At 37.7% G+C, this 57,983-nt stretch overlaps 2 protein-coding genes across 2 annotated transcripts in view; both read right to left on the reverse strand.

Moving 5' to 3' along the window:
- LOC111397986 (thiol-disulfide oxidoreductase LTO1) overlaps positions 1 to 5,723 on the reverse strand; it is a 9,709-nt gene extending 3,986 nt beyond the window's left edge. Inside the window, exons 1-5 of the mRNA XM_023024950.1 lie at positions 5,479 to 5,723; positions 5,080 to 5,368; positions 3,943 to 4,199; positions 3,740 to 3,854; positions 2,766 to 3,091 (exon numbers count right to left, since the gene is read on the reverse strand). Of these exons, the coding sequence (XP_022880718.1) occupies positions 2,766 to 3,091; positions 3,740 to 3,854; positions 3,943 to 4,199; positions 5,080 to 5,368; positions 5,479 to 5,601 (1,110 nt within the window). The 5' untranslated portion in view covers positions 5,602 to 5,723. The remainder of the gene's footprint in view (positions 1 to 2,765; positions 3,092 to 3,739; positions 3,855 to 3,942; positions 4,200 to 5,079; positions 5,369 to 5,478) is intronic.
- Positions 5,724 to 11,073: 5,350 nt separating this feature from the next.
- Positions 11,074 to 19,762, reverse strand: LOC111397987 (DNA-directed RNA polymerase II subunit 1-like). Its single transcript, XM_023024951.1, has 15 exons — positions 19,448 to 19,762; positions 19,091 to 19,354; positions 19,023 to 19,045; positions 18,277 to 18,354; positions 17,702 to 17,764; positions 17,299 to 17,385; positions 17,071 to 17,212; positions 16,650 to 16,985; positions 16,280 to 16,566; positions 15,439 to 15,697; positions 12,424 to 15,371; positions 12,278 to 12,391; positions 11,979 to 12,050; positions 11,822 to 11,875; positions 11,074 to 11,713 (listed from the first exon to the last, which is right to left on the reverse strand). The coding sequence occupies exons 1-15, from the start codon at positions 19,529 to 19,531 to the stop codon at positions 11,596 to 11,598; spliced, it is 4,929 nt and encodes a 1,642-aa protein (XP_022880719.1). The 5' UTR covers positions 19,532 to 19,762; the 3' UTR covers positions 11,074 to 11,595.
- Between the last annotated feature and the right edge of the window lie 38,221 nt (positions 19,763 to 57,983).

The raw sequence follows: 57,983 nt of genomic DNA on the forward strand, positions 1-57,983 counted from the left end.
TCCACTCATTTCTCCATCGTCTTGAGCACCTAAGATTCTTTGTAAAGTCCCAAAAATTTTATAATAAAATGTATTTGTTCTATATGTTATATTTCTATATTTTAAAAAATTAAATGACTAAAGTGAAACATGTTTAAATTCTTATAATTTTTTTAGGGTCAAATAATTAGACTTTGATAAAACGAGATTTAGTATATCGATATTGGACTCTTTTTGAAGCTTGTAATTAATTAGAAGCCTTTGACTCGAGAAAAGTTAATTCTGATAAGCTATGTCAAAGATATTGAAGTCCAAAAAAGTTATATTTTATTGGTAATTCTCATCCTTTTTTATTTATTATTGTAATAAATGTTGACTTAATCCTTTTGCAAGCTATTTAAATGTGATTGGTAGGAAATCATTAATTGAACACGATTCTTATTCTATAAAGTAAAAACCTATTCTTACCTACAGTCTACTTTTGATACCATTCAATTTCTAGCAATACATGGTTCCCTACTTTACACACAACTCTATATAGGCCAAATTATGATTTCCTAGATACATACATACATATTACATATACATATGTATATGTATATATAACACGATGGTATAACTTTTGCACACAATTTATTATTGCATACACGACAGCAAAGAGAGTTTAGGCAGAGAGTGTAAGAAGCATAGAAAAAGGGTTTTCACGTGTATTATTTTACATTCCTCCATAACTTTTCAAATCTATCGAGGTAAAATACTTATGTATAAGTAGTTTATTTCGGTATATCTTTATGTATTCAGTCATTTATGCATGAATTGTTAGTGAACCTTCTAGTTCTTTATAAAAAGATATGAAATCCTTCGAGAATTTAAGATGACATAAGATGGTTGTGTCGCTTGGTTACCGTTATACTCCATAAGAGATGAATGGTATGAAGTGTTCAAATTGATTGTTATATAATTGTGTATGGAAACTGCAAGTACCTCGCTAGGTGTTTTTACATACTCTTATATTAATTTTACAAGTTAGAACGGGTCGATTGGATCTGTGGCAGGATGGTAATGCAGACTACCAAGTGGATCGAAGAAATAGGAAAATAAACATTAAGCCCTTGTTTGATCCCCATTCTTCTCAAAATTCATTTTTTCAAAACTCATTTTTGACCACATATTCTTTAATAAAATAATATTACATATAAACCCAAAACTTTTCCTTAATTTTTAACCACACATTCTCTATCAATCACTATTTAGAAATACATTCTTTCCGTTAAAATGGGGCTAAAACAAGGGCCACACTATATTCCTAAGAATGGATTTTCGAATAGTGTATTGATTGGAAATATATGGTTAAAAAATAACGAAAAGTTTTAAATTTGCGTGTAATATTATTTTATTGAAAAATGTGTGGTTAAAATGATGTAAAATCACTGTTTAAGAATGTATTTTTTTGAAAAAATGTGGCTCAAACATAGCTTAAATTTTTCTATCTTTAACTTTACTAATTAGTTTAATTTGTTCAAAAACATGTTATTTAATTAGTTAGTTGATTATGTTTATTTTTCAAGATACAATTTCCATGATTTAATTTAAGTTATGAATGTTTCGATTATTTTTTTTTTTTTTACTAAAAAAATTTATTTTATCGTTCCGCCTTTAATACAAATAAAAGTAATTTTTTGTAACACTTCAAGATTTATGAAAATTTAGAGTGTTACATTCTTCCGATGGTCATTTTCACATATTTCAAGAGAGCAATTTTGAAAAAACATTCAAAACACTGTTATACCATGAATTAACTAGAGAAACTGAAGGGCTTGTCAAAGTTGATAATGGGATTTTCCTAATTATAGAATGTGCTATATCATATAAAGGTGGGAAAATGTTAGTTGTTTCTCGTATAAATTCTCCTATCTCGTGTGTAGCATAGGTGTTAGATTGTAACGTCGCCTAACCCTCCATTCAGCTTTAGTAGGAGTGTAGGCCTAACAACCATGTCTTAACTTTGAATGGGAAAATAAAAAATAAATAAAACTTTATACTTCTAGTCCTCTACTTCAGTTATTGAACATGAGATTAGCAAATGTACTATTTAACTAGTCACATAATGTTTTAGTCACGGACAATAGTAAACATTCATGATTCATCTTGTTCAATGCAGAGGTTCTATTCAGGTGCCCAAACATTACTTCGTGTATAACGGAACCTTCCTTGACTAAGGTCTAATCACTCGGTCAAATTGCCAAAAAAGGTAAGCAGATGAAAATGGTTCCACTTGTATGCTATGATGCTTGGACTCGGGCAAAAATCCAAGCATCGAATCTTTTATTTTTAAAAATATAGGACATGAGAACATTGTTAAAAAGAGTACAAATTTCATACACAGTACGTGGATACATCGATACGTGATTTTTTGAAAAAATTTCTTCACGTTACGTTGTAGGCATGTTGATTAATATATTTCATTAATTTAATAGTCTAAACTAATTATTTTTTTATACTTATTGCATCATATTATATAAATACTTAAATAACAAATAGATTTAATTGAATTTTTAATTTGGGGAAGTGGTAAATTTAAATGATAATAAGTTTTCCTTTTTTAGATTTAGAATACCTCTCCCTCGTTTTTTAATTAAGGGTAAAAATGTAATTCAAATCTTATAAAACTAAAGTTTATTTCACCTTTTCATTTAGAGTTCATCCTATAAACCTTTTCTTAGTGGGCTTCTTCTATTAAATGATTGGACTTACAAGACACTAACCTAATATAGATGTTAAAGCACATATGTCGGTAGGCCAAGTAGACCATGCCCCTTCATTTCTCCTTCGATACTGTTCATCTTCCTCGCCAACTTAAAATCGATGGAAATCACAACATAAACAGTTCTTCCTCTGCCACCGATTGAAATCGATGGTGAACAATTCTTCTTCCTCGCCGACAGGCAGTGCTTCCCATCTTTCTCTGCGGTGGCACTGCCACGGTCAACCTTTCGAGATTGCAATGACCAATTCAAAATTGCTGTGTCCGCCCCATGTCTCATACCCGTATCTGTGTCGTGTTGTGTCGACATGGGTATGCCGGTCGGAAACAAGAATCCAAGCATCAAAGCTTGTGTGCATCAACAAAAAAAGTGACCTCATAATTAACTGAAGAATTTGTTCATTCAACATTCCAATCTATCATATTTCAACAAAATCTATAAACTTAGACCCACGAATTGAAAATTATAAAATATAAACAAAGCAACCCGCAAACAAAAGATAAGGAACCTGAAAGATCAATATGTCTAAAATGCAAAAATACCCACACAATACATCTAATCCTTTTTTCAAGAGGTTGAAATTCACAAAAAGAGAGAGAAGATAGGATTTGTTAATGAATTTGCCCCATCCTTAGTTGTCAATGATGAATATATCAGTGAATCGTATAGCAATATTTCCTTCACAAATTACCTAAGGAAAAAGAAAGAGAACGAAAAATTCTCTCCGTGGTCCAAAGTCTAGGATTTTATATCTTCTATATATGAGAAAATCAGGCCTTTTTAACATTGTTTCCCTTTTTTTTTTTTTTTTTTTAATTGATCATCCTACAACTAATATAGCAATTTTTAATTTGGGAGCAAAATCCTATATTCGTATCCCCAATTGCGCATAAGATTAACAACTCAGAATAATCATTATTATTCTGTGCAATAACATTCAGTTAAGCAAGTGAGAATTTTCTCTAGGCTATCCCAATTAATAGCACTACTATATTACCGTGTGGATGCAGGTTCGGCGGCATTGTATGATCTGCTTAAAGCAAAAACCACCAAACTAGCGATGCAGAGCTGTAAACCCACTGTTTTTTGAATCTTCTGAGACCCCAAACTCTGCAATCCAAAACATTCTTATCATTATTACAGTACAAAGCAGTAATCTGGCTCCATGAAAAGCTAAGAATCTTGCCAGGGAAAAGACCTTTATGGTGATGAAGAACAAGCTGAAAGATAATGCTATTGATGACAAGCAATATAAACAAGACTCTCCTGCAAATCTCGTGCTCAGAATATACAAAAAATATGCACTAGCAACGCCCATGGCGGTAGTTGTCCCACTTAAAACCATCTGAGCATCGCTTCTTTCAATGTTTAAAAGCTTGCCGTTCGCACCCAATTGTAGGCCAAGGATTGCAACCAATCCATATGCCAGCATACCTACCAATGGAAGAGGAACACCTGGCAAAAAAGGATAAAATAAATTATTTACCAAACACTTAGCTGCATTGCAAATTGCATAATTCGTTTTCTTATTAATTTGCATACATTATAATGCAAAACATTTTTGTTTGCAGGTTCTAAGGTTCATAAGTATCAAACAACACGAGATAAAGATCAGGTGACAATGGTTACCAATTAAGCCTCCATTTGGGAAGAATTTATAATGGTTTAATTTATAAGTAGATAGAAATAAGTGGTAGATAAGTGGGTACTACTTTTGAGTACATCAAAATGTGTGATAAAAAATGAAGTTTGACTATTTATAATTAATTTATGAACTTGCCCAACAGAGGGTAAACTATAGATAAACCACAAACTAAGCCTTGTGAATCCTAAATCTTCACATAAATATCACCAAGACCGAATTCAAAATACTTAAGATGAAAAAGAAATTCTACTTGTACAAAATATACATAAAGTAATTGATGACAGCCAGTACCATTTAGCACCTGGAAAATCATGTATCCTCCACTCTCTCACTCTCCAGTGTTAACTTGAATGTTAACTACCAAAGTATCTTAATTTTTATAGAACTATACATATTCCCTTAAGCAGTTCCATATCTTCTATTAGCGTGAATTGAATTGCCGCATAAAAGTGGTTATTGATGATGTTGATAACGGCAACAGATCCAAGTTAAGTGGAAATCCTTAAATATTGATTCATGTGCAACGATCACTTCCAAATCCCAATTGGTATTAGTTTATGAGCACTTTGAGCAGTCTTCCCGTACAAGGGGCTTTAAGGTGAGTTCTACAAAAAGCATCGTTCAAAAACATTTGACACGCAAATGTATAATTTATAACGTCTCCTTAAATTAAGACAATGAAGAGAGTACCAAAAACGACGGAGAAATCGCTATTGAGAATGGTTGTGCAAGTAGTGCCTCCGACAGGGCAGAAGGCTTCAGAATTTGTGAACTTGAGGTAGGTCAAGTAGGAAGTCTCCAAAAATCCAAGGCCTCCAAGAGCTGCGCACCACTTGAATGCTGAATTTTCCGTGTAATCATCTCTAATCATAGAAGAAGATAGCGACGGCGTTTCGAGTTTGGACTCGGCGGCATCTTCACTCTGATCCGATAAACAATTCACTCTAAGCAGCTTAAATTCGCGCACCCCACGTCTCGTCTAACAATTATTTCGTTCAAGAATGATAAAAAAAACTTCAGTCATCGAAGTACACATGTAGACGTATTCATAATTGCACTTACACGCACACGCAGAGGGAAAGAGGGTACCTTAAGCAAGGGACGAAATGGAGTAGCGCATAGAGAAGGTGGATGAGAGAGAAGAGGGGTTCCATGGAATGGGGTATGGAAGGTTAAGGATGACATGCTGATGAAGCTTGTCATCATCGTCATCTCACCAGTTGCGCGTCCTCTCCCTCGCACAGAGCAGAAAATTTTCACTGGTCGGAGGAGAGTGGAGAATCTGGAGATTTCAGGGTCTTGTTTGAAAATTTTAAGCTTTGGAATTTGGACAGGTAAAAAAATACACTAGTATAAAATGTGTGATTTTACAAAATAAAAATATGTCTGCAATTATTGGATACCTTATTTTACAAATTTGTTTTTAATGATAAATTTATCCGTGAATGATTGTACTTTACAATTCTTCTAAATTATTATCATTGTATCTCTAATAATTTACTATAAATATGAAATTTTGATTCTCATTATAATGTACATAAGTTTATTGATTACTCAACATGTTATCAGCTCGATTCTATTAAGATGAAAGTAAATTAGTTAGAATATAATAATTTTTATAAACATAATCATTTGTCATGTGTGTCAAAATTAACTTGGTGACACGTGAATTCTTTCAATGTAAGTATGCATCATACAAGTAAGGTTGGTAACTGGGTAGGTTCCCTCGTCCCATCCCACCGAGCATTTTCTCGTCTCATCTCATTCCCGCCCCGTTATCCATTCAAGGTGAGAGTGGGACGGTTGCACCGTTTACATGTTCTTTTAATTTTTTATTAAAAGATTTTGATAATTCATTTTATTATCCCTATTCATTCAAGTAATACAATAATATAATTATTAAAATTTTTAATTAATTTATTTATTTTTAAAAATTAAATTATTCGAATATATTTGGTAAATTAAGATTTTATTGTTTATCATATTTTTTAGATAATCTTAATTGTCATTTTCTTTTAGAGTTAATGAAATTTCATGGAGTTCTTCCATTTAAAATCTTGAATTTAAATAATAATAATAATAATAATAATAAAGAAGTAGGGGCCCTGTTACTTGTACCCATCTTGGGGCGAAATTCTCCTCCTCGTATCCAACTCGATTATTTGATTATGTAAGTAATCCCCTCCCCGTTCATGGCAGCCCCGATGAATATCGGGTTTGATGGGTATTTTTAGCATCCCTATATATGAGGTGGTTTTTTTACTTTTCTTGTTTGTATGTATATTAATTTTAGCCCTCGTTTGGCTCTTATTATTTGGATTTATAATGGGGAGAATAATATTTTTTTGAAAATTTAATGGTTGTAAAAAATGAAAAAAAATTCATGTATTTTGATTCATACACAATCAATTCTGACATATATTATTCACGTATTATTTCTACCATTTGATTCTGCCACGTATTAGTTCTTCCTTTAATTTCTTTAGAAGTGGAATTATGTGCATATTTGGTATCTTTTGTACGTTAATAAAAGATTTAGTTAATTTTGTTAACTTCTATATATGAAGATTCTTTATTTTATATATGCTCGGTAATTAATTTTTATATATAAAATTATATTGTATCTATCTTATAATTAATATTTTTAACTTGATCAAATAACTTTTCATTTCTTAAATTAATAATTTATCTCATTGTTGATCTCGAAAAATTATGACACTGTAAATATTAATATTTTACTATAAACATATTCCTGAAGAGTAAATTTTTATACAATTTATTACTTCAAACAATAATTTATTATTGTTCCTGAATAACATAATAATCCAATTCCAATATTCCAAAAGAATGTTAATCATATATCTGTTTATTTATAAATATGTTAACATTAATCATATACCCGTTTATTTATAAATATGGTATTACTCTTGAAGTAACACAACATTATAAAGAATATTTTTAAATAATATTAATTGCTCTAGGAATATTGATCAATTTCTATGTAAAATCACTAATTAAATTACTCAATTTCTTTACGAGTCCATTATTCTGTATATGTATTTACATATTGATAATCTTGTTAAATTTTACTTGTTCCAGAAGAGTATAATAAATGCAATCTAACATAAATTATGTTTTTTGCTCTTGAAGAGTAAATTCTTTCATAATTTATTATTCTGAATAAACTTTTTTTCTTCTTCTGAAGAGTGTAATATTATAATTTTTCAATATTTCAAAATAATATTGATTTATTGTTCTTGAAAGAATAATAATAAAATATAAAGTGCTTTAGAAAAAGCACATATCTTGAATAATATATATCTCATTGTTTTCTTGAAAAAATACAAATTAAACAACTCAATACCACTTGTAATTTTTAAAGGAAACTTATGTTTCTATGTTATTAATATTCAAGAGGAATATTAATTTATCGTTCTTGAAGAGTATGAATTATAATTTTCAATATTTTTTAAGAATATTGATTTATAACTTGAAGAATCAATAATTAAAGATAATGTGCTCTCGAAATAGTACATTTTTGAAAAAGTATATTATTTAGAATTCATGTTTATCCCTGAAAGAAAATATATAATAATTGTCGTAAGAATATTGATTAGTTTGACTACTTAATTAATATATTATTATATAATATTTAATCGTATTCTTCGAAAATAAAATAGTTGAATTATATATTATATTGAACTAGAAATTCAATTTGACTTTATTGTTTAGCATGATCGGTACAATCATCACTGGATTAATAATGATACAAAATTTAACATTCAAATTGATATTTAATGAAGAATCGAAAGATTAGCTAATCTAATGAAATCTTATATGATATTTGTTCTCTTTTACGAAATTTTTTTTTATTAATCATCAATAGCAAAAATAAGGACTAAAATCCCTATATTTCTGAAAATTAATTAGGGTAATAAATGGGGCTCATCATCATCCACGTTGACCAGCCAATTATTATGTAAATCTAATAAATTTGAATCAAATATTATATGATTGCACGGTGCTCGCAACTTGAAATTTGCAAAATTATTATTCAAATTTTAAATTGTGAGCATAATTTTCAAATTATACAATCAAGATTGTGTGTCTTGTTAATATCAGTATCATAGTTCTCAACTTTTTAATAAGCGTTAGTTGAGACGTTGATAAATGGTTTAACATTATCGTTTGTTAAACGCCTTCAATTAATTTAATTAAGAACAAAAAAAAAATCGCTTTTGTTTAGAGAATGTTATTACGCATCATGCCGACATCATAATTCGCCATATTATAATTTGCTTGTGGTTAGTGCTTGATTTCTTCATCTAATTATTTGATATTGCAATATATGTAAAATTAATCCACCAGATTGCACTAAGATGAAAAATAAAAAATGATAAGATGAAATGCGTAGTAATATTTTATAAAGTTTGTTGATTGTCAATTTGATTGGACAATCCTCTCAATATCAGGGGAGAATTAAGAAGTTGTAAATAATATAAAAATGCATCATTATCTAAATCTTGCAAAAGATAATTCAAATAAAAAAAATCAGTAATTAACATCAAGGGGAATAACTGTACTTTTTTTTTCATTCGCTTAGATTTGGTCCCACTAAGTTGCCCTAGTAATATTTTAATGAGGCAATATTTATTTTTAAGAATACGCAGGCCCCATCCCATGTGAGGGCTGTAGACATCCATATGTTTATATTTTATATATATCAAGTACAACCCTATTTTTAATACTCCAAAATAATTGTACTATTTTTTCTTTTATTTGATTTTCTTTTTCGTATCAAATTTTTATCACAGTTTCAACAAAGCATATATTTCGTAATGTGTCATTTAAGTAGGTGTTTTGTAAATTGTAAGTTTATTAATAAATGACAATTGTACTTCTACTATCCTAGAAATTATTACAATTGTCACCCCTATTCTTCCCTATAAATATGGGGTTTTGGTTCTCATTACAACACACTCAAATTTATTGACTTCTCTTTCTTGTTCTTTCCTTTTTCTCTAATTTATAACAAAATTTACATTTTACATAAGGGATGCCAAAAAAGGGAAAAACCTTATGGACAGGGGATGGGGGACATGTGGACAGCCCCTGTCTCCATCCCTGTCCAAGAAGCAACATTCGCCAAAAAAACCTTACATGCCATCTCAAATGGGGCGAGGACTTCCCACCTAATTGATTACATGAAATGGGGACACAAAACAAAAAGAATCATCACGCTTTCTAGAAGAAACACGAGTTGTTCTTCAAATTGGGGGAAACGTGATTTTCACTAATTAAAACTATTTAAAAAAATAAGAAAAATAAAATTTAAATAAATGAAGAGATAAATAAGGCAAGGAACCTACTTGTTCCGCCTTCATCCCAGCTTAGTCGGGTATGGGGATGGGGAGTAAGGAAACAAAAATATTTATTAAACAGACGAAAATGGCTGTCCCGACCTCCACCTGCTCCACCACCATCGCTATTTTACATAATAATTATAATAAATACCTTTATTGAAAATTTGACAAATATGTTAAACTAAACAAACACAATAACTGAAATAACAAAATTGTGTCGCTATAAAATTTATTACTTTTTTCCTTAATAAAGTGCCGGTAGGAAGAGGAAAAGTGAGATGAAAAATCTAGGAAAACACAATGATGTAGTCCAGTGTCATCGAACAACATCATTGCTAATATTTCAGAATGTGAAATTTTGACATTAACTTCTCAGCTTAGCAAGGAATATAAGACAATTTATGAGAGAAAAGGGACATAAATGATAAATCACTCTCTTATTATTATTATTATTATTATTATTATTATTATTATTATTCTAAATAACATTATTATAACAAACCAAATATGTACATTAACAAAGACACTACCATTGGTGATGTCGTCGGCAACCACCTATGATGCTTTGACCTGTGATCCTCAGGGAAATCATTTTTTTTTCTTTATTCATTTCTTTATGGATTAGGTATATATTAAAAAAATAAAAAAATATGAGGCCCCCTAAATTTTTGGGCCTGAGGCAAGGGCCTCACTTACCTCGGCCCTGCATCAGGGTATCTATAACGGTGTCCACCTCTCTCATATGAAAGGGGAATCACTCTTCAAATAAAATATAATTTATCAGAAGTGGATTCTCCTCTATGTGAGGAAGTGAACACCACTATGAACACCACATTATGTACAAGTAGCATATTCCTACTTCCTTAATATTATTGAAAGAGAATTCGATTGTAATTTTTAATTACTTTTATCATTATTTAACTATTAATATCTTTATCTTTATTATTTTGCTAAGTTTAACATAATGAAATCATTTTTTTAACAATTTTTTATATTGATAATTTCATTTATAGTGTTAAATAATGTTATAGCTATTGTATGGATTCTAATTTGAAAACAAGTTTGCTAAATTCATCATAGGATACAGAAAACCACATCAAACTTCAAAAATTGTTCGCGACAAATCGTTCATCGAGATTGCAAATATAGTCATTAGACTTGCGCTTTGTTACTGTCATGCATACGATAAGTTATAGCATTTGGTGTCACCCGAGATATGAACGAAAACAAATGAGTATGAAACCAAGATTTAATTCAATTTTTTTTCGTACATTGTAATGAAGTACAACGTCTAACCCAAAAAATTACCAGAGATACCAAGTACAAGGAACAATACAAAATTCTAGATTCAGTTTATAGAGAATAGAAGTTCTACAAAACATCGCAAATTTGAGCAATCCACCGGGTATCTATTTTAAAATTACAGGGACAGAAGGATATGATTCATTAGATTGGGTGCTTTCAAAATCAACACAGCTAACGAACTTGACCAATCGGAACAGGGAGTTAACCCTATTCATGAACACACCATTCTGGATATTACCTTTCGACAGCCTAACTTACATTTTATATCGACATCGACTCTGTTTCTCTAATTTCACATTCTTTTATGGTTACATCGACAACCAAATCGTTCAATTTCCAGCAGAAGCACGTCCATGATTAAATGTACCACTACCTAATTTAGAATGTGCAACCACATCAAATTCAGTACACGATAAACCAGATCCACAAGGCAACGATCAATTATTAGCTGGCATCTTTCTAAAACACTGCAGAGAAGTCAAGATATCAGGAATAGAAACTTTGTTCTCCATCTTGGTCTATGGCACAGGTATGCGGTTCAGCGACCCTTATCATTCCGAACACTTTTGTCGTCTCTCTCACTAACACGGGGACTGTATTGGCTGGTTGTAGACGGGGAATACCCAGGTGCACTAGGTGAGTATCCTCCACTTGGACTGAAAATAAAACAAAAAGTAGGAACAGATTAGAACCAAACAAGTAGCTGAATTACATTGTCTGACTTTGGAATAAACACCATCAGCTAATACAGTGCTACCACTCACCTGTATGGTGGAGAACTAGGAGTATAGTCCGGACTTGCCCCGGAGTTATATGGGCTGAAAAGTCAAATAATAACGTAAGATTCACACACATTACATCAAAGCACTCTCATCATGATTCTTCTTTCAAGCAATCCTAATCGTGTAATAACCAATTTACCTGCTTGGACTATATGTTGGACTAGAAGGAGAATACGTCGGAGATGTGGGAGAGTATGAAGGCGATGTCGGGCTGCAATAAGGATGAAAACTCAACCAAGTCATTCTTGAGTCACATTGCAGAAGTTAAATGCAAAAAAGAACTCATAATATAACCAACTACATATGATGAACCAACCATATGTGATAACGGTAATGACTCCCAACTTAGCTAGTCTTACGTTACTAGACATAGTAATTAGCATGAAGACAATTCAACCAGTAAATTACACAGCAAGAATTACAAAGAGCTTTACTTACCTGTAACTTGGAGATGAGGGACTGTACGGACTAGAAGGTGTGATCTTTGGACTAGTAGGCGAGTATGCTAGGGAAGGGCTGTATCTGGCTGAGGGATTGTAACTCGGTGATGTAAGTATGCTAGGGAAGGGCTGTATCTGGCTGAGGGATTGTAACTCGGTGATGTAGGGCTGTAACTTGGAGAGGTAGGGCTGTAACTGGGGGAGGTGGGGCTATATCCAGGAGAGGTTGGGCTATATGCAGGTGAGGTGGGGCTGTATGATGGAGAAGTTGGACTGTATGACGGAGAGGTGGGGCTGTACGATGGAGAAGTTGGACTATACGATGGAGAAGTCGGACTGTATGACGGAGAAGTCGGGCTGTACGCAGGAGAAGTCGGGCTGTATGCTGGGGAAGTTGGGCTGTACGCAGGAGAAGTAGGGCTGTAACTTGGAGATGTAGGGCTGTAACTTGGCGACGTTGGGCTGTAACTAGGTGATGTTGGGCTGTAACTGGGAGAAGTTGGTGAATACGATGGACTTGTAGGAGAATATGCAGGACTTGTTGGGCTATATCCAGGAGAACTAGGGCTATAGGTCGGGGAAGTGGGACTATAACCAGGGGAAGTGGGGCTATAACCGGGGGAGGTGGGGCTATATCCAGGGGAGGATGGACTGTATCCAGGAGATGATGGGCTGTAGCCTGGAGACGATGTCGGTGAAAAAGCCATTCCACCAGCGTAAGGAGAAAATTGAGCATCTGTAACAGGAGATAACCGCAGATTTGGACTCAGTAGATAACTTGGAGACATCATGCCATCGTGATATGGTGTTCCAGAATGTGGTGAACGGGCAGGAGTCATGCCAAAATCCATGCCCCCTTCCATGTAGCTCGGGAGAGGGATCTCAATGGCTTGTTTCAACATCTCCTCATTCAGCAACAAGGAGCAGTCTCCTGTGCCAATTGGTGCAAGCTGACCTAACATTATATTTTCAGTGACACCCCTCAGGTAATCTGTTTCAGCAAAGACAGCGGCATCAAGTAGAATGTCAACAGTTTCTTCAAACGAGCATCTCATCATGGGCCCAGTATCATTGCGATTAATCCCGTGACGGGTGATGGCCATCAAATGACCACGATATGTCATGGTATCACACAATATTGCCAAATGCCGGTAATTTACATAAGATCCATCAAAAGATATGACAACACGCAGCTCATCCAGTAAGGCTTTTCGAACTGCCTCAATTCCAAGAACTTCGATAACTTCAATTAAGTGATTACTTGTGGTCCTCCTCGCATCAACATCTTCGTGACATATGACAGCCAAAAGATTAACACCTTCAGTATCCAACATCCACTCATTCTCTGCCTTAAATCCTTCAGTTTCATCAAATTTATTTAGTTTACTGTTTTTTATGAACACCTTATTAATATCTGGAATGCCTCGGAGAGCCATTTCTGTTAACATGTTACTTTCAATCTTTTTGAGGAACACATCATCCTCGGCTGATTCATCCTGCAGCTCACCCTTAGGAGCTTCATCATTCATAATACGAATACGGAGGATCAGTTTCTCAGCATTATCATCATTAAATATGCACGTGAGATCGTCATCGAATTCAAGATTAATCTTTTCTGCTATGTCTGCCATGCTGAGCTTCTTATCTACCATCATCTCTCGATTTAATTCTATTCGAAGCAACCAGGGAGAGATCTTGTCAGGGTCAATCTCTTCATCAGGCATCTCATAATAGGACTTCACAAATTCAACGTCTTCCTCAATAATGGTGCTCATGGGATCAGGGTCATACCATACTTCTGTAGCTTGTGTAACACTCCGTAAAGTTGTGTATTCTAGAGCACACTGGACATTTTTGGCCCTCTCCTTTGTTTTACCTACTTCAGGCTTCAAGTATACAGACAGCGATGGTGTTTTTATTTTCTTAGCAACGTTAATAATCTCCCTCAACCGCGGAACACCTAGAGTAACATTTTTGGCACTCACACCAGCATAGTGAAAAGTATTAAGAGTCATTTGAGTCGCAGGCTCACCAATTGATTGCGCAGCAACACAACCAATCATTTCCCCAGATGCTACAAGTGACTGCAAGAAGCGAGATTCTATCTCACCAATAACCCAGTCAAAAGCTTCACGAGTAAGTCTGTATTCCTTTAAAACTCTCTTACTAGCCAAAGCACTGCGCAATAATATATTGAAAAAAAGTGTGGCATTCTTCTGAGCTTCCATACTCAGGTAATCATCACCGACAACCACCTTAAGCCTTTCTTGCAGCTTATCAACAGCTTCCACGATCTCCATTGGGTGCATATCAGAAGGCCTTCTAAAGTCAACTTTAAAGGTCTTTTGTGCATTTAACACAAGCCTCTTGATATTTACAGGCAGAGGCCAAGAGTTGTCACCTGTTGTCGCAATCTCCGTCGCAAGTTGGTATCTATCCACTTCAAGTTTCTGAACCTCTGCATCGAACACGCTGCGAATTTCACGGATTGTTTTTAGATCTTCCACAGCTTCAGGCAACATGTAACTAGGATTCCAATCTGGATCATCAATCTCATATCTATACATGTTATTGAAATTTGATTTCTTTAACTTCAAAGATTCCAATGGCTGTGATTCAATCCAGACAGAATCCATACCATCTTCCCCGTAAAGAAACTGAATAACATCCCCCAAAGAGTTCCTGACAGTCCCATCATACTTAACCATGATATCCTCCATGGCCTTTACCAATCGCCTCTGTATGTATCCAGTCTCAGAAGTTTTCACAGCAGTATCTATCAGACCTTCCCTACCACCCATAGCATGGAAGAAGAACTCTTGAGGGGTCAACCCTCTTAAATACGAGTTCTCCACAAAACCACGACTCTCTGGACCATAATCATCTTTAGTGAAGTGGGGCAATGTCCGGTCTATGAATCCAAAAGGAATTCGTTTACCTTCAACATTCTGCTGCCCCACACAAGCAGTCATTTGTGATATGTTTATAAAGCTTCCCTTAGATCCTGCAGTTACCATAGCCTTAAGATTGTTACTCTCCGACAAGCTCTTCTGTGCACTGCTTCCAGCATCATCACGGGCCTTATTCAACACCTAAGGGGACAAGGAATATGTCAGGATCAATAAATCTCAGGCAGAAAAATGAATTCATATTACATACCTGGTTCACTCTGTTTTCAAATGATTCCATCATTGTTCGACCAGGTTCAGCCTCCAACTGCTTTTCCTGCGCAGACCTGATAAGTTCCTTCACCTCATTCTTTGCATTTGAAATGGTTTCATTAATTCTCTCCATTGTTGAAGCATCAGCAATTGTATCTCCAATTCCAATGCTAAAAGCATTCTGCAAAAGCCAATAATTGACCAGCCATTGTGTATGTCCCAGAAACTTCCGAGCAGCATCTGGACCAACTTCCTCCCTGGATGCATTAGCAATGTTACATACAAACATGAGTAAGGAGCACATTTAAGCAGCTAGTATCCCAAGTGCAGCTATATTACATGAATGAAATAAAGGCTGTGTTTGAGATCCATTTTTATGTAGAATAGGTTTTGTAATGGTAAAGTTTTTGGAGAATGTGTAGTTAAAGGGTAGAGAAATATTTTGGGTTTACATGTAATTATTTTATTGAGAGATGTGTGGTTGAACGAGTTTGAAAGAAAATGAATTTTTATAGAATAGGGCTCAAACAGGGGCTAAACATTTTTGGCGCAGAGTGATCGCTGTGATTAGTTGGCAACTATTTTTCAGCCAAAATACATGAATGTATCACATAATATCAGCATCAACACAATACATGTGTATTATTCAATGCAGATTTTAGCAACACATTTAATTAATCACATGCAACACCAGAAGGCATTCAATCAAAGATGGGAATCTGTTTACTAAGCTCATGAGCATTCATTAAAAATGAGAATCTATAGAATAAAAACAGTTTTCATTGTATTTTACGAAGTAGAAATTAAACACTCTCGACAGCTAAAGCATTATCAATTACCAAATAACATGTATAAGACTTCCAGTGGAAGTCCCAAGTGTCTTCTTGCATAGGGTGCCAGAAAGTAACTCTCCTTTCTCTATTCGAACTTGAGTGTCCCCCGGAGTTATGAATCCTTTTTCAGATTCTTGATGCCATGCTGCATATCTCAGGAGATTTATCTGTCTTGGAATTATTAGATTGAAAACTTGTTTTCCAGTCCAAAGAGGCCTAGGTTTTAAAATTGCTGGAGCTGGTACTTTGCCATCAAAATCCTCCCACCACATCAAAATGTTCATGAAAACATCCTGAACAAGATTAACATAAAGGGTTCAGACCCCACTCGGGGAAACAAAAGTAAATTTACAACAACAAAGTACAGCTTGATTACTTTCTCAATAAATGTATCTCTTTTGGTAATTTTCCGGCACCCTAAAAGTGTATCTTGGACAATCCCCATTACAGGCCGATTTGATTGAGGTGACACAATGCATTTAGGAACCAACATCAGTTCAAGCACTTCAGCTCTAGTTTCAAATGACTGGGGAACATGCATGTTCATTTCATCCCCATCAAAATCAGCATTGTAGGGCGAAGTAACAGACAAGTTTAGGCGGAAGGTTGAATAAGGCATGATCTTGATTCGATGCCCCATTATTGACATTTTGTGGAGACTTGGTTGCCGATTGAACAGGACAAAGTCCCCATCATTCAAATGCCGTTCCACCTGTATTAATGACAATAAATTTAGGCACGAGCACTCAAAAATCTGAACCTAGATCATTGTTGCTCATAGAGTTAACAATGATCACCTTATATCCAAGTTCTAGATGTTGATCACTGCTTTTCTTCAAGTACCGTAGATCAAGCCTTTGTCCATCATCCCTAATTATATACTTCGCCCCAGTTTTACCTGGAGGAGGATGAGGCCCATATTCCACAAGCTCTTTCAACCTATATTCAAGGCCAAGTTACTATGAGTGAGTAAACCAATATACAGGAAGATAGACAATCAAAAGAACAAAATGAAACAAGGAAACCTTTCAATGTTGTAAGGAGTAACTGTTTCTGGATAGGTGAGATTCAGTGCAATACTCCATGGTACTCCTATACTAACATACCTATGCCTATGCAGTTAAAATATCGTTCTTTCAGGAAAGCATTTCAAGAAATCAAGGCACCTGGGGAAGCATGACGGTTGTTATTGAAAACCACACAATTGCTAGAGTTATCCATAATAAGGAAAACTTGAAAGTTTTTAACTATTCTGGATTTGTTTATGAGTAAAACTAGATTTTAAAAGAGCAAGCAGCATTCATGATACATAGACATAAATGATTGTCTGGTACAAGTTGCATCACACTTGATGTGAGATTAAATTAACAACATTAGTCTCAACAGAAATAGTTGTCTTAACTCCTTACATATGTCGCATACCCTCACTGACTATTATTCATCATCTTGTTAATAAATGGAAGCTCTTCCTCTTCCTTCAGTGTGTGAATGCTGGCAAGATATAGATTCAAACAAGGAACTTAGAAAAATCAAGTCAATTCAGCTGTCTTTAGAAAACAACAGCCATCAGTGATTCTATATGTTATACAAACATTTCAGGGCACAAAGCTTGATTTCAGAACTCCTCTGCATACCACGTCTGCAACAAATTCTCTCTTTCTTCCTCGCTGGAAATTAAAATGAGGGACCCAAATTCTTGAAGGGGTCATTGTTTAACGATATAGATAATAGGAAAGAAGAGATAACAATTGATTCTTGCATCTGGCGAGGGAAAGAGTGAAAACTAGAAGTTTAGGACCTCAAAGAGGAATAAGATGATTGTGAGAGTAATAAGAAGGCAGGTTGACCCTACTAAACGATAAGTCACCACAAGACCAAGTAAAACAATTAGTTTCTAGAATCGAAATTTGGATTGAAGTAGTTGAGACCCAGCAAGATGTGTGGTCCTCATTACTGTTTCGAAATCATTAATGGCAACACACCATTTGATGTACAATACATACCTTAATGAAGTCATGATTTCATTTGTAAAATGATGTCCAATACTTACTTTGTGTATTTCATTATTGTTTCCATGGCAGCTAAAGAATAAAAAAAATCCGTTCACAGAGGACATAAGCGGTAATCTTAACATGAAGAACTAAGGTGAACCATTTATGTAAATATCAGATCAAATTTTGATGCATTACCTAAGAATCTAAGATTCAGCTTCATTAGACATCATATTGGGTATTCTATTTAATACAAATAAATGGATCTGCCGTTACTGTCGACCTTTATAAAGAGAAGCATAACTCACACGCCTTGTTCATATAATCTATCAGAGATCAGCACAGATTCTTTTACTGTATTGATGTAACTACTTTTATACTCCTATTCCTTTTATACTCCTATTCCTTCCACGAGATATATGCCAGGTGTGCAGTATATGTAAAAAGTTCAAATTTACACAACTGTCTATGCAGAAGCAAGGTCGATGTATAGGGATGATTTTACAAATTTTTGGACATGTCAGCTCCCATCCAATACAGAATTTTCGTCAGATTTTCTTTGCTTTTCACATAAAGGCTCCATAACCAAAATTTCACATGATCTAATAGTTGTTACTTGATGCATTTAAAAACATTTTCTAATCAGTAATCAAATCATCAAATTATAAATGATCTTATAATGAGAAGCACAATTCACAAACCTTGTAAGTAAAATCAAAGTTCCAGAACAAAAATTTCACATGCCTTAATAGCATTACTTAATGGAGCTCACAGTCAATCTCTAATCAATACATCAAAGTCAAAATCTTCAGGACATCAAACATACCTCATCAGCTAATATTTTGGAGCAATTGAAGCAAACACATCGCATGATGCTGAGCACAGTCTTCAAGAAGCCAATATGAAACATGGGCTTCGCAAGCTCAAGGTGACCAAAGTGTCCAGGGCACTCTGCCATGCTCGCCATACATGTCTCGCACTTCATCTTCCGATCAATGGTCCCCAGACGTGGGTCACTCAATCCCCCTGGTTTCGGCTTACCTCTTTCCGTCGTCTCACTATGCTCTATGTGAACCACAGACATTTGCCTCTGCCGAAAGCAAATAAATTTCGATAATCAATAATTAAAGCGAAACAGATTTTGGGAAAGTTAAAGAAAAACCATAGAGAAATGGGGACTTACGATTTCATCGGGACTGAGGATGCCAAATTGGACCACTCGGACCTTTGCCACCTCCGCCGGCGAATAGGGAAAGCGTATATCCATATTCACCGTTGAATCACCGACTTATAAACTTTTAGGGTTTCGTTTAAGAATCCAATCAAATTGCTATAAACAGCTGAAGCAGAAGTGTTCAAGTTCGATATAGATTTGTTGTAATTTTTGGTCTTTTTTTGCTTATTTTTTCATTTAATATCTTTGAGTAGTTCAGAGAATGAGAAATTGTGAAATACAGAAATCTCCGATTTCCGCCCCTTTGAAGAGGAGAGTCGGCCAATTAAGACGAAGATTTGGTGATCTGAGTACTATTTATAGATGGAGACACTGATTAGTGCAAGGAACGCGTGTAACACGGACCGGGCTTTTTTATGGGCTTTTGTAAATGTTGAAACTTTGGCACTAAACAAAACTCTCAAATCGAATCGAATAATTTTCTTAAAGTTTAACATCTGAATGAATATCTGAATCGATAATTAATGAATTTGGTTCAGTTCTAGGTTCTAGAACCAATAATCAATTTTTTCTAATTTTTTTGTATCTTAAACAAGTCAAATTATTTTATTTTTTTAAAAATAAATTTGTTAACTAATTTACTTCAAACTCAAAATGTAATTTTTTCTATTTCTTAAGTTAAATATTTGAATCTAGAGACAAGTTTGGTTCAACTCTCGGTTCTAAATTGAGAATCGATAATCGAATAAGAAAATAATTTTTTCAAAATAAATTTGCTAACTAATTTAGTCTAAACTCAAAATGTGATTTTCCTATTTCTAATTTCCAACCCAGACCAAATTGAATCGAATTGATTTAAGTTTTATCAAAATCTCTTATTCTATAGTAGTACCTTTTTGTCGTCCTGAAATCAAATTGGAAACTTGTTTACGTCTCCCTTCATTATTATAAGCTCACTATATTTCTCTTTTTACGATATTAACAATCAAGTCTATTAAAAACTTTAAAAAGAGATGCGCAAAAGAAATCACAAGATTGAACTACTTTATTTTGTAAGAGCTAAAATTGAATATGTTATTTCTTGAATTAATGTAATATTGTTGTAAATATTAAAAAAAACGATTATTGCATGGAACTTGGAATCAAATGGAATTAAATTGAATTAAACCGAATAGAACCGAAGCTCGAACAGTTCCATAATTAAATTTAAATCCGACAATTCCACATATTAAATACTTGAAAATTCAAGTTTGGTTAAAGAGAGCCGAATCGGATTATGCCCGGTCCTAGTGAAATCATTTATATTTTAATTTTAGAAAAATTTCATATCTAAGAGTTTAATTATGATCAATTTCAAAACTAAGAAATAAAGTTTAGAACTTCAAAAATCAGGTACTATTAAATTTTAATTGATTAAAAATATATTTTATTGATTAAATATATTAAATCACAATTCTATACAACTTGGTGACAAATTAGCGAATTAATTGATTACAAATTATTTCCTGTTAAAAATAAAAAAAAATTTGGTCACAAATTATTCCCGATCATAAATCAAAATTTTTACAAGTCACAATTTATTCATCGATCACAAATTATCAAATTAATTTGTCACATATTATTTCTCAGTCATAAATTATCGAATTAGTCGATCACAAATTACCAAATTTTGAGTCACGATTACACATTCTTTTAGGTCGCTTATCATTTATTGGTCACAAATTAACTAATTTATCGATCACACCACTCAAATAATTGATCACAACCTTTTTGTTCATCGTCATAGCCACCTCCACTCCACCATCCTCGTCGTCATCCCCCCCGCCGCCGCCACCAATAACAACATCAAACCTCACCATCGGCACTGCTGCAAACCACCAGAATTGTGTTCTTCCAAGCTAATCCATCTAACTCACACCTCCACCAAGCTCGAAGCGCTTCCATCGTGATTGCGACAGCAAACAATAACCAGCTTCCTTCACATTACAAATCACGCCACCTAATAAACCATAATATCCATAAGCCAATGCCATCAGATCTATAGCAATTAGAGAGAAGACGGTCGGAGTTTGTGGTGATGGTCAATCAAATCTAAAGAAAATAGACAAAAGCCTCACCGACGACTACTCGTGGGCTCGCGCAAAATCACATCTTCGTTCCCTTTTCTCTAGTGTCTCGCAGGCGGCTGAATCGCCGCTCCCATTTCTCTAACGTCTTCGCAGACGATGATTGTGAGGTAGTAAGAAAGAGAGGTAGAGTATAGAGAATGAAAAATTAATTGAGAATGTGGTAATGAATATTAAGGTTTGGGGTGTGGGTAATTAATAGAATTTTATAATATTATAGTTTAATATTAAAAATTTGTATTATGATATTGTTTTTGTATGTATAAATCACAATCTTCATTTTTGAAACGTAATATTTAAAAGTACGTCTCAATGTAATTTTCTCTTTAGCTTTTTATACAATGGAGTCAAAAAATTTGTGCTTAATTATCTTGAGCTCCATTTTTTAATTTTTTTTAAAATTCATATTTAATCATATATTTTTTAATAAAATAATTTTACATGTAAATTAAAAACTTTTTCTTACTTTATAAACATACTTTCTCTAAAAATCACTATCACAAAACTAATTTTTCACAAAAAAAAATAAAATAATAATAATAAAAAATAAAGCACACAAACAAAAGGATTAACACAAACAAAAGGCTTAATCTTTTAACATATTTATTCTGAAATATTATGTTTTTGTTTATTTGTGTATATTCGAGAAAAATAATAAAGAAAAACCTTTTTTTTCCATGTTATTGCCATCTTTTGTTATTACCCGTTTCCATTTGAGGTCTAAAATTTATGCCCTCGTTTGGTTTGGATAAAAATTAAATTTCAATAAATTTAGATAAAAGTTGATAAAATATATTATTGAAAGTTGATAAAGTTGTGGATCCTATTGAATATAGGGTTATATATATATATATATGAGGGTGTTTGGTAGGAATTTTTATGTGAAAATACATTTTTGAATAGTAAGTTGATGGGAAATGTGTGGTTGAAAAATAAGAAAAAGTTTTTGATTTACGTGTAATATTATTTTAATAAAGAATGTGTGGTTGAAAAGAAGAGAGAGAAAAATGCATTTTGATAAAAATGGGTGCCAAACAGGGCCTATATATATATCTCAAATAAGTACAATTGATAATTACTTTGTGTTTTCACAATAATTGATCGTTAGGTAGAATGCTCAAGTACTAAATAAAATTAAAGGGCTCCAACTTATCCTTAACGACACATGTTATATGCAATACTAAATTTTTAAATGCAGCTTGAGGTTGATTTTAAATAGTTGCCTATTCATATCATTACACATTGGTCCCAAAAAATAAAAAATAAAAAAAAATTACCCGATTTACCTTTGGGTAAATTTCTAATTAGATAATCAATAATGCTACTCAGCCAAAGCAGGAGACAGGGTAGAAAACAGGATTTTAAAATTGCTGATGTGGCATAAAGAAATGAAAGGAAAATACCATAAAAAATAACAAATGTCAGGCCCAGGGCTGCAACTTGAAAACGAAAGTGCTGCAGCCTTTTTCGTTTTTCACTTATGTCGTGTTTGGCTAAACCTAAGCACGTTATTTATTTTTAACTCTTTAGCTCCAAATATAATTCTGATTTTGTTTAGCTAAAAATAATATTTTTAGTAAATTTTAATAAAAATTGATAAAACTTTTGGATCCAATGAAATGTGGGTTCGAAAATGAGTTTTAGAAAATTAGGACCAAACATTGACATATTCATTAATTAATAATTCATCTCACAATTTCTTAAAAGTAATTTTACCTAATAGAGAAGTTTTAAAAGTAGCCAAACATGCTCTTAATAAGGAATTCTAGTGTCAACTTGTTTAAAGAATTTGAGCTTCATCCATAAATTCTTGTCGATGAAAAAAAAAGCTTTTTTCTAATTTTTAATAATCATGAAAAACTTTTTTAATAATCATCCATAAATTCTAGTGTTCATAATTTTTTAATAATCACGAAAAACTTCTAAATTCTCCGTCGAAATGAAGATTTAGCCCATGTTTTGACTTAATCAAAAATTAGAAAAATGTTTTTTTCTAATTTTTAATAATCATGAAATTATAGTCCCAATTAAGATGCTGAAAAGTTTTTCTAATTTTATTTATGTCAAATATGAGCTAAATCTTCATTTCGACAAAGAATTTAGAAGTTTTTCGTGATTACTAAAAATTAATTAACACTAGAATTTATGGATGATTATTAAAAAAAGTTTTTCATGATTATTAAAAATTAGAAAAAGCCTTTTTTTCTCATTGACGGAGAATTTATGGATGAAGCTCAAATTCTTTAAACAAGTCGACAATAGAATTCCTTATTAAGAGCATGTTTGGCTACTTTTAAAACTTCCCTATTAGGTTAAATTACTTTTAAGAAACTGTGAGATTAATTATTAATTAATAAATATGTCCATGTTTAGTCCTAATTTTCTAAAACTCACATTTCATTGGATCCAAAAAATTTATCAATTTTTTAACTACAAGTTTTATCAATTTTTATTAAAATTTACTAAAAATATTATTTTTAGCTAAACAAAATCGGAAATATATTTGGAGCTAAAGAGCTAAAAATAAAAATAAATAACTCGTTTAGGTTTAGCCAAACACGGCATAAGTGAAAAACGAAAAAGGCTACATCACTTTCGTTTTCAAGCTACAGCCCTGAGGCCTGACATTTGTTTTTATTTTATGGTATTTTCCTTTCATTTCTTTATGTCACATCAGCAATTTTAAAATCCCATTTTCTACCCTGTCTCCTGCCCTGGCCGAGTAGCATTATTGTTAGATAATAGGTCATAAATTAATTGATGGGATGACTCATATAATATTTGTCAGAAATTGTCCTTCAAAAAAACATAATTCATTGCATGTGAACCTCAAATCATCAGCAAAAAAATCAAATTTTTTTGTTCAAAAATTGCTATCCCTCACCGGAAAAGCTTCCTATCCTTATGAATCTGACAATACTATATTATTTCCTTTACTTGTATTGGGCATATTTACTTTGTACATTGGATCTTTAGGAATTCTAATAGGTCAAGTTTTACTACAATTACTTGAAAAACATCATTTTTCGATTGGGTATAACTTCAATGAACGAGATGGAGTTAAAAATTGTACATGGACAACTTGTCACACATACAATGTTTTTAAAAATAAAAATAGTATTATAAAATAACAAATTTTATTAATATGATTAAATCAAATCTCTGTTACCCGACGATATGAAATTTCGGCGCACTTGTCTTGTAGTTAGAAATGAGCATCTTATCAATGATTCACATACATTAATGCTTTCAAAACATCTTTCAGTCGAATCTTGATCTCGGACAGACCTTCCAACCTACATTAAAAGTAGACTTCAACGTTACAGTGCTAACCAGAGGTGTAGTAGGTCTTTTGCAATCATAAATACCATTGGCTATAGTCATACTTTCGTTAAAAATCAATTGTTTCTTCTTCACTTTTTCTAATTGTTGCATTACTAGACATATGATGATTAAAATAATCAAGTAATTCATCAGGCAATAGATTTGGACTTATGTTTGATGTCCAATTATATGCAATAGACACATTAGAAGAATCCACTATATCATATATATACATGTTAATGCCTTCAAATGAATTTAATATTTTAGCTTTGTCTTCAAAATTAGCCGGAGGAGTAGGTGTAGTGGTGCTTGACTAATATTTACACAAATTCGTTGTGCATATAATTCATACATTTTACATAAAATTTATTTTAAGTTTCTACAAGTGATAAGTGTGTTAAAAGTTAAAGCATTTAAAATTTGTTCAATTACGTATTTAATACTTGATAAATTATATCAAATGTCCATGATGACAAGTCTTTCCAATATTTTCTAAACTTTAATTTTGCAGCAAATACAATTTCATTAAAATTAGGGTTCTTTTTGTATTTATTAATAGTCCTTGCAATGATATAAAGATGTTCAAGTACCATACAACTAGTAGGATAGTACACTCCGGATAAAAAAAAATTGTAGAGTCATAAAAACTTGTCAAAATTACTTTAATTTTAAAAGCTAAATTCTAATAAGATTTATTCAAAACAGTGCCATCATCGTTTTTAGTATGCCTATTAATAAAAAATTCAGTTATTAGATGTTTATATCCTTCGCATGATTTCAATAACAAGTAAGTCGAGTTCCATCTATATCCTACGTTGCTAACAAATTTTTTTTGTATTCGTCACTCCAAATTTGTTGCAAAATTCTTCGAAATCCCTGATTCTTTTCATTTAATTTTTCATATGTTTCAAGTCATCTTGCACAATTAAATTAAAAAACATGATATACACAACGAACATGAAATAAATAATAACCGAAATTAGGCTGTTGTATCCTACACAACTTATAAACAACTGGCTTATTAATACTAATATTGTCAAGTGTAAAAAAGCAAATTTTACTCTGGCAATGATATTTTTTAATAATTCGTCAAATATATTATAGCGTTGAGAGAAAGCTCAATTATTTTAAAAGCAATAATTTTTTTTTATGTATACACCAAAGTGAGTCTATGTAGTGTGCAATTATATCTATATAATCTTTTCTATTAATTCGTTTCCATAAACTTGAAGTTAAAGATATAACACCACCATATTTTTGTAGATCAGTAATCAAATGTTTCTTTGTATTAAAGAAATATTTTATTGTATCAAAACGAAAAGTATTTCTATTTATTGCAATGTAATTCGGTTGAAGATATTTGTTGACCCCAAAAAATGTTGTCAACAGATGTCGGACCCACCCGCGCACACGCGAGCAAAAGTCCAACACGCTAAGACACATGAATGGTCCAAAACGGACAGATCAAGGGCGTGGGAGTAGCTCAACGGCGAGGGACGAGAATGCTCGAAATCCGACGGGATGTTATTAGATCGATTGTACAATAATTACCGATCGATATTTGTAAATGTGTATCTAAATATGTATGAACTCGTTTGTGTTGCAAGATAATATAAAAGAGAGAGTTGAGTAAAGTATGGTTATTTGTATTGACTCTTGCATTAGCTTTTGTATGGGGTACATGGGGGAGTATTTATAGTGTCACAAGTTAGATCGTGACCTTTGGTTCGGGGTACACGTGGTCTCATCCGGTTAATTTTACATGTCAAATTGTAGGCATCAGCCGCACCTAGCCTGCTATACATTTATTGATTGGCAAAGCCACTTCTATTAGTGACAAGACTTAACATTTACAGTCATGACAAACGCCCTATCAATCATTCAAGTAAGATCTTTGTGCAGAGGATCTCTTGGGAGAAGTGTCTATGGAAGATGCTGCTTTGTGATTCGGAGGCTGCTATCTCGGCTACAGAGCTTCGGCCAACAGGGCCTCGTCCATCTTCAAAGGGCCTCGGCATATGGGCTTCGGAAGCTCCTTAAGAGGCAATGATAGATGGGCCTCGGTATATATGGGCCTAGGCTTCTGTGGACCTCAGGGGGACTATTGTTACGTGTTTGCACACTTGAGCAACCCATCGAGGCCCATAGCCAATTTATGCCGAACTACGTGGCACTCAAGTCGAGGTGATTTGCATAGCCGAGACCCATAAATCGAGGTCCACAGGAGCCTAGGCTCATATATATCGAGGCCCATCTATCATTGCCTCTTGAGGAGCTTCCAAAGCTCATATGCCGAGGCCCTTTAAAGATGGACGAGGCTCTGTTGGCCGAAACTCTGTAGCCGAGGTAGCAGCCTCCAAATCACAAAGCAGCATCTTCCATAGACACTTCTCCCAAGAGATCCTCTGCACAAAGATCTTTCTTGAATGATTGATAGGACGTTTTTCATGAGTGTAAATGCTAAGTCTTATCACTACTAGAGGCAGCTCTGCCAATCAATAAATGTATAGCAGGCTAGGTGTGGCTGATGCCTACAATTTGACATGTAAAATTAACCGGATGAGACCACGTGTACCCCGAACCAAAGGTCACGATCTAACTTGTGACACTATAAATATTCCCCCATGTACCCCATACAAAGGCTAATGCAAGAATCAATACAAGTAACCATACTTTACTCAACTCTCTCTTTCTTATTATCTTACAACACAAACGAGTTCATACATATTTAGATGCACATTTACAAACATCGATTGGTAATTATTGTACAATCAGTCTACGAATATCCCGTCGGATTTCGAACGTTCTCGTCCCGCGCCATTGAGCTACTCCCACACCCTTGATCTGTCCGTTTTAGACCGTCCACACGTCTTAGCGTGTTGGACTTTTGCTCACGTGTGCGCGGGTGGGTCCGACATCTGTTGGCAACATTTTTTGGGGTCAACAGATTGGCGCCGTCTGTAGGAACATTTTTATATTGTTACGTGTTTGCACACTTGGTCAACCCACCGGGGCCCACAACCAACTCATCCTGAACTACGTAGCACTCAAGCTGAGGTGATTTGCATAGCCGAGGCCCACAACCAACTCATCCTGAACCACGTAGCACTCAAGTCAAGATGATTTGCATAGCCGAGGCCCACAAACTGAGGTCCACAGGAGCCTAAGCCCATGTATACCCAGGCCCATCTATCATTGCCTCTCGAGGAGCTTCCGAAGCCCATATGCCGAGGCCCTTTGCAGATGGACAAGGCTCTGTTGGCCGAAACTCTGTAGTCGAGGTAGCAGCCTCCGAATCACAAAGCAACATCTTCCATAGACACTTCTCCCAAGAGATCCTCTACACAAAGATCTTTCTTGAATGATTGATAGGACGTTTATCATGAGTGTAAATGTTAAGTCTTGTCACTAGTAGATGCAGCTCTGTCAATCAATAAATGTATAGTAGGCTAGGTGCGGCTGATGCCTACAATTTGACATGTAAAATTAACAGGATAAGGCCACGTGTACCCCGAACCAAAGGTCACGATCTAACTTGTGACACTATAAATACTCCCCCACGTACCCCATACAAAGGCTAATGCAAAAATCAATACAAGTAACCATACTTTACTCAACTCTCTCTTTCTTATTATCTTGCAACACAAACGATTCATACATATTTAGATACACATTTACAAACATCGATTGGTAATTATTGTACAATCGGTCTAATAACATCCCGTCGGATTTCGAGCGTTCTCGTCCCACGCTGTTGAGCTACTCCCACGCCCTTGATATGTCCATTTTAGACCGTCCACGTATCTTAGCGTGTTGGACTTTCGCTCATGTGTGCGCGGGTGGGTCCAGCATCTGTTGACAACATTTTTTTGGGTCAACAGATTGGCGCCGTCTATGGGAATATTTTAATATTGTTACGTGTTTGCACACTTGGGCAACCCACCGGGGCCCACAGCCAACTCATGCTAAACCACGTGACACTCAAGTCGAGGTGATTTGCATAGCCGAGATTCACAGGAGCCTAGGCTCATATATACCCAGGCCTATCTATCATTGCCTCTTGAGGAGCTTCCGAAGCCCATATGTCGAGGCCCTTTGAAGATGGATGAGGCCTTGTTGGCCGAAGCTCTATAGCCGAGGTAGCACCCTCCGAATTACAAAGCAGCATCTTTTATAGACACTTCTCCCAAGAGATCCTTTGCACAAAGATCTTACTTGAACGATTGATAGGACGTTTATCATGAGTGTAAATGTTAAGTCTTGTCACTAGTAGAGGCGGCTATATCAATCAATAAATGTATAGCAGGCTAGGTGCGGCTGATGCCTACAATTTGACTTGTAAAATTAACCGGATGAGGCTACGTGTACCCTGAACCAAAGGTCACGATCTAACTTGTGATACTATAAATACTCCTCCATGTACCCCGTACAAAGGCTAATGCAAGAATCAATACAAATAACCATACTTTACTCAACTCTCTCTTTCTTATTATCTTGCAACACAAACGAGTTCATATATATTTATATACACATTTACAAATATTGATTGGTAATTATTGTACAATCGATCTACGAACATCCCGTCGGATTTCGAACATTCTCGTTCCGTGCCATTGAGCTACTCTCACGCCCTTGATCTGTCTGTTTTAGACTGTCCACGTGTCTTAACGTGTTGGACTTTCGCTCACGTGTGCGCGAGTGAATCCGGCATCTGTTGACAACATTTTTTATGGTCAACAGATTGGCGCTGTCTGTAGGAATCCATACAATAACCACGAACAACCTTGTAGTGAAAGTTTATTGAAGAGGAACATTTGGGCATCCCTCTTGAAAAATAATTTGTTCTTGAAAAAGAATAAGAGAAAGCCCCACAACTTACCGAAAATTTGAAGGCCAAACAAAGAAAATGAGTTCAAACGAAGATACATCCCCCAGGAGGGTAAGAGAAAATGCAGGTGTGCCCCCTCCAGCAGCTATCCCAACAGCTCGGTACTGACTCCACCACCGCTATAGAAGAGGTGGAATGCGAGTGACAACCTGGCTATTAAGAGAAATGGTTGCCATGACAGCCAACATGAGGGACATTGCTAACCAGAACATGGCTATAAGGGAACTCATGGCCCAAATGCAAGGCCAGGGAGGCTTCCCTATTCCTTTATATGCCCCCCAAGGGTACTACCAGCAAGAAGATGAAGTTCAAAGTCAGAGAGTTGCCTCGTCGGACTATAGCCCAGGTAGAAGCCCATTTGAAAGGGAAGTGGAAGTTGATATTTCTTCCAACTATGCTTCTGAATGACCCATCGAAGTCCCTTTAAAGCATGATAACTTTCCACCTCCATATGAGCAAGAGCGAAGACATAGGAAGTCGGGTAGTGTATTTGACAGAATCAGCCCTACAGAACTGAAGCCTAGGCAACAACAGCCTCGCGAGCCTTGGACAATGCCACAGCCCCCACCTCCAAAGCCTCAACAGTCGGAAGAAAGGCATGAAAATGCCCCCCGTGCTGCACCACCTAAAAATAGGCGCCAAAGGAGGGAAGAGGAGGCTAGAAACCGTCCCGGCACCTCTCACCAACCATTAAGGTATGAGGCCAATGAAAACGATTCAGATGAGCAACAGAGGTCTTGTGACTTGGACGACGATGATGAAAATCTACCATTCTCAAGGGAACTAAGGAGTGTCCAGGTCCCAAACCACTACGTTATGCCCAAGATACCAAAGTATGACGGAAGAGGCGACCCAAAGAAGCACCTGAATGCTTACAAAACTCACATGAGCCTAAGGGGTGCCACCCCAGCTGTGAAATGCAGAACTTTCCACTTAACATTTAGCAGAGCAGCTAAAATTTGGTATAGTAGGTTACCACTTGGGAGCATAAGAAGTTGGCTTGAATTCAAGACCACCTTCTTGAAGAGGTTTGCTATGAGCAAAAAGGGAGAGACTCTCATCCAATGTCTCCAAGATATGAGACAGACACATGGGGAATCCCTAAAGAGCTTTCTATCATGCTTCATTGATGAAATGACGTACTGTGTATAAGTCACCGACCGTGAAGCGTTATTTGCATTGAGAGGAGGCCTGAACATAAACACCCTGTTTTGGAGGGACGTGCAAAATCAAGACCCCACCACCTATGACGCCCTACTCGAGATGATGAGACGGGAGATCATCAATGAAGAATAGATTGAGCATAGGAACAGAGCAAGTAGATGTCTCCCACCTCCACAAAGACAGCATGCTAGAGGGCTGACCTCTCACTTGATGGATTACCAAATGAACCAAGCCGGTAACGAGAGTTCTGGGCAAGCACTTGCTATCATCATTCTAAACGCAGTTCCTACCTTGGCATATGAGGATATCAACCCAGTTATTGACACTCAGCAGATGGGAACTCCGCAAGGATCCCGCAGAGGGAGAGGCCGAGGTTGGGGTTCGGGACCTAGAAATAGGTCAAATCCGAACCTCCTCGAATACTGCATATACCACCGGTCCTATGGCCACGACACAGCAAATTGTCGAGACTATGCTTACCGTACCCGACAAGAGCCCTCTAGGGATAGAAATGAATCGTCCCAGGCGAACAGGCCCCCACCTAGGTATGACAACCGGCCTGAGCATGAAAAGGCCACTCCCCGTCTAAGGGATGTTTCTCGCGACGAAGGGAGCACGATGCAGAGAGGCCTAGGGAAGGGCGTAGACACCGAAGAAATTGACAAACTCAGGATGAGGCCCCTATCCACGAGGTGGATACCATATTTGGAGGCCCATATGTAGGCGGTGAAACACGAAATGCTAAAAGGAATTACGCTCATGAGGCTAAGCACCCCACGCTGACCAGTTATATTGTGGACCACAGCTTCTAGAGGAATCAAGTTCCACCTATTGTCTTCACCTAGGAAGATGCTGAAGGAGTTCACTGCCCCCACTGCGATGCACTTGTGGTGAGAGCAATCATAGCCTAGAATGGGCTCAAACGAATGTTAGTTGACAACGGTAGCTCTGTCAACATTCTATTCGGGTCCACGTTCGGCAAGATGATAATGGACCATGAGTTGACGCCTGCCTCCACTCCCTTGTACGGATTTACTTGAGATAGCATCACTCCGAGAGGAAAGATCACCCTTGCAGTGGAGATGGGGGAGTCTCCCCAAATTACAATGAACTTCATGGAGTTTCTCATTGTTGACAGTCGATCGGCCTACCACGGAGTATTGGGTAGACCAGCTCTAAAGGAATTGGGTGCATGAAATTCTCAACGGAAAATGGGGTGACAACGGTGAGAAACAACCAAAGAGGCTCGAGAGAGTGTTACCTAAGCTCCATCAGAAAGGTAGAGCCTCGGGATGTCCATGTGATTATTGCCAACATAGTCATGGCTGATGTCCCAGGTGATGCTCCCTTCGAACCGGAAGATGTGGAAATGATCGACGTACCACCCATTCTGGAAGCATTGATCATCAATGAGATTGACCCCTACATAATTGAACACGAACCTCAAGCATCCCCAGTTGAGGAATTCGAGAGCTTCTCGATAGACCCCCAAGACCCATCCAAATTGTTGAAAGTGGGCAAAGGCTTGTCCAACATTTTGAAAAAAAAGAACAAGGATTTCCTAAGTAGGAATCTTGATGTCTTTGCTTTGAGGCATGAAGCCATGGTAGGCATAAATCCCAAAGTCAGTTGTCACCACTTGAAAATTGATCCTAAGGTTGCCTCGCACAGACAAAAGAAAAGAGCCCTCAACCCTGAGAGGTATGAGGCCCTAAAGGAAGAAGTTTAGAAGCTCATCCAAAATGGTTTAATTAGGGAGGCCACCTATTCGAGGTGGGTCTCCGACCCGGTTTTAGTGAAGAAACACAACGAAAAATGAAGGGTATGCATTGATTTTACTAACCTCAACAAAGCTTGCTCGAAGGACAGCTTTCCACTCCCAAGGACTGACCAACTGGTAGACTCCACGGTTGGGCATGAGTTGTTGAGCTTCATGGACGCATACTCCGGCTACAACCAAATTCCCATGCACCCAGCCAATGAGGAATACACCTCTTTTATCACAGACAAAGGCCTTTACATAAGACGATGCCCTTTGGGTTGAAAATCGTCGGGGCCACATATTAAAGGCTTGTCAACAAAATGTTTGTAGACCTCATTGGCAAGACAATGGAGGTCTACATAGACGACGTGCTTGTGAAAAGTTTGGAAGCTGGGAACCACATAACGCACCTCAACAACACCTTCCAAATCTTGAGAAAGTATAAGATGAGGCTCAACCCCCTCAAGTGCGCTTTCGGGGTTACCTCCAGCAAATTTTTAGGATAATGGTCAACCAACATGAAATTGAAGCCAACCTTGAGAAGATTGAGGCCCTATGTAAGATGAGGTCCCCCCAAAAGCCAAAGGAGGTACAAAGCTTGACTGGACGAGTGACCGCACTTAGTCACTTCGTCTCCAAAGTTACAGACAAATGCCTTCCATTTTTCAAAGTGTCGAAAGCTGGGAAGAAGTTCCAATGGACCGAAGAATGTGAAGAGGCTTTTCAGGGCCTGAAAAAACACCTAGGGCAGGCCCCCCTTCTCTCCAAATCGAAGCCCGACGAGATTCTTCAGCTGTATTTGGCCTTCTCCAATGAGGCCATCAGTGCGATTCTTATCCGAGAAGAGGGGACCACCTAATTCCCCGTATACTATACAAGTAAAGTACTCATATCGTCGAAAATCCGTTACCTCGATATGGGGAAGCTCGCTTTGGCCTTGATCACGGCTTCCAGGAAATTGAGGCCCTATTTCCAAGCCCACACCATACATGTGTTAACAAACTTTCCCCTGAGGCAGGTACTTCAAAAGCCCGATGCCTCAGGAAGATTATTAAAATGGACAGTGGAGCTAAGTGAATTTGATCTCGTGTTCAAGGCTAGGGTGGCCATCAAGGGCCAAGCCTTGGTTGATTTTGTGGCAGAATTTGTCAATTTACCCAAGGTGGATGAAATCATGGAACATGCCGAGCTCCCTACGTGGAACTTATTCGTGGATGGATCGACTGGGGATACCGGCTCAAGTATCGGAGTTGTCCTCATCAGCCTGGAAGGTCACAAGTTGAACTCAACTGTGAGGTTCGGGTTCAAGGCCACCAACAATGTGGCAGAATACGATACACTTCTTGCAAGCCTCAGATTAGCCAGAGAAACGCAAGTGAAGAGGCTACTTATCAGTAGTGACTCTCAACTGGTCGTTAGCCAGGTGAACGACAACTTCTCAGCCAGAGATAAAACTATGGCCTCCTACTTGAAAATGGTGATAAACCTCATCCCATCCTTGAAAAGTTTGAGTTGATCCAGATCTCCTGCGTTGAAAATGCACATGTGGATGCACTCTCCAAACTTACAAGTAGCAAGGACTCCGAACTACTCACAGTAGTCCCAATAGAGCACCTCCTTATACCATCAACCGAGGCCCCCAATGTGATGTGGGTGGCCGGGACTCCTACCTGGATGCAGCCCATCGTAGCCTACCTGAAGGACCAGTACCTCCCACTAATAAGTGATATTCAATATAGAAATTCTTCCCTTCATTTTGCTCTCAATTTCAATTCTTCTTCCATCTCTCTCTTCCTCTTCCCATTGTACATCAGCAAGCTTAAAAAATAAGCAAACTTAGGTACAAAAATTGACTTCCATGTTAAGTTTCTGGATATTTTCTTTGGCACTGATTGGGGTTTAACAAAATTCATAGCATTTCCTGTTTATTTGTCTATTTATCTATCTAAGAAGAAGAGAAGAAGTGGAAGAGAGGATTCAAACATTCAGCAAAATCAGAATACCATAAAATTAACTACTTCAAGAATTTCACAGCAACGTGAAACTATATATTAATAAATAAATAAATAACAAAATGAAGAATGCTGAAAGTCTAAACTTCATGATATATGGCTACCAGAACCACTTCTCAACAAGTAATCGCAAAATTTCTTGTCTTTGAACTTATCACATGGCAACACAAACTAAAACAAATCAGATCACCAACTTCAACAATGTTAAACTGGAAATTTGAAAAAAAAGAAGGATGGATACTTTAATGCTGATTCTCATACTGAAATGTTCTTCAGAATGAGATAGTAAAAGCTGGTACTTATACATCCAGAAAAACTACCTTGATCCCAAAGAATAAGGAGAAAACTTAAAGATGAATAACGGATTTAAAGTGCTTTGATCATCTTATAAGATAGCAAAACAAATTTAATGCTTGCTTGGATTGTTTATAAGTTGCTTAAATTATAATGTGATAGAAGTGAAATGAGTAGTGAATAAGTGGATAGTAGTAGTGGATCCTAAAAAATGAGGTTAAAGTTTGAGTTTGACCTTTTAATTATAATGTCAATAAGTTTTCTTAAACAAGCACTTAATGTGAAATAGATAATGAATAAGGCAGTAGGTTAATACATCTAAACACATAAATGGAGTTCAAAATCTGCTTACAACAGGAGAATAAATAAGTCAGGAAGTAGAAATGCACTGAACTCTGCATTATGTTGAACCCAAAAAGTGCGCCAACAGATGCCGATCCCACCCGCGCTTGCGTGGGCGAATGTCCAACACGCTAAGACACACGAATGGTCTAAAACGAACGATACAAAGGGCGTGGGAGTAGCCCAACGACTCGGGACGGTGACGTCCGAAATCCGGTGGGTTGTTCGTAATCCGATTGTACAATAATTACCAACCGGTGTTCATAAACGTATATGTAAATGTGTATAAAATCGATTTGTGTATTGCAGGTAAAATGAGAGAGTTGAGTAAAATGTAGTTCTTTGTATTGATTCTTGCATTAGCCTTTTGATTTTACACAAGGAAGTATTTATAGTAGTACATATGAAATGGGAGCCCTTGGATGAAGTGGCACGTGGCCTCATCTCTTTAGTTCAAACATCTTTTCCTAGGTATGGGGCTTGACTTGCTAGCTTACGGTGCATTTATTGCTTGTGCAGGGCCTCCATGCTAGCGACAAGACTTAACCTTTATGCTTATGACAAACATTCCATCAATCATTCAAATAAGATCTGTGCAGGCGATCTCTTGGGAAAAATGACCATGGAGGATGTTTCTTTGCGGTTCAGAGGCTCGTGCATCAACTTCGGGGCTTCGGCCATTTGTTATGATACTTACAAAGGAGGGCCTCAGCTGCTCTCAACGGGTTCCTGCAGCCTGGCTTCGGTTAGTGGGCCTCGGACAAAAATGAGCCTCGACAGATGGACTTCGGCTGGGAGCAGTTTGGATGTAGCCCACCTCGGCATTGTGTGCCACCTCGGTAAGAATGCCACGTGGATCACCATGAGTGGGCCATTGTCCAGGTAGGTTGGCCAGGTGTGACAACAAGCAACAATAGTCCCCCAAGTCCAAGTATATTCATTTATGTAATGCGTGGACTTTAATGGAGTAAGAATTGAAAGAATTTTTGAACCTCCTGGACCCCTATAAAAGGTGATGAAATCCCATTTTTCAGGATTTTCGAACACTTGCACTCTGATATTTTCTCAAATCTTCAAAATTTTCCGGCATCGAGGTTGACTGTAATTACAATTTCCAGCCAATCTCCATTTGTGTTGAATTTCGTTAGGTATTTTTTGCAGAAAATTCTATTTTACTGTCTTTATACTAGAAAAATGGAGTCCACTTCGGGTAGGGAGCTAGTGACAGTGGCGTCTTTAGATCATAGGGTCGGTCAGATGGGGGAGTCCGAGGTGGATAGGTATACCATGACTGAGGACCCTGTAGATTATACCCAGGAGTGGGGGGCCTCTAGGGTACCTTCGAACATGACGTGGAAGAGGTTGGGGGAACTTAGGGAGAGGTATAGTGTACCCCACTCCATAGAAATGTTAGTCCCCGAGCCGAACGAGTGGGCCTGCTATCCGAGGCCCGGCTGTGTGGCCGTCAGTGAATACCTGTTCAAGGCAGGTATGCGTCTACCTCTGCACCCCTTCTTCAGGGCGGTGCTTAGGAACTTTATGCTGTCCCCGACCCAAGTTTTGCCGAATGGGTGGAGCCAGCTGGTCAGCTCGTACTTCCTGTGGAAGGAAGTGTCGCTTGGGGAGGACATGCCTCTTCATGTATTTATGACCCTATTCCAGCCTCGGGTGATTGGGAAGGAGTCTAAGGGGTGGTACTACCTCACGCCTTGGGGGGCTCACGCACCTTTTGTGGTGGGACTTCCTTCCTCTATTAAGGGGTGGAAGGAGTCTTGGTTCTGGGTGCGAGGTAAGTGGCAAGCAGTGGAGGGGGACAAAGCCCTTACTTGCACCGTGTCGACCCAGTACTACGAAGCTCGTGAGTCTCCCAGACCCTAATTGTTTTCTGAAGCCAAGGTTTGAATTTGTCTAACTGTTGGGACTTCTTTTGCAGATAGTAGTACAAGGTTCGAGCTCAGCCGCGAGGAGTTCGAGGTGATAGAGGACATCTACAGAAGGCCTCTGAAGCTTTGCCACTTCGACCATTTGATTGACAGGAGCCGTTATTTTCTGGACTTTGAGCTGATGGCATCCAGAGGTACGAAGCTCCCACAGTTACAATTTTCTTGTCCTTTTGTTCTGATACTGATGCTGACCTACTGTATTGTGTAGATAAATTCAAGGAGAGGGAGTACCTAGCTCCAGATATGGCTTCCATTCTGAAGGCCACTTCTACTGTGAAGGCGAGGCCTCTGAAGCCGGGCTCCAGTGGGGCGAAGGAAGTCCGAGGCAGGGTTGAACACCTGTCCAAGGACTGTATTCCACGGGCCTCTGAGGAGGCAACACCGCAGAGGCAGGAGAAATCGAAGGAGCCTCTAGGGAAGGAGAAGATCCCTAAGGAGCCAAAAAGGAGGAAGCTGGTGTATATCTCCAGCTCGGCTGGGAAATTCGGGACCTCTGTGTCCCATGAGGTAAAGCAGACTGGCGAGCCAAAGTTGTTTGCAGCCGCCTCAAAGGCCATCAAAATTGAGATGGTTAGAGAGGCAGAGGCCGAGGAGGGTAGGGCGGATGCTGCGAGGCATGCTTCGGAGGCTGCCGAGGAGGAGGCTGCGAAACAAAAGTCGGTTCGTGAGAAGGGGAAGTCTCCAAGCTTCTTGGCTGGAAGGGAGGAGGCACTGGCCCCCGCCTTGGTGGAGGCTCTTCCTGAAGAGATCCGAAGTGCCACTGAGAACTTCTACAAGTTCTGGACAGAAAGGTGGCAGCTGCATGCCTCCTCTTGCGATGCCACTGATCTGACGAGGGCATTAGTGAGCCAGAGCGTCAGAACTTTTGGCCTCACACTTGAATGCGGGGAGGCCCTTAGTGAATTTCAAACAAGGACCCAAGCTTCGGAGGGGAAGATGGCCTCCCTCGCAGAGGAGCTGAAAGCTGCCAAGGCCAAGGCTGAGGAAGCCAAGGCCCAAAAGATTGAAGAATCGACGAAACTTGAGTTTGCACTGGCCCAGATCGAGGCCCTCAAAAAGGAAGTATACGAGTCACAGTGCGAGGTGGCCTCCTTAACAAAGAAGGTAGAGGTCTCCAATGAGCACCAAAAGGTGACTGCTGAGGCCCTGGAGAAGGCAAACCTCTCCTTGACAGGTGCTCAGGATGTGTATAAGTATCTGGAGGGCCAGATCAAGTGGTACATGGACGACGCTTCTTACACGAGGGAAGAGGCCCGAACTGTAGGGGAGGAGGCGGTGAAGGAGTACATCGCCAATTTTCATACAACCGAGGAATATAAGAGCTTCAGTGCATACTGGAGGAACTTCGCCTATGCCGAGGTGATGGAGCGGGCGGAGGAACTGTATCCCAACTTGGACCTGACTCAACTTAGGTCTGAATTTGTGGATGAGGTTCCTCAGACCCCAGTTGAGGAGGTGCAAGGTGGTGAGGCAGCTGATGCTGAAGCACCAAGTGCTGAGGCAGAGGAAGCAACTACTGATGCCCAAGTTGCCGAAGCCCCAAGTGCTGAAGCACCTCCGTCGTCTAGCCAGGCTTAGACTAGGTTTTCCTTTTCAGTAAATTGAATGTAATGGCCAGAGGCCCTCCTTTGTAATCCCTTTTGAATATTAATATAATGTTTTTCTCCATTCATTATTTTTTTTATCCAAGTTTTTGTGCCTCGTTAAACAAACGAACTGGAAGTTGATAAGAGCACGAACTAAATAACTTTAACTCGGTACCTTGACTTCAATCAGTCAACTGTATGCCTCGGACTGAAATAAGCGAACATAACTTAGGGAACTGTGTGAGCCTCAGACTTAAGCAAATGAACATAACTTCAATTGTTGGAGCCTCGGACTTAAGCAAATGAACATAACTTAAGGAGACGAACTGTGTGAGCCTCGGACTTAAGCAAATGAACATAACTTCAATTGTTGGAGCCTCGGACTTAAGCAAATGAACATAACTTAAGGAGACGAACTGTGTGAGCCTCGGACTTAAGTAAATGAACATAACTTCATTGTTGGAGCCTCGGACTTAAGCAAATGAACATAACTTAATGAGACGAACTGTGTGAGCCTCGGACTGTAGCGGTGGTGGCTTCTTCCCTTGGCGTTCAGCAAGGCTTGGGGTGGCATGTGCTGGCACCTCGGAGTTCAAGCGAGGTGGCCTAAAGGTGGGACCCGAGCCTTTCCTCCGAGGTGAAGACGCATCCCAAACATGGTGGATGGTGCAGCCATGTTAAGGCTTCTCCTCTTGGCGTTCAGCAGGGCCAAAGGGAGGCATGTGCTAGCACCTCGGAGTTCAAGCGAGGTGGCCCAAAGGTGGGTCCCGAGCTTTTCCTCCGAGGTGAAGACGCATTCCAGACATGGTGAATGGTGCAGCCATGTTGAGGCTTCTCCCCTTGGCGTTCAGCAGGGCCAAAGGAAGGCATGTGCTAGCACCTCGGAGTTCAAGCGAGGTGGCCCAAAGGTGGGTCCTGAGCCTCTCATCCGAGGTGAAGGCGCATCCCAGACATGGTGGATGGTGCAACCATGTTAAAGCTTCTCCCCTTGGCGTTCAGCAGGGCCAAAGGAAGGCATGTGCTAGCACCTCGGAGTTCAAGCGAGGTGGCCCAAAGGTGAGTCCTGAGCCTCTCCTCCGAGGTGAAGACGCAGTACGACACGCTGATCTAACCAATGAATTTTATTGAACCATAGAAACATTACAAAGGCTGGGGAATGTCATCCAGCATGTTTGTACAATTTATTGATAATAGATCCTAAGGTGCTCAATGTTCCATGAACGGGGTTGTGCCTTGCCGTCCATGTCTTCAATCCAGTAGGTACCAGGTCGAACTTCCTCTCTGATCTTGTATGGGCCTTCCCAATTCGGGCCTAGGGAACCGGAACCAGGTTCTTTTGAAGATAGGAAGACCCTTCTGAGTACAAGGTTGTTGATTCGGAATGGCTTTTTCTTAACTTTGGAGTTGAAGTACTTTGTCATTTTTCTTTGATAGGTACCAAGCTTAAGCTGGGAGTCATCTCTTCTCTCTTCAATGAAATCAAGGTCGAGCCTCCAAAGCTCGTCGTTAGTTACTTCGCTGAAGTGCAGACGTCGTGGAGATGGGAGTCCGACTTCCACGGGGCTCATCGCCTCAGTCCCATATGCCATGAGAAAAAGGGTCTCCCCGGTTGGGGTCCTAGTGGTGGTTCGGATTGCCCAAAGTACTTGGGGCAACTCATCAACCCAAACTCCTTTGGATACATCAAGCTTCCTTTTTAGGACGTGCTTGATGGTCTTGTTTACGACTTCCACTTAGCCATTTGCTTGAGGGCGGTGAGGTGTAGAGAAGTGCTTCTTTATGCCGAGCTCCTCACATACTTGTCTGACCCCTTTGTTGTCAAACTGTCTGCCATTGTCTGAGACGATCGAGTAGGAAATTTCGAACCGGCAAATAATATTTTTCCATAGGAACTTGGAAGTGTTAGCTTCTGTGATTTTCGCCAGTGGTTCAGTTTCGACCCACTTTGTGAAGTAATCAATGGCCACTATTGCGAAACTTGCACCTCCTCTACCCTTAGGTAGGGGACCTATGAGGTCCACGCCCCACTTTGAGAAAGGCCAGGGGCTGGAGACTGCAGTCAAGTCCTGTGATGGTTGTCTTTGCACGGGAGAGAATCGTTTGCATTTATCTCATTTTCGTACGAATTCGAGGGCGTCTCGTTTCAGGGTAGGCCAGTAGTACCCTTGCCTCTGTATTTTTTGTGCAGGGATAGGCCTCTGGAGTGGTTGTCGTACACTCCCTCGTGGATTTCTTTTAGTATGTAGGTGGCCTCTTCTCCTCCGACGCATCGTAGAAGTGGAAAGGAGAAGCTTCTCTTATAGAGAATGTCATCAACGAAGAGAAAGTGGGCCGACCTCCTCCTTAGCTTATAAGCCTCATTCTTGTTGGTGGGCAGCACCTGGTCCTTCAGTTATGCTATGATCGGTTGTATCCAGGTGGAAGTTCCCGCGACCCACATGACATTATTGGCCTCGGTAGAAGGCAGGAGGAGGTGCTCAATAGGCACTACTGTGAGTAGCTCTGAGTCTTTGCTACTAGCAAGCTTAGAGAGTGCATCTGCGTGTGTGTTCTCGATGCGGAGAATCTGGATTAACTCGAACTTTTCAAAGGACGGGATGAGGTTCATCACCGTTTTCAGATAGGAGGCCATCGTTTTGTCTTTGGCTGAGAAGTTACCATTGACCTGGCTAACGACTAGCTAGGAGTCACTACTGATAAGCAGCCTCTTTACTTGCATTTCCTTGGCCAGTCTGAGGCCCGCAAGGAGTGCCTCATACTCCGCTACATTATTGGTGGCTTTGAATCCGAACCTCACCGTCGAGGTGAGCTTGTGACCCTCGGGGCTGATGAGGACTACTCGGTGCCTGAGCCGGTCTCCCCAGCTGAACCATCGATGAAGAGGCTCCACGTGGGGGCTCAATGGGTTCCATAATTGCATCCACCTCGGGTAGGTTGGCGAATTCAGCCACAAAGTCAGCTAAGGCTTGCCCCTTGATGGCTGCCCTAGCCTTGAAAACAAGGTCGAATTCACTTAGTTCCACTGCCCATTTCAATAGTCTTCCTGAAGCATCGGGCTTTTGGAGTACCTGCCTCAGGGGAAAATTTGTGAGTACATGGATGGTATGAGCTTGGAAGTAGGGCCTCAATTTCCTGGAGGCCGTGATTAAGGCCAGAGCGAGCTTCTCCATATCGGGGTAACGGGTCTCCAGCAATAGGAGCGCTTTACTCGTATAGTAGACGGGGAGTTGGGTAGACCCTTCTTTTCGAATCAGAACCGAACTAATGGCCTCATTGGAGACGGCCAGATATAATTGCAAAATATCACCGGGCTTCGACTTGGAGAAGAGGGGGGCCTGTCCCAGGTGTCTTTTTAGGCCTTGTAAGGCCTCTTCACATTCCTCAGTCCATTGAAATTTCTTCCCAGCTTTGAGCACTTTGAAAAATGGGAGACATTTGTCAGTCGCTTTGGAGACGAAGCGACTAAGTGCTGCCACTCGTCCAGTTAAGCTTTGCACTTCCTTTGACTTTTGAGGGGACCTCATCTGGCACAAAGCCTCAATCTTTTCGGGGTTGGCCTCGATTCCTCGTTGGTTGACCATGTACCCCAAGAACTTGTCGGAAGCCACCCCAAAGGCACATTTAAGCGGGTTGAGCCTCATCCTGTACCTTATGAGGATTTGGAAGGTATCGTTGAGGTGCGTTATGTGGTCCTCTACTTCTAAACTCTTTACCAGCATGTCATCCACATAGACCTCCATTGTCTTGCCAATGAGGTCCGTAAACATTTTGTTCATGAGTCTTTGGTAGGTTGCCTCGGCGTTTTTCAACCCGAAGGGCATCATTCTATAGCAATAGAGACCTCGGTCCGTGATAAAAGAGGTGTACTCTTCATTGGCCGGATGCATGCGGATTTGATTGTAGCCGGCGTATGCATCCATGAAGCTCAACAACTCGTGTCCGGCCGTGGAGTCTACCAATTGGTCAATCCTTGGAAGCGGAAAGCTGTCTTTGGGACAAGCTCTATTGAGGTTGATAAAGTCGATGCATGCCCTCCATTTGCCATTGTGTTTCTTAATCAGGATTGGGTTGGAAACCAACCTCAGATAGGTGGCCTCCCTGATGAAGCCATTTTGAATGAGCTTCTAAACCTCTTCCTTCAGGGCCTCATACCTTTCAGGATTGAGGGCTCTCCTTTTTTGTCTATGAGGGGCAACCTTAGGATCAATCTTCAAGTGGTGGCAGCTGACCTTGGGGTCAATGCCCACCATGTCCTCATGCCTCCAAGCAAAGATGTCAAGGTTCTTGCCTAGGAAGTCCTTAATCTTTTCTCTCAAAATGTCGGATAGGCCTTTGCCTACCTTCAGCACCTTGGAAGGGTCCCGGGGGTCGGCCGAGAAGCTCTCAAGTTCCTCTACAGGGGATGCTTGAGGCTCATGTTCCATTATGCGGGGGTCAATCTCGTCAATAATCAGCACCTCGTGATTATGCGGTGCGTCAACCATATCAACAACTTCTTGTTCAGCAGGAGTGTCACCTGGGACATCCGCCATGACCACATCAGCCATGATCACGTAGACGTCCCGGGGCTCTACCTTCTTAATGGAGCTTAGATAGCACTCTCTCGAGCCTCTCTGGTCGCCTCTCGCCGTTGCCACCCCGTTTTCTGTCGGGAATTTCATGCATAGGTAGTGGATGGAAGTGGCTGCTCCTAATTTCTTTAGGGCTGGTCTGCCCAAGACTCCGTGGTAAGCCGACCGGCTGTCAACTATGAGGAATTCCATGAAATTCATCGTAGTTTGAGGAGACTCTCCCATTTCCACTGCTTGCGTTATCTTTCCCATTGGAGTGATGCTATCTCCGGTAAATCCGTACAGTGGAGTGGTGGTGGGTGTCAACTGATGGTCCAATATCATTTTGTCAAAGGCGGACCCAAAAAGGATGTTGACGGAGCTACCGTTGTTGACTAACATTCGTTTGAGCCCATTCCGGGCTATGACAGCCCTCACCACAAGCGCATCGCAATAGGAGTAATGAACTCCTTCGGCGTCTTCCTGAGTGAAGACAATGGGTGGTACTTGGTTTCTTCGGGAGCTATTATCCACAATGTAACTCGTCAAAGGGGGGTGTTTAGCCTCTCAAGCATAATTTCTTTTGGCGTTTCGTGTTTCGCCACCAACATAAGGGCCTCCAAATATGGTATCCACCTCGTGGATAGGGGCTTCATCTTGAGCGTGCCGATTTCTTCGGTGCCTACGCCCTTCTCTGGGCCTCTCTGCATCATGCTTCCTTCGTCGTGGGGATTCATCCCTTTGACGGGAAACGGCCTCCTCACGCCCACGTCGGTTATCGTGCCTGGGTGGGGACCTGTTCGCCTGGGACAAATCATGTCTATCTCTGACGGGTTCCTACCGGGAGCGTTGTGCATAGTCTCTGCAATCCGCGGTGTCATGCCCGTAGGACCTGTGGTGCAGATAGTATCCTGGGAGGTTCGGATTGGACCTATTTCTAGGTGCAAAATCTCGGCCTCGGCCTCTCCCTCTGCGTGGTCCCCGCTGGGCCTCCATCTGATGTCGGTCAGCAATTGGATTGACATCCTCATATGCCGAGGTAGGAATCACGTTCAGAGTTGTGGTGGCCAGTGCTTGTCCAGAGTTCTCATTTCTGGTCTGGTTCATCTGGTAGTCCATGAGATGGGAGGTCGGACCCCTACCTTGCTGCCTTTGAGGAGGTGGGAGGCCTTTGTTTGCCCTGTTCCTATGCTCAATCAATTTCTCGTTGATTATCTCCCTTCTCATCATCTCTAGTAGGGTGTCATAGGTGGTGGGGTCTTGATTATGTACATCCCTCCAGAATAGGGTGTTCATGTTCAGGCCTCCCCTTAATGCAGATAGTGCTTCTCTATCCGTGACTTGTACGCAGTAAGTCATCTCGTCGGTGAAGCGTGATAGGAAGCTCTTTAGGGACTCCCCATGTGCCTGTCTCATGTCTTGGAGACGCTGGATGGGGGCCTCTCCTTCCTTGCTTACTGCAAATCGCTTCAAGAATGTTGTCTTGAACTCGGGCCAGCTTCGGATGCTCCTAGGTGGCAACCTGCTATACCAAATTTTAGCCGCTCCACTGAGGGTTAAGTGGAAAGCCTTGCACTTCACGGCTGGGGTGGCACCCCTTAAGCTCATGTGAGTTTTGTAAGCGTTGAGGTGCTTCTCTGGGTCGCCTCTCCCGTCATACTTTGGTATTTTTGGCATGACATAGTGGCTCGGGACCTGGGCATTCCTTAATTCTCTTGAGAATGGCAGGTTCTCATCATCATCATCATCATCCAAGTCACAGGACCTCTGCTGCTCATCAGAATCGTAGTCATCGGCCTCGAACCTTGGTTGCTGGTGAAAGGGTCCGGGCCGGTTCCTAGCCTCTTCCTCCCTCCTTTGTGGGGCAGCGCGGGGGGCATTTTCATACATTCTCTCCGGCTGCTGGGGTATTGGAGGTGGAGGCTGTGGCCTCGTCCGAGGCTGCTGAGCCTGCTGTTGACTGAGCCTCGGTTCGGCGGGGCTGATTCTGTCAAAAACACTGCCAGCTCTCCTGTGTCTTGGATCTTGCTCATATGGAGGTGGAAAATCATCGTGGTTCATTTGGGTCTCGGTGGGTCAGCCAGAAGCATAGTTGGAGGAAATGTCGACTCCCACTTCCCTCTCGAACGGGCTTCCACCTCGGCCATAGTCTGGTGAGGCAGCCCTATGACTCTGAACCTCATCCTCTTGCTGATAGTGCCCGTGGAGGCGTATAGAGGAATGGGGAAGCTTCCCCGGCCTTGCATTTGGGCTATGAGCTCCCTCATGGCTAAGTTTTGGTTGGGAATATCCCTCATGTTGGCTATCATGGTAGCCATTTCTCTTGATAGTTGTGCTGTCGCACGCATTCCACCTCTCCTTTGATGGTGGTGGAGCCTCGGCCGAGCTGCTGGGGCAGTAGGATGGGGAGGCGCATTCGTGCTTTCTCTTACCCTCCTAGGGGGGTATCTTCGTTAGAGCTCATATTTCTTTTATCAAACTCAGATTTGTCCAAGTGATAGGGGTTCCTCCTGTTCTTTTTCGAGAACAAATCCTTTTTCAAGGGGGGTTGCCCAAATATTTTTCAGTTAGCTTTTACCACAAGGTTACTCGTGGTTATGGTATGATTTTCCACAGACGGCGCCAATCTGTTGACCCCAAAAAGTGCGCCAACAGATGCCGGTCCCACCCGCGCTTGCGTGGACGAATGTCCAATACCCTAAGACATACGGACGGTCTAAAACGAGCGATACAAAGGGCGTGGGAGTAGCCCAACGACGCGGGACGGTGACGTTCGGAATCCGACGGGTTGTTCGTAATCCGATTGTACAATAATTGCCAACTGGTGTTCATAAACATATATGTAAATGTGTATAAACTCGATTTGTGTATTGCAGGTAAAATGAGAGAGTTGAGTAAAATGTAGTTCTTTGTATTGATTCTTGCATTAGCCTTTTGATTTTACACAAGGAAGTATTTATAGTAGTACATATGAAATGGGAGCCCTTGGATGAAGTGGCACGTGGCCTCATCTCTTTAGTTCAAACATCTTTTCCTAGGTATGGGGCTTGACTTGCTAGCTTACGGCGCATTTATTGCTTGTGCAGGGCCTCCATGCTAGCGACAAGACTTAACCTTTATGCTTATGACAAACATTCCATCAATCATTCGAATAAGATCTGTGCAGGCTATCTCTTGGGAGAAGTGACCATGGAGGATGTTTCTTTGCGGTTCAGAGGCTCGTGCATCAGCTTCGAGGCTTCGGCCATTTGTCATGATACTTACAAAGGAGGGCCTTAGCTGCTCTCAACAGGTTCCTGCAGCCTGACTTCGGTTAGTGGGCCTCGGACAAAAAGGAGCCTCGGCAGATGGACTTCTGCTGGGAGCAGTTCGGATGTAGCCCACCTCGGCATTGTGTGCCACCTCGGCAAGAATGCCACGTGGATCGCCATGAGTGGGCCATCGTCCAGGTAGATTGGCCAGGTGTGACAACACGCAACATTAAGGATCCCCCAAGTTTAAAGCAGTTCAATTTATATAGAAAAGGGATGAGTATACCTCATATGGCCACCCACCAACAACAAAGACATCTAATGAGAATCCATCGGTAGTTGAAAATGCATGGGCTTCTTCAATGTTCAGACCAATCTCAGAAAGTAAGAGAGTCAACTGCAGATCAGGAGTCAAATATAGGTTACAGGAGAAATATGATTGTAATGTTAAAGGATCAGAAATTGATAATTTATGAAATTCATGTTTAGAGTTCTCTCAGAAAATTATTGCATTTGACCTTGTTGACACATAAAAATTCAGCCCAAATCGAACAGCCCAAGGAGTGAAGCCCAATTGGAGGATCCCCAAATCAGATAGCCCAAAGAACGAAGCCCAAGCGAACAAATCAAGATGAAGGCCCAAATAAGGAGGACCAAGAACGCGGTAACGCCATTGCCCAAGTTTGCAAGTTGCCCAGAATCTGAGTGAATGGAGTGTCATACAGTCGCCCAGAGCTGTTACTCTATTCTCGCCGAAACCTTCAAGTCGCCCAAGGTATTAACAAACATAAACGCATCGTGGTTATCAAGAAGGGCAGTTATCAAAGCAGTTATTAAAGCAGCCCTATCACGTTCCACGATTCAAGGAATTCAATCTAAAGCGGTTGAACGATGAAGGGTAATGACAGCAGTTAAAAGACAGTTTTCATAACAAGGTGGCCATTACGAAGAAAGTGGGTAGTTATAGGACGATCAAGCAGTTTTTAGAGTAGTTGATCACAAAGAGATCGTTTATGAAATATAAAAGGGAGAAAGGACATAGAAGCAGAGGACCGAATCCAAAACTCTCGAACAGAGAATATGTAATTTTCATTTCCTTAGTTTTTAGACTTAAATACTTTTCTGAACAGTAACTCGTGTGCTTGCGCCCCTTGGAGGCAAGTTGTTTTTCATTTCCAATTGTAAAGTCATTGCCAATAAAAGAACACCCCTTTTTGGGACTTTGTCTCAAAAGGTTTGTCCCTTACATAATCGTCTGATCCCTTTTAATTGTTAGCGACTAACCCGCGCGGAACAGACCGTAAGAAAATTATCAACAAGATCAAAGCATGAGCATCACAGTTAAACAATTCGATAAAGTTTGTTTCAGTGTCCATTCGTAAGCAGCGTCAATAATACAAATTATTATAAATTAATATTGAAAGTTAATCAGTACTTGCATTAGGCCAGTGTTCTGCTGACATCTCTTCAGGTCTATTTTATCTGCATTATCCCATCTATTATATGAGAGTAGAAAAATGGTTGATTTTTTGAGTAGAAAATCAGCACTGTGGATACTAACAATAATACGAAAAACTTTTTAAAAAATTTCTTATTAATAGTTCCCAGGTACTGCCCCCACTAAATATCTAAACTCAATCGTTGCATATAAATTTTAGGTCATATTAGGCATCAAACTAAAATTTAGTTTTACCATACTCCCTCCGTTCCATATGAATGAGATGGTTTGACTTTCCAAGACAGCCAGAGGTTTTGGAGCAGTAATTTGCATTGACTTATTTCAGTTTTAATTTCAAAATTTTCTCCAAGTGTTGTAGTATTTTGTTTGAATTCCAACATTTTTGTTTATGGGGCAAATAAAATGAGAAGTTATTACTCGGAAGAGAGCCTGGTTGACCTCAAATGTTAAACCATCCAATTCATGTTCAAATGGAGCAGATAATTTCCAGTGCTTAGAAGGGAGCCTTTTTCATTTTTGTTTATTTATTCTCTATCTTCCCAGGGGGAGGAAGGAATGAGGAGTAATCTGTCAAATACTAATCCTATGATGTAACATATGCCAGGAAAAAAGGATGATGATGAACCCGAAAAAAGGAAAAAATAAATAAATGAAGTTGAAACCTGACTCAGCAATTTCGGCCTGTCGATTGTGGAAAAAGTGATTTCGTGCATGGGCCTGCAAGATATCCATAGAGGCAGCTCTACCAATCAATAAATGTATAACATGCTAGATGCGGCTGATGTCTACAATTTGACATGTAAAATTAATTGGATGAGGCCACGTGTACCCCGAACCAAAGGTCACAATCTAACTTGTAACACTATAAATACTCCCCTATGTACCCCATACAAAGGCTAATCCAAAAATCAATACAAGAAATCATATTTTACTCAACTCTTACTTTCCTATTATCTTGCAACACAAACAAGTTCATACATATTTAGATACACATTTACAAACATAGATTGATAATTATTGTACAATCAGTCTACGAACATTTCGTCGGATTCCGAACGTTCTCATCCTGCGCCGTTGAGCTACTCTCACACCCTTGATCTGTCCGTTTTAGACCGTCCACATGTCTTAGTGTGTTGGACTTTCGCTCACGTGTGCGCGGGTGGGTCCGGCATCTGTTGACAATATTTTTTGGGGTCAACAATATTCTTTCATGTAAAAGACAAAAATGTTGGTTGTCTATTATTGTTGGAGACAACTCAGCACTAATAACGAACTTCACCATTTTCGTTCGAGTTTTGTCCATTGAATACATCCACGCGCTAAATGTCACAGAAGCATAACCAACGATTGGACGACCAAATTGCATTCACATTTGAGAGCCACAAACAAGCCCATGTTTGGTTGTACCTTTATTGTAGTGATGGTTGAGGTGGGTGGTACTGATGTCTTTTTGCCATACCAATCATATTTGACAATATTTACATTCCGTGACTCCATTGACTGTACAACCTGTTGAAATCAATTTAAACTTATTCCAACATTTTGCCACTTCCCTCCTTTTACTTCCCTCTTGCATCGGGAATTTCTAGTTTTGCCTGTTTCGTTTTGAGAACATCAACATCATCCAAATAAATTGAATTACTACTTTCTTGAGTATCCAAGTTAGGCATTTTTAAAGAATGGATATGTCGTTGAAGCTGGCAAATTGATTGTGAAATTGACTCTATGGCATTATAGGTGATTCGCCACCACATTGAACAAACCCTCAACAAGTGATCATAGATCAATTTATAATGAATTGATAAAATAAGAACATGAATGAAGATGAGATGATGAATGAATACGTAAATAGATGTAAATTGCAGTGACAGTGTGTATAAAATATAATGTAGAGACTATTTATTGTAATTTGTATAGTAAGTAGATAATTGATTGGGAATTATAATATGTAGAGAAATAATGAAAGATTGAAAGTTGAAAGTAGAATGTAGATTGTAGAATAATAAGAGTATGGAAGAATGTAAGAATTATTGTTGTGTGAAAAAATTGTTAATTGAATTGGGTATCTCTACGGTAACCAGGCCAAATGGTAAAAAATAATAGTTTACTGATCATTGGCAACGATCATTGAACTAAAAGGTGACCAAAACGGACACTTTTTTTATACACTAGCTCGCAGCTCACAGCTCACAGAGTTTGCTTCTGGGCGAGAATTAGAAAATCTTTTGATGTAACGTCTAAGATTTATATCACAAAGTAAATTATTCACCGTGGGTTCGTGTCACATCCACATACTACATATGATCACATTTTTAAGAAAACTATCCAAAAATCATCGCTACCCATTCAAGAAAAAAGATCTGCTCAAAATATTACTCCCAAGAGACATGGCAAAAGGCAACATTTTAAGGATCACATGTAACGTCTAGAATTAATCCGTTTAAAACTATAGAATGGCCTAGGCAAGGCATTTAAAAAAAAAAAAAAAATAATAATAATAATAATAATAATGTGTTGTCATCAAACACAGCCGTACTCAAACTTTTAAATAAAAATAGTAAACAAAATTACCATATTAGTGATGTAGAAAAAATCAATAGTGGTGGTTCAAACTCAACCCCGAACTTTCTCCAATTTTGTCCTTTTCCATTAAACTCCCAAGTCATTAGGAGCCTGATATTTGGAATAGGTTCATCCTCGAATTTTTATCTCGATCAGATTTCTTCCCTCTATACTTGTCATCTCTTAGGGGATTGATGGTCCCAATTAAATTATGAGGTTATTTCTTTAAAGATGAACCTCGTTAAAAAATTAGTGCAATAATTTATTTGTAATTTATTTGTTTGAGATTATTTAGAAACACAATATTACCTTTCCGACACTAGTCATAATTGAACATGCATTGCATGTTATGTTGAAATATTTTGTAAGTGTTGTAAAAGAAATATTTGATATCAATTTGTTAAAGAATTTGATGAGTCTGAAACGAACTAAAAAAACAAAATTTAAAAGAAAAAAATTCAACTTCTACAATTCAAATTTTTTTGTGATGATAAAATACTAAAATGAGCGACATTTTTATATTATATTTGGTACATAAGAACTAATTGTTAATACATGAATTTAAAGAGCCATTAAAATTCCCAAAACATGAAATAAATTCATATAGATTAAGATTCATCAAGTTACGATTCATTGAGTCTAAATTAATATGAACATTAATTAATTAAAATTAATAATACGAACTTCATACATGACAATGATTTTGTAGTATTTATTACATATTGAAAAAGAAAAATAAGATTTTATTGAAATAATTGAATTGTAGTAGGGTTAAAATCGTCAAAAAAAGATTCTTAATTGATGTGATATTTAATAGATTATAGATTGTCATAGATATCTAACTCATATTTTAAAAAATTATAAATCTCTTTTATTTTTTGGATTTTAGTATCACACACTCTGACGTTTTTTGAGTTTTATATATATACAAACTGAGAATAATATCTTGGAAATGCTATTGTGAATAAATAAACTAGATTTTTTTTTAATGATTATTAATTTTATTTAAGGTTTGGTGGTGCTTACCACGACTCTAGGTGACGGTGATGGTCCACCTAGAGTTGTCTAATAAATTTAAATGTAAATTTCATTTATTGGATCCTGAAGTACTATTTTTGCATCTCCCTGACCAAATTTTTCAACGTTAGGATTACTCGTTAATGGAAGAAGTCTATGTGAATTTTTATAGTCGTCTAAACTAATGTCAAGGATAACTGGTGGTAAATATCGCTATTCTTAGCGTAGTAAGTTATAAGATTTTAAATTGATATGTTAGATGTAGAACTCGTTAGACCTAGTTTAAATTTTAGTCATAATTTACTTATTTTGTTTTGAAATATTGCGACGATCAAAATATCACGCCAACACAACTTTCAATTATATAACATGATCGTTATTTAATAATAAATTTTGAAGGTGTGTAATAGTTTAATAAACTAACATATATTATGGTTTAGCTAAAATTCACTTGAATTGTAAAAAATACATGCTTATATATTATTATTTTTATTTAATTCAATAATTTTATAAATATGTATTTTTATTGATAAGTTCACATTTATTATTATTTAAGTTATATGTACACTACATATAATTATTCAAAATTTTAAATAATTTATTACAAATTTTCAACAAAATTTAGGTTTAAATTTGTCCACGTAGAGTTCGGTAGTAATTTATAAAGGGAACAAATTAAATTGAAATTGATTGTAGACTAAATAATTTTTTAGTTATAAGGGTATTTTAGGTATATTAACTTCATTTTAGATGATATCTAGTTTAGGGTAATTATATTACCACTACAAATTTTATTAAGTACACCATAATTTCTTATTTACTAATATATTCTTAATTAAAATTACATAATTAGGATTTTAATTTACTTTTTATTTTTTAATTAAATAAATTATTGTTACACTACAAATATAAAAACTAATTTTTTTTTCTTGTTCCTCAACATTTCATTACTCATAGTTAATATTGCTTTATTACTCTAGTTTTTGAAATTAATCTCTATGATTTAAGTCATAAAAGAATAACAATCCACTTCATCAAAATAAAACCCATTCATTATTAAAATCATTTTGTCCATGAAATTGTAAGGTGGTTATCGATAAAATTTCTTAATTTCCACTTAAAAGTGTTTCCAAATTAAACTTTCAAGATTAAAAAATGAAATTAAAAATACATTAAAAATTCATATCTCGAATAAAAATGGTAACACAAAAAAATTACTGACGACTTCAAAAGTTTCTTTCAGACGTATTAGTTATTTTTGATAAACATTCAGTTTAGTGTTCATTGCCGATCTTCTATTTCTAATGGTTGTGAAATAATGAGGGGAAATGTTGAGAAAATGATGATTACTATAGGTGATAAGTATACCACAATATTGTATTATGTTTTTTCAATTGTTTGTTTTTATTGAATTAGGAGTATAATTGTAAATTTATTGTGGTTTGTTAATTAAAAATATATTTTAATTGTGGTGTGATTATAATGTGGTGTAATAATTAAAATTTGTAGTGGTAATATAATAACCCTATAGTTCAAAAAATGACTAGGAGTGTATGTGATACTAAAATTACATGTATCGTAAAATGGTAGCTTGCTTGGGTACGTCATTTTGAAATCTGAATGCTCAATCGAATTTTACACGGATCGAATTACTCGCTTGACCTTAATATTCGATGAACATTTGAACTTGAGTTCCATTGTAAAGGACTAGTTTGTTGATAATAGGTTTATTTATCTGCTTTATCGTTAATCGACATGTAATATTACTCTTAAAAGCCTCTTCTACAACTTATTATACACACTTTAAGTCTACTAAATCCAGGTTGTAATCTTTAATGAAAGTTAAGATTAACCGAATAGTTTAGATCAAAATGGGGAATTAAACCAATTAAAAACAACAAGTCACTTATTAATTATTTTTAGATGATTAAGGTAGTTAATTCACTTATTAACACCCATGTTTAAATAATCACAAACATTCAGATCAAAATAGTAAATAAGTAACTCCAACTATAATCACGGAGGAAAATTCGAATTCAAGATCAAAAACCTTGAAACAAACTTGTCAATAAATGATCCACTATAAAAGTTAACTTACAATTAATCTAGATACTAATAAACTTTAGCGGACTCTGGGCACATAACTTGTAAATCACCAATAAACTCCCTTGGTTGTGCATGCCCACACTTCCTAGCAACTCCGAGCCTCTTTTCTTTCCACGTGAATCACTTTGAACTAACCTCTATTTCAGTACCTTTTCTCCAAATTCTAGAAGTACGAAAGCTAACATCATGGTTCTGTTTTGAGCGCCAGCAAGGCTTTAAGCGAGCGATGCTGAGTCCCTTTTATGTTCTACTTCTTAAAGTCCAAAATTTGATCATCTTCTTGTACTTCTTTGACTTCTTTTTCGATTCTATCAACACCAAACTATTTTTACTATTACTAAGACTCAATAACTCATATTTTGACTTCGATTAACTTCTAATACAATTTAACTAAAACATAATTTTGATTAGAGAAATTGCCGATTACAAATTTGAAAATTGCTAATTTTGCTAACTACAAAACTGAGCATAACACTTGAACTTATTTTGTACTTATGTATATTATTAAGAAAAATTCAAGTGTTGTCCGTTTTATTGAGAACTTATTCTAGGATATGAATAAGCTCTTCCATTTCAAGTTCCGACTATTCCAACCATGTTCAATGGATTAATGAAAGGTCGCTCCATTATAAGGTAAGACCAGCCCTCTTAAATTACCAGATTAATCGCATAAATTGAATCATTATAATTAATCTTAATCACATATTATTAAAATTACAAAAACAAACTGCCCTTACATTTTCTCAATGGACTCATTAATTTTCGAATCATCCTACCTGGACAATATTAGTTGACAAAATTGGTTTACAAAACAATATCTGTATCAATCATTTTAAAAATAATTTTTTAAATCATTTGAAACAAAGATCAAGATTCTACCAACACTTATTTTGTCAACTATTTTTGTCAAAACTTGTTTTGTCTAGGTTAATTTCACGTTGTTTGAAAATGCACATTTCTGACGAACTCCCGATTGTCAACGGAAGCTTAGGGGGATGTATTCAATTGAGACTTTTAATAACCTTTGGGACTTTAAAAAGTTTAGGGGTATTAAATTGAGATTTTTTTAAAACTCTCTAAAAGTCACGGTGTATTCAATTGAGACTTTTAAGAAATCTCTAAAAATCACAGTGTATTCAATTGAGATTTTTTAGAAGTTTCTATAAATTTTGGGGTATTCAAATTTTAAAGATTTTTATAAAAGTCTCTGGAGTACGTACTAATTTTTAAGTAGAAAGTACTGATATAAAATCTTAAAATTTGTCTCTCATGAATAACGAGATTTTGGGGGACTTTTCACAATTATCTACTTTTTATTAAATTATAAAATTTTATATGAAAAATGTATAATTAAATTATGATATTTATTTATTTTTAAAAGTATACCATACTAATAATATTGAATCATATATATGTATAATTTTTATTATTATTTATTTAATTAAAGTCTTAAATTTTTAATTTTTCAAATGTTTTTATTATATGGCAAGAAGAAGGAAAAGAATGAGAAATTGTGGGAACTAAGTAACAACTCAGGTCTCTATACCCAAGCCGTTAGCCTATGTACTGTCCGCTTTGGGTAGGGCTTGCGACCCGGGCCTCCAATTGGTATCAGAATTCAACCTAAATCTTACTTAAGGGAAATGTTACGAGTTCGAATCCTGGAGGACGCGACAGAAAGTCGTGAGCGGTAAGTGGGCGCAAGGCCCACCCAAAGCGAACAATACGTAGGTTAACGGCTTGAGTACAGAGACCCGAGTTGTTAAAAAAAAAGGGGCACTAACCACTCACGGATTTCTGTCGTGTTCCCCAAAATTCGAACTCGTAACATTTCCCTTCAGTAAGATTTAAGTTGAATCCTGATACTCAATCCGTTAGCTTACGTACTGTTCGTTTCAGGTGGACCTTGCGCCCACTTACCCCTTAGACTTTTTGTCGCGTTCCCCAAAATTCGAATTCATAACCTTTTCCTTAAGTAAGACTTAAGTTGAATTCTGTCCCAATTGGGCAGTGGGAATTTTAGACAATTATACTAGATCCACATAAATTTTATTTCAAATAAAAATCTTCAAAAGTCATTTGAATTTTACAAAAGTCTAAATTTTTTAAAAAGTCCATAGAAGTCTACAAAAACTTTCACTAATTCCATACAGATTTATAAAAGATCCACAAAATCATCACTTAAAAAAAGTCAATCAATCTATAATATACTAAATATCACATGTAGGGAGAATCATTTTTTGGACGATTCTACCCCTACTTACATGCATGAATAATAATTAACATTGAAAAGAATGTGAAGGATAAAATCATATGCATGTATAATAATAATTAACATTGAAAAGGAGATCAAGAATAAAATCAAAGTTGCTAGGTTCATGATTGCAGAAGCCGAGGAGTCCTATGACAACAAACAAACATTAGTAGAAATAAAAATCTAAGTTCATGTACCCATATGGTAGTTCATGTACACACTTCTTTTTCTATATTCGTTGATTCAAATTAATTAGATTTCATGTTCATGAATGAATTTGATTTTTGTCATGAGTTTTAGACGTAAATAAATTAATCTCCCAACTATTTATATTATTTCCACAAATTGGTTGTTGTTAAAATTGTGGGGGAAAAAAATAAATGAACAATACTTTGGAGATTTATTTTAGATCTCACAATAATGACTAATTTTGAAAGTAAATAAGCATTTTAATTAATATTCTTCTTCACCATTATTATTACAAAAGAAACTGGACACACACGTATAACGTGAATAAAATGTTATTTCCAGTATTATTTTAGTTGTTTATTGATGAGCCAATATCTTGTTTGCGGGCTGTAAAAATAAATTAAAATATATTTTTTTACTAGATTTTTCATATTAAATTAAATAAAGGGAAATTTATGGTGACGGCTCATATTTATTCTTCATAAAATTTTGGAGCTATTTAATTATTCTAGGAGCCACACATATAAAGTGGTAAATGCATGCATGAACCAAAGCAATTAGTTGCATCAATTATTCAATTTCATAACCAAGGTACTCACGTGCATGAATAATAATTAACATTGAAAAGGCGGTGAAGGATAAAATCATATGCATGTATAATAATAATTAACATTGAAAAGGAGGTCAAGGATTAAATCAAAGTTGCTAAGTTCATGATTGCAGAAGTCGAGAAGTCCTATGACAACACACAATCATTAGTAGAAATAAAAATCTAAGTTCTTGTACCCATATGGCAGTTCATGTACACACTTCTTTTTCTAAATTCGTTGATTCAAATTAATTAGATTTCATGTTCATGAATGAATTTGATTTTTGTCATGAGTTTTAGACGTAAATAAATTAATCTCCCAACTATTTATATTATTTCCACAAATTGGTTGTTGTTAAAATTGTGGGGGGAAAAATTAAATGAACAATACTTTGAAGATTTATTTCAGATCTCACAATAATGACTAATTTTGAAAGTAAATAAGCTTTTTAATTAATATTCCTCTTCACCTTTATTGTTATAAAAGAAATTGGACACACGTGTGTAACGTGAATAGAATGTTATTTCCAATATTATTTTAGTTGTTTATTGATGAGCCAATATCTTGTTTGCGGGCTGTAAAATAAATTAAAATATATTTTTTTACCAGATTTTTCATATTAAATTAAATAAAGGGAAGTTTATGGTGATGACTCATATTCATTCTTCATAATATTTCGGAACTATTTAATTATTCTAGGAGCCACACATATAAAGTGATAAATGCATGCATGAACCGAAGCAATTAGCTGTATCAATTATTCAGTTTCATAACCAAGGCACTCACGTGTAAATGCATGCATGAACCAAAGACATTAACTACATCAATTATTTATTTTCATAACCAAAGTACTCACACACAAACATTAGTAGATTCACGTACATATCTTTCTTCACCAGGTGGATATTTGTGACTGAAGACGACGTCAAGAGTTTACTTTGCTTTCAGGTATTTCACGTCAGTTCTTCCTTGCTGCTTTCATTGGTTTCTCACTGAAGCATTTGTATGTTTATTTCATCAGAATGAAATTTTGATAGCACTCAAAGCTCCACTTTAGAAGTTTTAGATCCTGGTGAGATTAGTTTTCTTTACTTTCTTCTAAAAAAGTGACCAATAACTTAGAGCC

This window comes from Olea europaea, chromosome 7 (genome assembly GCF_002742605.1).
Source record: "Olea europaea var. sylvestris chromosome 7, O_europaea_v1, whole genome shotgun sequence".
NCBI classification, from domain to species: Eukaryota; Viridiplantae; Streptophyta; class Magnoliopsida; order Lamiales; family Oleaceae; genus Olea; species Olea europaea.

Bases quoted from the DNA above. Each gene is read 5' to 3' on its own strand.
- LOC111397987 (XM_023024951.1), bottom strand. From the start codon at position 19,531: ATGGATATACGCTTTCCCTATTCGCCGGCGGAGGTGGCAAAGGTCCGA. The intron at 19,046-19,090 runs GTATGTTTGATG...TGTATTGATTAG, and splicing joins CCAAAATATTAGCTGATGAG to AGATTGACTGTGAGCTCCAT. The intron at 17,386-17,701 runs GTGAGGGTATGC...TTAACTGCATAG, and splicing joins AAGATGATGAATAATAGTCA to GCATAGGTATGTTAGTATAG.